This window comes from Zingiber officinale, chromosome 8A (assembly GCF_018446385.1).
Source record: "Zingiber officinale cultivar Zhangliang chromosome 8A, Zo_v1.1, whole genome shotgun sequence".
Classification (NCBI taxonomy): Eukaryota; Viridiplantae; Streptophyta; class Magnoliopsida; order Zingiberales; family Zingiberaceae; genus Zingiber; species Zingiber officinale.
Window position 1 is genome coordinate 78,030,856 of NC_056000.1, and position 72,089 is coordinate 78,102,944.

The following is a 72,089-nucleotide window of genomic DNA, read 5'->3' on the forward strand; positions in this document are numbered from 1 at the left end:
TCCTTATAAATTATAAACAGTAGCTCACGACCGAGATGGAAAGGAACAAACCATCAAAATAGTCGTAGTGTAATTAGGTATTAGTTTATCTTGACTATATAATTACACTAGTATACTTAGGGTGCGTTTGGTTCAAGTTATCATGTATAACCTTGGTTATGTGATTACCAAGTAATCACATAACCAAGGTTATGAGGAATAAAACATAACCTATTAGGCGTTTGGTTCAACTTAGGTTATACAATCATTTAGATTTACATTTACTAATTTACCCTTTAATCTTTTAAATTAATTTAATTGAATAAATTAGAAACTTGTTTATCTCTTCTCTCGACTTATCTACTTCCCTGCCGTCGCCGAACATATCAAGGAAAAGACTGCAATAGCGTGCTCTCGTCCACGCAGATCAAGGAAAAGACTTCTCTTCTTCCCTGCCGTCGCCGAACATATCAAGGACCTTGCCGTCGCCGAACAGATCAAGGAAAAGACTGCAACAGCGTGCTTCTTCCCTGCCGTCACCCATTTTGAACCAGCCTTGATGATAGATCAACTGCAACAGCGTGCTCTCGTCCACGCTGATGTCGTCCTGCAAGTAGAGCAGCCCCGAATCATTCGTCGGCGGCCCATATATGTGCTCCGCCACCCTCTCCAAGTCGGCGAGCACCACCTTGAAGCCCATCGCCTCTGCCGCCCGCACAATCACCGACACCGCGACACGTTGGTGAACCGCCGTGTGCCGTTCCGTGCCACCAACAGGAGCCACGGTCGCAGCTCCGGGTGTGGTCGAAGGCTGACGGCGAGCTCCTGCGGGAGCGCGTATGCCTCACGCAGGAATTTGGTGAAATTGAGCATGGAGGGGTAATTTTGGAATAAACAAATTGATAACCCCGGCATCGTCAAAAACCTTAGATTTCTGAGGTAATGTAATTCTGGGTTGCATGCCGACTTTGCTGACGTGGCGGGAATTGTTTATTACCGGGAATCAATCATTACCTAAACCAAACAAGGTTTTTATTGATAACCTACTAAGGTTATCAATGATAACCCCCAACTAAACATGCCCTTAGAGTATATTGAGTAGGACCATTGAGGCAGTTTCTTTTTATACTGACTAAATAAAAAAACAAGACCTCGGTTATTATGGAAGTGTGCGCTCTTAATTCTAATATAATGACAAACACATATATTTAATATTTATTTCTTTAATTTATCAATGGATGAGATTTAGTTCGATAAATCAATAGGTACGATAAGTTGGGAAATGATATTACTTATAGTGAGTGTTGTTGATTATAGAAGGAAACTATGTCCTAGTAATTTAGGTTGATAATGTCCCCAAGAGGAGCTCATAAGGATTGTCATGTTAAACCCTGCAGGTGGACTTAGTCTGACATGACGATAAGGTTAAGTGATACTACTCTTGGACTAAGATATTAATTAAAATGAGTTGTCAGTAACTCAATTAATTAGTGGACATCCGACATCTTAAACACAGGGAGACTAACACACTTATAATAAGAAGGAGCCCAAAATGTAATTTAGGATTGGGCGGTAGTTTAATAATAATTCTTTAGTGGTATGAATTATTATTGATGAAATTAAGTTGGGTGTTCGGGGCGAACACGGGAAGCTTAATTTCATCGGGAGACCAAAACCAATTCCTCCTCTCGGTCCCTATCGTAGTCTCTTATTTATAAAATATTATACCCACCTTCTTACCCATCCTAATGGGGTCGGCCAAGCAAGCTTGGAACCCAAGCTTAGGCCGGCCAAAGAAGAAAGGATGAGTCAAGTTAGGGGTCGGGCAATGCTTAGAGCCCAAGCATGGTGTGGCCGGCCCTAAGAAAAATAAAAGGATTTTTTTTTTAAATTTTTCTTATATGGATTCCATGGTTTTAAAAGGAGATTTTAAAATTTAAATTTTTCCTTCTACAAAAGATTAAGAAAAGATTTGATATCTTTCCTTATTTGTAAATTGAGAGGAAGATTTTAATTTTGACAAAACTTTCCTTTTTTGTAACCATGTTCATGATTTAAAAAGAGAGTTTTAAAATTAAATATTTCTTTTATAGTTTTCTACAAAAGATTAAAAGAAAGATTAGATATCTTTCCTTATTTGTAGATTGAAAGGAGATTTTAATTTTAGAGATAATTTTCCTTTTTGGAAATCATTCACATGTTATAAAAGAGAGATTTTAATTTAAAGAAATTTCCTTTTATAACCAACCATGAAGGGATAAATTATTAGAGAAATTTTATTTTAAAATTTCCGGAAACAAATAAGGAAGTTTTAATTTTGTTTAAAACTCGCCTATTTTGGAAGCTCTTGAGGTGGCTGACCATATAGTTTAAGAAAAGGAATTTGATTTTAAATCAAATTAAATTTTCCTTTTCATGGCAAAGTAAAAAGGAAGTTTTTATTTAAATTTTCCTTATTTGCCAAGACCAAGGATTATAAAAGAGGGGGTAGAGGTGCCTTCATGGGTGACAACATCTATTATATTTTCCTCCCTCTCTTTCTTGGTGGTGGCCGGCCCTAGAGATTCTTCTCCTTCTCTTCTCTTCTTCTTTAGTGGCTGGTTTCATCCCTCTCTTGGAGCTCTTGTTGGTGGCCGGCTCAAGCTAGGAGAAGAAGGAGAGAAAGGAGGTTTTGTTTCTTGCATCCCTTGGAGCTTGGTGATGGTGGTTGGACCTCTACTTCTCTTGGAGAATTGGTGGTGGCCGAATCTAGCTTGGAGAAGAAGGAGCTTGGTGGTTCTCGTCTCGGAAGATCGTTGCCCACACAACATCCGAGATTAGAAGAGGAATACGGTATAAGATCAAGAGGTTATTTGCTTACAAAGGAAGGTATAACTAGTAATTGTTTTCCGCATCATACTAATTTTTTATTTGTATGATTTTCAAACACAAGAGACATATGATTCTAGAGTTTCGAATTTGTGATTCAAATTTTTGTTTTTTTTTATTTTTTGAATTTGTAATTCGATTGTTCTTTTTGGTTAAACTTAATGTTATTTTAGGAAATTAAATATTTAATTTTGTTAAAAGGTTTTGTCAAGGCAGTGGTGAATGCTCCCATACCAAGAAGGTCATGTGCCTCGCCATGTTTGTCCTAGGAGCCGATTTTCGAAATAGATATTTAATTGAATTTATAACATAGGTTGATTTGGATCAATAGTGGTAAGTTCTGCTTGCGATCCAAATCTAAACCATTAAGAACAGATAAGTTAAATTTGGAATCAATAATGTTAAGTTCCGTTTGCGATTCCTAATTTAATTTCTAAAGAACACAATAGGTTGTTTAGGAAAGGTTTGACACTTGTACAAAATTTTTATACAGTGGAACCGGTACGATCTTCCTAGGACCAACCAACAACACATCCATAATAATAGAGGTTCTGTTCTTTTATGTAGTCAGTACAAATCAAACAACCTCAAATGGTTCTGCTCAATACACACATAGTGTACTAGTATAATTTTATAGTCAAGACAGACTAATACCAAATTACACTATAACCGTTCCAATGGGTTCAATCCATCTTGGTTGTGAGCTACTATTTATAATTTATAAGGAACCAATAACATGATCTTCTGTGTGACACCACACATCATGTTATCTACAATATAAATTAAATGGACAACTGCATTGACATATGCAAACATTTGACCAAAGATATTCTCATTTCAAAATATTTCAAAACAGATGTTCATACAAAAGTTAGACTTATAGTATTCATCCCAACACTTACTCTATGCCATTTGGCACGGAACGGTGCATTTTATTTGTATTCAATGAACAACAATCGAGAGAGGAGCAGCTTTAATATGTATATATATATATATATATATATATATATATATATATATATATATAATATTCTTATTTTATCTAAATTTTTTCTAATTATTCAAAATTATAATTTTTTTAGTTCATATTGTATCGATTTATTTTTTTCTATATATTACTCCTTTTTTTAGGGTATTTGATTTTCTTCAAATTCTCGTTCAGTAGGAAGGTTTGAGAGGGGAGGAGCTATGAATTTTAATGAACACCTTTTAAGTTATGAGAACCAACAATCACCATTTTATTTTTAAGTAAAAAATTAGGTAGAGATTAAAGGTATTTTACAATACTATTAGATATATTTCACTTCCCATCTTGTAGACTTAAAACCCATGGTAGTACATTTTTAGTTTATAGAAGGGAGAGATAGTATCAATTTTTTTTGAAACCTATCAGATCTCTCTTGGGCCTGATATGGTTTTATATCAGGCCCGCGTTGGGCATAATATGCTACCATATCAGTCCCGATATGAGGCTGAAAATTTTCAAAATGTGCTACCACTCCTAGACAACTATACATTAGTAATGGATAGCATCGTTGGAGTCTTTGTAATACCAGAATCTCACAAGACCTGAAATGAGTCCAATTAGAGGTGTCTAGGTCCATCAGTGGGTTTTGACCAAAATTTACTGATGACCCTACGCTACTTGGATTTATTTGAAATCGCGTTCCCTATGAAGGTTTGAGAGGGGAGATGATATATATGGTGTCAAGACTTAGTTATACATCCTAGCTAAGAAGTTCTTGCTCCGTGCCAGTTGGCATAGAACAGTACACCTAATTTTTTTTTCAATGAACGACAACTGATTTCCAATTTTATTTTTCAAGCATAACAACAATCATTTTATCTAATTTTTAACTTATTTATAGTTTAAACCTGTAGGACCGTTAGATTCGATAGAGGGGGGGGGGGGGTGAATGTCGATTCGAAAATATTGAGTATAAACGCAGCGGAAAAGTAAAATAGACACAATGGTTTTACTTCGTTTGGAGCCTGTGACGACTCCTACTCGAAGGCCCGTGGTCCTTGAGCACTTTTGTTGGGCAATCACTAGCAATTCGAAATGATGATTACAAAAGAACCGTACAGGGAATGCTAATGAAAACTGAAAACAAATACCGACAAAAAAGGGAAAAGAACGAAGCGTAGTGTCGGAGCTTTGTTGGCGTCGCACTGAACGTCGAGCAGCAAGACTAGCAGTAGAAGAGTTCTCAGCTTGATTGGTTGATTCTGAAGCTCCTACCTGGGGCTTCTTTTATATGATGTTCCGGGCGCCTGGATTCCTTCCGAGCGCCTGGAATGTGACGTCGCTGCTCAAACCGAGATGCTCCACGTGGTGACGACTTGGTTTGGATATATTTTGACTTCCGGGCGCCCGGATCCCTTCCGGGCGCCCGGACCTCCGGGCGCCCGGACCACCTTGTTTCAGAAAGCTCCTTTTTCTTGCAAAACAAAGTTAGTCCGAGGCAATATATATCCTGCAACACAGATTGTTAGCACATTTAAAGTTCAACAGATGGATAAAAAGAGTATGACTTAGATTCCGTCTTTCTGAGACCGGAATCTAGTCACGATCTCGACTTAGACATCCGAAATGGATCTAAGCCTGATCGACGCCTAATGTCTCCTTCCCGGGAACGCGTCCTCACAGTCACTCCCCTCCAGTGACTTACCTTACTTACCGTCGACCCGTCTGGACTTCTCGCCAGCTATCCGGTCAACCCGTCGACCTAGCTGGACTTCTCGCCAAGCGTCCGGTCAACCCGTCGACCCGCTTGGACTTCTCGCCAAGCGTCCGGTCAGCCCGTCGACCCGCTTGGACTTCTCGCCATCTATCCGGTCAGCCCGTCGACCTAGCTGGACTTATCCTGCACACTCGATCAGAGTGTTAGATAACAACGAACCTAACTTAACCTGATTTGTCATTCATCAAAACCTGAGTTAGACCGTTAGTGCTAACTGCACCAACAATCTCCCCCTTTTTGATGGAATGACAACCTGGTTAAGTTAGTGATAAATATATGCAGAAATCAAGCATGATTTTCGAGGTTTTTAAGGTTTTAAGTTAGTTTTTCAAGTTGGCATTTAGTTGTTCAAGTTGGCATTTAGTTGTTCTAACTTAACCACCTAACCCTCCCCCTTTGGCATTCATCAAAAAAGACACAAGGGTGAACAATCATAGTGTAGAGTTATTGTAAAAATCTGAGTTTGGTTCAAGAAAATAATTTTTAAAGTTAATCAAGCTAAATTTGAAAAATTAAGGCTAATTTGATAAAAGTGAAATTTGGAAAGTTTAATTTTCAATAGTTAACTTTTAAAATCATGTTTGAAAATTAGGTGGGATTAAACTTCCAAGTTTTTCAAATACTTAGTTAAATTTTAACTCTTTGTAAACTGATGTTCAACCACAAGTTAGTTTTTCAAACACATAACATTTTAATTAATTTCTCCTCCTGAACTTGATACTAAAATTTAAACAGCTATCTAACCAATTAGTTACTAACTAACTATCAGAAAATAGTAGTTTTCACTTGGTTAGTCAGATTAAGTTGATTATAAGCAGTCAGTGTTTGACTTGACTGATGAACTTAATCTGATTACTGTCTGATTTGTATTTAACGTCCAGACTTATGCTGATGCACTGAGATAAGCATCTTAAGTCCAGACAGTTGGCCTATACATCTCACCCCTTTCTATGTTTGTCAAACACAAGCAAGGTAAACCTAAGGTGTTGGTGAGATGCTCAAAAACTAGACCTATGGGTACATGCTTTCTAAGGATTCAAAACTAGTCTAAGGCCAAAACTGTTTTTGAAAATCTAAAAGTGGAAGGTTTTGAAAACAAACAAATTTGACTTATAATTTGAAGGAGTGATTTTTGAAAACAATTTTGAAATTTAAAATTCCTAGGCTACCGAGATAGAACATAATCAATGTAGGTATGAAATATCACTAGATAAATCCAAAATATTTTACAAGTAGTGTAGCTACAGAAGTAGGTCATAACTAAAGCTACTGAGATGATGAAGGGGGTGGTCCAGATCCCAAGGATCGAAGAAGTGCCATCAGCTCAGTGTGTCGGGTGTCCCCGGCAGCTCGTAACTCGGCAACCTCTCGCCGTATGTCCCGATGAAAATCAGAGTTCTCCTGCTGGAGACTCGCCATAGCTCTCTCTAGTCCGGTCATACGGTCGGCTAGAGTGCGGGGAGCGTGTCGTGGTGCTCGAGCTGGGGGCGGTGGTGGAGCCGGTGCGGCTTCCTCTAGAAATAGTGCGAGCATGAACTCGTCCACCTGTGCGTCTGGATCTGGCTGGTGCTGTGCCCCCCTCCGCCAAAACATAGTCCCGTCATCCCTATCTATCTGGACACCAGCTAGGGAGAAGTTCCGAGCCGCTATAACATCGAACTCGGTCATATGGGCAATGTCTCCTCTAGTGACATCAATGTGCAACGAGGACATATAGGCTGTCAGAATGTGACAAAATGGCATGTGGACTCGTCTATCAGTCACGAATCCAGCCGAGTAGATAATGGTGGAGAAGATATGTAGGCTGATGTCAATATCTAACCTATGACTCAGGGCATAGAGTAAGAACGAATGAAATGGACGCATCACAGCGATGTCCCGAGTAGTCAGTGGTAAAATGCAAAGGACTAACACCCTATAAAGAGCGTAGTCCTGGACTCGAAGTTCTACTAACCTAAACTGTGTCACAGTGGGATCTCGCTCTCCTCCAAAAAAATACGAATAAATCGTATCGAGAGTAATATGTGAGTAGGGATCTCCGAATGGTAGATTCTTGGGAGGATAGCACAAAAAGGAACAAGTAGATGGACGTAACTCTAAGAACTCTCGGATAGTAGTAGGGGAAAATATGATATCAGTGCCTGCTGCCCTAGTGGTATAGGTGAGATCGTCTACTTTCACTAGGTTATTGCAAAATTCGGCACACAGACTTATATTTATTGGACTGGTACATTCGACAAGGTTCTTTAAGTTATAGTGGTCTATAACCTCTAAAACGGAGGGACATGACACTAGAAAGAAAGATCTATCTATGCAGGCAGTCCTAATGGCTTTATAGATAGTTGACTCAAACTTAATCCTAAGTTCGTCTGTGGGGAATCTAGGGTCCGTACTAGCATTGGGGGTCCAGCACTAGTATTTGTTCGTTTCTTACTGTATATATATAATAAAACATTCTAAGAAAAAAAATAAGAGACCAAATTCTAAAAATTTTAGGGAGGGGAAGAATTTTTTTTACCGAGGAGCCATCGACAAATAAAGATCTGACGACCTCGGTTGAATCGCAACAGCGTCTTCACCGCAAGAAAATTTTGATTTAGAGTACTTTCGCACTGAGGTTCGGAGTGAACCTTGGCAAAAGTGAGAATTAGTGGTGCAAAGATTGGGGGCGCCTGCTGCCCCTTATTTATAGGGGACTCCGGGCGCCCGGATTCCTTCCGGGCGCCCGGGGTTGATTTAGGGCGGGGCGCCCGGATCCCCTTCCGGGCGCCCCGGAGGGGAATACCAGGGGCGCCCGCCCCTGGTTTTTGACTGTTGTTGTTTTTTGTTTTTTTGGTGTTTTAGGTTTTGGAGTTAAGTTTTAAAATTTTGAAATTAAAATTTTGAATTAAATATTTTGAAACTGAATTTAAAAAAAAATATTTGAAATTAAAATTAAAATTTTGAAATTAATTTAAGTTTAAAATTTTGAAATTAATTAAAATAAATTTAAGTTTAAAATTAAAATTTGAAATTAATTTTTAAGTTTAAAATTAAAATTTGAAATTAATTTTTAAGTTTAAAATTAAAATTTGAAATTAATTTTTAAGTTTAAAATTAAAATTAATTTTTAAGTTTAAAATTAAAATTTTGAAATTAATTTTTAAGTTTAAAATTAAAATTTTGAAAATAATTAAGTTTTAAAATTAAAATTGAATCCTTATTCATCTCACCCGATCTATATTTTCAATCAGAGAATCTTATGATTTCGTGAGATGAAATTGGATTTTTAATTATGGAGTTTTGGTTTAACGTGAGTTAGATTCAGATTTAGCTTTGGTTTCCACAAATAGGCATTCTTCGGATAAACTTCTAAGCTTGGTGAGTCACATGGACATCATTAGAAGTAACCAACCTTTCGAGGTTTTCCGAATTGTCCTATCCACGGAACTTAGTACTAAATCTTGGTCTAACTGGTTAGGATTCATTTAAGGGTAGCTTCGGTCAGTTCCACTTGGCCAAATGCACCAGATCGAAGCCATATCTTTCTAGACATGCGATGCCCAAGCTTCCCTAACGTACTATCATCCAAAAACTTCACCAGTACCATGATTCAAGTTAAACTTGGTCTCTAATTCTAATTACCCTGTCGGGTTAGTTTGTTTTGGGTTACCCTGTCGGGTAAGTTAGTTTTGGAGGTGCCAGCTATTCTGGAGCCTCCCCCTGAATTATTGGCCATTAATAATTTTTGATTTTAGGCTTGTGTCGATTCTTTTTATAGTTATGGTTAACTTGGTGATAATTTTGTTGATTTTTAAACTGTTTAGATTTCGAATTTGATTTAGGTTTGTATTTTGGATTTTGGTTTGGTTTATTCGATTTTATATAATGTATTTTTTCTTTAGGTATATAATATTGATTAAGTCCTACTTGCGTGGTCGCTTTCGGAACCCAAGCTAGATTGGTTGATTTATATTGGGTTATTAATGATTTGAAGGTTTTATTTGAATTCGACTTATATCCTAGTCCGGTTTTATTATAACATGCTTTTTGATTATTTAGGATTAAATCTAAATTTTTTGATCTTGTTGTAAATTTTTCTAACATTTCTTTTAAATTGTTAATCTCATTTTTTAATGATAAATTCTCCTCCTCAAGCGTTAGATCTTGAGTTGGATTTGAATTTTTGATTTGTTCCTTGAGGTTTTGATTTTCCTCAAGAAGTGATTTGTTTTCATTTTCTACTTTAGTTAATTTACTATTTAAACAGGAAATGATCCTAAAAAATTTTTTGTTTAAATTAAAATATACCTCATTCGAGCCTTCGGAAACGAGTACGGACTCGTGGCTTGTTTCGGGTTCAGACCCGTCTTCATCTTCTGACTCGTCTTCTGTTTCGTCAGTGCGAGGTGGCTCGATGTTTCTGTTCTTCTTCTTCCGATTCGTCCGAGGAGTCGTCCCACGTTGCTTTGAGTGCCTTCTTTTGGTTGGCTTTGGTTTGTCGAACTTCAGTTTTGGGCATTCGTTCTTGTAGTGTCCCTTTTCTGCATCATCTAGCTCCGTTCGTTCGAGGAGGATCTTTTGAAGGTCCTTTTTATTGAAGCTCCTTTTTCTCCTGGTGAACATTTTTCTTACCAAGTTCACCAGGTGTTCTTCGTCTTCAGAATCTTGATCGGAGTCTTCTTCAAGTTCAGGCTTGCTTTTCTTTTCTTTGGAGGAACCTGCAAATAAGGCTATACCTTTCTCGGCTCCAGCATTAGTTTGTTCGTGTAATTCCAATTCACAGAAAAGTTCATCTAATTTTAACTTAGAGAGATTTTTAGAAATTTTATAGGCATCCACTATTGATGCCCACAAACTATTACGTGGAAAATCGTTTAATGCGTACCTTATTAAGTCTCTGTTTTCCATCTGATGGCCTATCGCATGAAGCCCGTTGAGGATGTCCTTGATCCTCGCGTGAAGCTGATTCGTCGTTTCACCTTCCTGCATTTTTATATTAAAAATTTTATTTAAGAGCAAGTCTCGTTTGGTTACCTTGGCGTCCCTCGTTCCCTCGTGCAGCTCGATCAACTTGTCCCACAGCTCTTTAGCGTTCTTGTGTGGACCGACTCTGTTTAGTTCTTCTCTTGTCAATCCGCACTGTAGAGTGTTGATTGCTTTATTTTCTGTTGACGCCTTCTTCTTTAAGTCAGCTGTCCAGTCTTCAGGATCCAGTATATTCCCGGAGTTGTCTGCCGGAATCTTGTAGGGTCTCGTAACGCTCATCCATTGGTCGAAGTCTGTTTTGAGGTAAACCTCCATGCGCTTCTTCCAGTATGGAAAGTCATCCCCGTTGAATAGTGGAGGTCGTACTGTGCTGAATCCTTCTTGTTGGGACATTCTGTGCACAGGTAAATACCCAACAAAAAATATCCCAAGACTTGGTCTTGGATTAGTAGTGCGGGAAGAGAAAAATAGAAAAAAAATCTAGATTCGTGTTGCACTAATTTAAGTTAAACATACACTAGTTTTAGAATTAATTGAAAGAAAAAAAATTCACCCCCTGTCTGATTGGTGGTTGCACCAAATCAGAGCGGTACCTGCTCTGATACCACTTGTAGGATCGTTAGATTCGATAGAGGGGGGGGGGGTGAATGTCGATTCGAAAATATCGAGTATAAACGCAGCGGAAAAGTAAAATAGACACAATGGTTTTACTTCGTTCGGAGCCTGTGACGACTCCTACTCGAAGGCCCGTGGTCCTTGACCACTTTCGTTGGACAATCACTAGCAATTCGAAATGATGATTACAAAAGAACCGTACAGGGAATGCTAATGAAAACTGAAAACAAATACCGACAAAAAAGGGAAAAGAACGGAGCGTAGTGTCGGAGCTTTGTTGGCGTCGCACTGAACGTCGAGCAGCAAGACTAGCAGTAGAAGAGTTCTCAGCTTGATTGGTTGATTCTGAAGCTCCTGCCTGGGGCTTCTTTTATATGATGTTCCGGGCGTCTGGATTCCTTCCGGCCGCCTGGAATGTGATGTCGCTGCTCAAACCGAGATACTCCACGTGGTGACGACTTGGTTTGGATATATTTTGACTTCCGGGCGCTCGGATCCCTTCCGGGCGCTTGGACCTCCGGGCGCCCGGACCACCTTGTTTCAGAAAGCTCCTTTTTCCTGCAAAACAAAGTTAGTCCGAGGCAATATATATCCTGCAACACAGATTGTTAGCACATTTAAAGTTCAACAGATGGATAAAAAGAGTATGACTTAGATTCCGTCTTTCCGAGACCGGAATCTAGTCACGATCTCGACTTAGACATCCGAAATGGATCTAAGCCTGATCGACGCCTAATGTCCCCTTCCCGGGAACACGTCCTCACAGTCACTCCCCTCCAATGACTTACCTTACTTACCTGCCAGACGTCCGGTCAGCCCGTGCCCGACTTCCGGTCAGCCCGTCGACCTAGCTGGACTTCTCGCCAAGCGTCCGGTCAGCCCGTCGACCCGCTTGGACTTCTCGCCAAGCGTCCGGTCAGCCCGTCGACCCGCTTGGACTTCTCGCCAGCTATTCGGTCAGCCCGTCGACCTAGCTGGACTTATCCTGCACACTCGATCAGAGTGTTAGATAACAACGAACCTAACTTAACCTGATTTGTCATTCATCAAAACCTGAGTTAGACCGTTAGTGCTAACTGCACCAACAAAACCAAATTTACAAGACTTTGGAATTAATAACTCCTTCCTGTTGAATTGAAATGCAGAGTTGGACTAAACCTATTATATGTCTGAATATTTACAACTGCTAGCGCGTTTTTATTTTACAAAATGGAGATATGGTGTGAAGTATTAGTTCTACCTTGCCGGGGTTGGTTTACACTTCTCATACCATAGATAACACTGTATTATAAAATAAATACTACATACAAAGATATAACAGTAACATCACTTTGCACAACTATTTTTCTTACAATTCTATGGATGTACTGCATACAAAATATATGGATCAACTCATTCGATTTATAAGTAATTCAAGACCCAGGGGTTGGTGGAAATCTACAGGTCCTCCTATTATGGTCCAGTTATTTGCACCGGCTGCATTTGATTTTTGTCTTCCCATTATGTTTCGACTCAATCTGTGCCTTCTTTTGCCTACCCGGTTGAACAAGGCTACGGGGACATAGAATTATAATGTTGTTTACTCTCCTAGGCCAAAATTTCTTGCTTCGATAGGGGTAAATACAATCCATGTATGTCACATTCCAATTTTGTGAATGAAAATAATGTTCACAATATGAGAGTGTATCTATGTTCCGGTGAATGATGATGGCAATTGCATGTGAGCAAGGTAATCCTGAAATTTGAAACTCCCCGCAATTATAATATTTTCTCTCCAAATCAACAATGAATGAAGCGCCCCATGTCTCTACTTCCATTTCAGATTGAGAGTAGGGGTAGACTTTATATCGTCTAGCTTTCTCCCTCCTTGAATCCATTTCTTTGGTAGCATGAGGTGTCAAAGCAACATACCATTCGAGACTTCCTCCCTACGGTTAAAGAACCATTGAGCTACCTTTCTTCTGCTATTATCAATTAACCTATTTATGGGAAGTTCATGTGTCTCCTTGAACAAAACATTTAAACTCTCTACACAATTGGTGGTTAGCATTGTGTACCTTCTGCCACTAAAGTGTGTATTAACGTATCTTTTAGGGTCAATGTTTTGAAGCAACTTATGAACATCTAGATGTTTTTCAACCATAGACTGTATTATGAGATCATATTGGAGTGTTGTGTTTGCTCGAGCTACTGCCCAAAATAAGCTTAAACCTGACCTACTGTCAGTATCTGTTACCATATTGCAAGATATGTGGTGACAACATAAAGCATGATGGGCGATAGGATAGACTTTCCTAACTGCTAATATAATACCGCGATGTCTATCTAATACTATGCTCATTGACTCTGCATCTGTTGGTTAGTCCTAGGAAGATCGTACCGGTTCCACTGTACAAAAATTTTGTACAAGTGTCGAACCTATCCTAATAACCTATTGTGTTATTTAGAAATTAAATTCGGAATCGCAAACAGAACTTAACATTATTGATTCCAAATTTAACTTATCTGTTCTTAATGATTTAGACTGGATCGCAAACGATGCTTAACATTATTGATCCAAATCCACATATGTTATAAATTCAATTAAATATTAATTTCAGAAATCGACTTCTAGGTTAAAGATGGCGATGCACTAGGCCTTCTTGGATATGGGAGCAACCACCACTTCCTAGACAAAGCCTTTCAATGAAATCTAATATTTAATTTTCTTATATAACCCTAGGTTTAACCAAAAGGAACAATCGAATCACAAATTCGAAAAACAAAAAAACACAAACTCGAATCACAAATTCGAAACCTAGAATTATATGCCTCTTGTGTTTGGAATTCATACAAAGAAAAACTAAATTGATGCAGAAAACAATTACTAGTTATACATTTCTTTGTAAGCAACAACCTCTTGATCTTCTACCGTATTCCTTTTCTTATCTCGGACGTTGTGTGGGCAACGATCTACCAAGATGAGAACTACCCAAACCCTTCTTCTTCCTCCTTGCAAGTTTCGGCCAAGCACTCCTCCTTGAGATGAAGAGTTTTGGCCACCACCACCAAGCTCCAAGGGATGCTAGAAATAAAACCTCCTTTTTCTCCTTCTTCTCCAAGTTAGAACTGGCCACCAACAAGAGCTCCAAGAGAGGAATGAAACCGACCACTAAAGAAGAAGAGAAGAGGAGAAGAGCAAGGTCTAGGGCCGGAAGGATTAGGTCTTGGCAAATAAGGGAAATTTAAATAAAAACTTCCTTATTTTCTTTGCCATGAAAAGTAAGTTTTAATTAATTAAAACTAATTTCCTTTTCTTAAATCCACATGGCTGGCCACCTCATAGCTCCAAGCAAGGAAAGTTTTAACACAAGAATTTAAACTTTCTAATTTGTTTCCGGAAATTTTTAATAAAAATTTCTCTAATATTTTCCCTTCATGGTTGGTTATAAAAGGAAATTTTATAAATTAAAATCTCTCTATTAAAATATGTGGATGATTTCCAAAAAGAAAAGTTTTCTCTAAAATTAAAATTATCCTTTCAATCTATAAACAAAGAAAGATATCAAATCTTTTCTTAATTTTTTGTAGAAACTTATAAAAGGAAATATTTAATTTTAAAACTCTCTTTTTAAATCATGAACATGGTTACAAAAAAAGAAAAGTTTTATCAAAAATTAAAATATTTCTTTTAACTACAAATAAGGAAAGATATCAAATCTTTTACTTAATCTTTTGTAGAAAGCTATAAAAGGAAAGATTTAAATTTAAACTCTCTTTTAAAATCATGGCTTCCATATAAGGAAAGATTTTAAATAAAATCCCTTTTATTTTATATGTGGTCGGCCACACCTAGCTTGGGCTCCAAGCTAAGGCCGACCACTAATCTTGGCTCAATCCCTTGGTTTTGGCCGGCCCTAGCTTGGGCTCCAAGCTTGCTTGGCCGGCCACCTAAGGGTGGGTAGGAAGTGGGTATGTGGTGGATATAATTCTCTATATACAAGAGGCTATGATAGGGACCGAGAGGAGGAATTGGTTTTGATCTCCCGATGAAATTAAGCTTCCCGTGTTCGCCCCGAACACCCAACTTAATTTCATCAATAATAATTTATAGCACTAAAGAATTATTATTGAACAACCGCACCAATCCTAAATTATATTTTGGGCTCATTCTTATTATGAGTGTGTTAGGCTCCCTGTGTTTAAGATATCGAATGTCCACTAATTAAATGAGTTACTGACAACTCTCTCTTTAATTAATATCTTAGTTCAAAAGTAGTACCACTCAACCTTATCGTCATGTCGGACTAAGTCCACTTGCAGGGTTTAACATGACAATCCTTATGAGCTCCTCTTGGGGACATTATCAACCTAGATTACTAGGACACAGTTTCCTTCTATAATCAACAACACACACTATAAATAATATCATTTCTCAACTTATTGAACCTATTGATTTATTGAACTAAATCGCACCCTTTGATAAGTTAAAAAAATAAATACTAGATATATGTATTTATTGAACACACATTTATAAAAGTAATTATATCCTTATAATTTAATTTTTTTTTTATAATAGTAAGAGGAAAAAAATATAATGAATTAATGTAGAAAATAATTATATATGTTTTCGAGGTCGGCTATTAATTATTGATGAATTAAATAGATGGTGTATACAGGGAGAAAAATATATATAAACGGATAAAAAATATATAGAAGTATCTAGTGATAGTGCCCTTCGTCACTCGCTTAGATATGTGATTGATGTCGATTTATCGGTGCGTCCGTTCTCGATGTCTTGCAAAATAAAACTTGTTAGCTGATTGTGGACATTGTTAGTATTACCCTCTTTGATGATCAAGTCGGTGATGAATTAAGACGCGAGACTTGCACGAATGCTTGAAAAAAATAAAAGAGCTCGAAGAAGATAAAAAATTTATCGTAAGAAAAGAAAATTATATCTTTATATATTTTTATGGAATCTTATATAATCGTGGACATGAACGTATCTAAAATTTAAAATTTAGAGGAAAGTGAAAAAAAATAATTATTATGTAATGTATTCGAAGGCTACGTAGTCGGGACGACGAAAATAGACATTTTAAATTATTTAATTTTATTTTATTTGTATAATTAAGTATTAATTTTTATATATTATTAGATTTTATATATAATTTATTGATTTTAATTAGTAAATCAGAAGCCATGTTAGTTTAGATATCAATAAAATTAGCTAGATTTAGTTAGATATGAAAAAATAGAAATGAACGTAAATTATTAATAAATTTAATATTTTTTTTTTAAAAATTATCCTAAAATATATTAAAAATAAAGATATAATTATCTTTTATAATTTTTTCATATTTAACTTTGATCAAATAATGTTAAATATTATTTTTAAAATAAAAGGGGCAAAATGTTATTTGATAAAAAAAATAAAAGAGGATTAAAAATATAATTTTTTTTCTAAAATATAATATTATTTTAATTATTTTAATAATAATCCTAAAAATTAGAAAAAGTTCATTCTAGCCCGCTAATAGCCATTTTAACAATATTGATTTTATCCTATTTTATTTTACAGCAATTCACAGTTAAGTTTCTATAATTTAACATATTGCTTATATGGTACTTCAAAATGAGGAATTGGAACCTCTATGGTCTATTTCGTAAAAGTGAATTCTAGGGGTTGCAAATGAAAATTTCTCATCATCATGGAACTAACCGTATCCAAAACAGCGGTGGCAGTGAAACGACGATGGCTTTAGCGGCGGCGGCATCGCCGCCGGTCAACTCAAAGGCGATCCGCTCCGCTCCTCTCTTCCCTTTCTACCTCCGCCACAGCAAAAACACCTTGAGAGCGCAATTTGTCGAGGTCAAGAAGAAGACCACTGCTTTCGCTTCTTCCATCTCTTTCTCCCCCTTGCAATCCTCTCGTTCTCCTTCGCGCCCTCAGCTTCTACTAGATCTATGCGCCCAGGGCCACCTCGAAGAGGCCCTCCGCCTACTCCTCTCCGCGGAACCATCTGCCTTGCACTCTCTCTCCGATGGCATAGGCCTCCTCATCCAGGCCTGCGGCGCCCAGGGCGACCTCGACCTCGGCCGCTGCGTCCACGCCCTCCTAGACTCCTCCTCCGAACTCATCTCCAATTCTGTCCTCACCACTCGCCTTCTCACCATGTACTTCGCCTGCGGCGCCCCCGCCGACGCCCGTCGGCTCTTCGATTCCCTCGCAAAAAGGAACCTTTTTCAATGGAACGCCTTGATCAGCGGATACACGCGCTGCGACCTTTTCCCTGAAGCTCTCGACGCCTTCCTGCAGTTGATGTCCGTGGCCGAGCTCCAACCCGACAATTTCACCATCCCCTGCGTCGTCAAGTCTTGCGCCGGGCTGATGGATGAGTCGGCCGGGAAATCCATACATGGAGTGGCCGTGAAGCTTGGATTGGCTTCTGATACTTTCGTCAACAATTCTCTGATTTCGATGTATGGCAAATGCGGCCGCGTCGATGGTGCCTCTCATGTGTTCGATACGATGCCGGCGAGAAACTTGGTTTCCTGGAACTCAATGATTTCTGTGTTTTCTGACAATTTGTTACTGGAAGATGGATTCAGCTTGTTCACGGAGATGTTGTTGGTCGTCGCCGATGATAACTTCAAACCGGATGATGCCACGATCGTTACAGTACTTCCTATGTGCGCGGTAGAAGGATGGCTCGAGATGGGAAGAGTTCTTCATGGATTGACAGTGAAACTGGATTTAGTTCATGAACTCAGAGTGAGCAATGCTTTGGTTGATATGTATGCAAAGTGTGATTGTTTACCAGATGCGCAAAAGCTCTTCGATAACAACCTCAACAGGAATGTTGTGTCATGGAACACGATGATCTGTGGCTTGTCAAGGAATGGAGATGTCAAGAGGACCTTTGATCTTCTCCACCAAATGCAAGATAAAGGATTCAACGCCGATGAAGTGACTGTGTTGAATGTCTTGCCGGCTTGTTCATCGTCATCAGAATTACGAGCTGTGAAGGAAGTCCATGCTCATGTGATCAGAAATGAACTGCACAGCAATGAATTGGTTCCAAATGCTCTGATGGCAGCTTATGCAAAATGTGGATCTCTAAACTATGCAGATAATGTCTTCGAAAGAGTGAAGATCAAGACTGTTGGCTCATGGAATGCAATTATAGGAGGTTATGCACAGAACGCTGATGCTAACAAAGCCATCCAATTATTCCTTCGGATGTCGTCTTCCGGCATACAGTCTGATTGGTTTACCATAGGAAGCATGTTGCTTGCTTGTGCTAATCTTCAGGATCTTCCTGATGGAAAGTCCCTCCATGGTTATGTCCTGAGGAATGGCTTGGAGAAGGATTCATTCATTTTGATCTCACTTATCTCAGTTTACATCCAATGTGGACGAGCAACTGAAGCGAGGTTTTTGTTTGACGGCACGGAGGTTAAGGATTCTGTCTCGTGGAATGCCATGCTTGCTGGCTACTGTCAGAATGGACTTCCATTGGAATGCCTCGAGCTTTTTCGCCAAATGCAGCATGACAGACATGGACCTACAATTTTCGCAACCACCAGTGCCTTCACGGCTTGCTCTGAACTATCCGCCTTGCGGTTAGGGCAAGAGGCACATTGCTATGCACTGAAGAATGGCTTTGCAGAGGATACCTTCCTTAGCAGTTCAGTAATCGATATGTATGCGAAATGTGGTGCCGTGGAGCAAGCCCGGACCTTCTTTGGCAACATGAAGAACAAAGATGTGGTCTCATGGACTGTGATGATCACCGGATACGCAATCAATGGACTCGGGCATGAAGCAATACAACTATACAAAATGATGGAAGCACAAGGGTTGAAGCCTGATGCATTCACCTATGTCGGCATTTTAATGGCATGCAATCATACAGGTTTGGTGGAAGAAGGATTGGGCTACTTCGAGGAGATGAAAAACAAGCACGGTATCGATCCAAAGTTGGAACACTATGCGTGTGTTGCAGACATGCTTGGGCGCGTAGGGAAGTTGGTGGAAGCATTAACAATCATCGAAGAGATGCCCGAAGAACCTGATGGCAGAATCTGGAGTGCATTGCTTGCAGCGTGCAGAACTCATGGTGATATATGTTTGGGGGAGAAAGTTGCTGAGAAACTGTTAGAGTTGGAGCCTCAGAGATCTGAGCATTATGTTTTGGCGTCGAACCTCTTCGCAAGCCAAGAGAGGTGGGATTGCGTTCGAAGAATTAGACACCGAATGAAAGAGATGGACCTCTACAAGGACCCTGGTTTTAGTTGGATCGATGTGGGTGGTCGAGTTTACAACTTTGTTTCGGGTGATAATCAACTTCCAGAATCCGATGAAATTCATAGAATGTGGTGTGTTCTCGAGGAGAAGTTGAGGAGAATTGGATATGTTCCCGACACTAGTGTAGTGTTACATGAGTTGAATGAGGAGGAGAAGCTTAAGATTTTGCAAGGCCATAGCGAGAAACAAGCGATAGCTTTCGGGCTGTTGAAGATGAACGGAAACACGAAAATTAGGGTGTGCAAGAACATAAGGATATGCAGAGACTGCCATAACGCAGCCAAGTTGCTTTCGAAAGTGGTAGAGCGGGAAATTATCGTGAGAGACAATAAGAGGTTCCATCATTTTAGAGATGGTTCATGTTCTTGCAAAGATTTTTGGTAATTGTACCCAGTCAAATTCTCCTTTTAATATTAAAAGTTAATGACAATTTAAAATTTTCATATAAAATTGGTAATTAACTCGAGAAAAATAAATAATGAAAATGAGAGCTTACCAACCAGTTTGGTAGATCTGTGATCGAATCTTTACAAAATCTCTGCATTATTTAAGTGAATCAGGAAGAGAAGGACAACTCCTAATCTGAATCTGCCAATCCTACCAAAGGTTAAGAATTACACTGACTAAAAAGTAAATTTTTTTATTCTTAGGGTATCGGCTCGATAGGGACCGGTGGAATTGGAAGGCGATTAAAGTGGACTCTTGAATTGAACCAAAGCATTCATCAAACTATCTCAACTTCCCACAACCACTTCTTCACTCTGAAATGGGTACAACAACTACTCGCCATTTCAATATCAAGCTGACACAATCCAACCAAAATCTACATTAGTAGAAGCCACTCTTCCACACTTACTGAACTACTGCTTCCTACTGCTTCCGCCCAGGTGTTTACTTGGAAAGAAAATAGAGTTTTAGGTGATCTTACCAAGTGAAATGATAGGAGTAGACACTGCCAAAGAGGCCAGAGACCAAGGCTCCACATGCTTATTAAAATAAGAGATCCCACCGTCAATGTGTCTCCAATCTGCATAAGGTTAAATCAATAAAGAAGTCATAGTGCAATCACCTCAGAAGGCAAAGAACCCATGTGACAATGGACAATAAGCTTGAATAATTGAAAAAAAAAGAATATAGTACTGAAACAATTGCATGCAAGCAATCACATGATAGCCAACGTCCAAAACACCTCTCAATTAGCGTGCACTTGTACATTGAATCACCAATTCCCATCAGTTCTTTCTTCATGCTTCACTTTAGCCTTGTTTTTTTTATGCAGTGAGATCTAAAGCTTGTTCACCATATCCCTGCTATCAGTAGTTATTTCTATGTTTCCAAATGAACCCATAGCTGAAGACAGATCTCTGAAGTTACTGCTGCCCTCGATGCAATTCTGGGTCCTTCTTGGCAGCCTGTGAGTCGAGACGTCGCCATGCTCTTCGCCATCCTTGGCATTGGCGATGACCAGCTTTGAGATGCTGGTGCGGCAAAAGGGGCAGGCAGGTGATGGCAAGCACAAGGTTGTGGGGTTGGGCTTGCTATGGCAGCACAAGGCAAGAACGCAATGGGCACACATCTGATGCTTGCAGTCTTGGACCTCCATGGTGCAAGCTCTGTCGAAGCAGATGGAGCACAGCTTCGCATCGCCATCCTGCAAAAGCTTTCCTTTGCATGAGAGATACAAAATATAAAGAATATGGACCTCCATGGAAGCACTACAATGATGTACAACATCATGGTAGGTTGAAATCCCAGTACAAAAATACAAAGGAAATATGGGGATAAATAAAATACAGTACCTCTGAAATATCATCATCAGATGCTATATCTGAACGAGCAAGAGATGTCAAAGATTGATTTGCTGCTTTCAGGATCTTTAGCTCTCTTTGTCTGTTACCCTCCACCAGAGCTGCCTCCAGTAGAGCTTTGGCCTCTAGATTAAGTTCGCTAATGAACTTCAATGAAGAGGGCCAAACCAGAGGATCTGCTGCAGACGGGTCAAGTAGAGCTGCGCATGTTGCATGATTCTGCTTCAGTGCAACCTCGTACGGTAGCCTCCTGCAGATCCAATTGCCAAATTATCATATCAGATGAGGGATGAACACTGGATATATGAACTGCATTAAGTAAAAATTCAACCATAAATTGATAAATGTTCTAACCATACAAGATAAACAAAGCCTAATCCTGAATCAGAAACAATGAGGAAGATGTTCTAACCCAGATGCATCTCTCTGAAGCCGATCAGCACCTCGCGCGAGCAATTCACGGATGCAGTCCAAACTTCCCCCGCGAGCTGCCAAGTGAAGCGGAGTGCTGCCGAGAAAACTGCAAATTTTGGATCTTTTGAGTTCATCGTGAAGTCACAATCAACAGAATTGAGATTCAGAAGAAAAGAGTGAGCAGATTACCCGTATCGGCCAGTCGAAGAACCGACGAGAGCTCCGCTGTCCAAGAGAGTATGAACACAGTTGGGCCGCCTTTGCCTGGAAGCGAGGTGCAGCGGCGTCGCCCCTGAGCCATCTCTCAGGTTGACAAATCGAGCGAATCCCCTGCGAAATCCACAAAACAAGGAAACGGACAAGTTTAATACCTTGATGAATTGAGCTACATGATAAAGCCAATGGCTGGCGGATCCCTAGAGGGGCTTACCAAGAACCGGCGACTGGTGCGGATTTGGCCGCCAGCAAAATCGATTGCAAACAATCTGAGTGACCATAATACGCAGCATAGTGCAGGCATGTTCTTCCATGTCCTGAATCGAACATTAAGATCTAGCCACGAAGAAGTAATTAGGAAAAAATAATTGGAGGAAAAGAAGGGGCAAATTTTGACCAGCAGCAGGAATTTGACTCACATTTGCTCCCGAATCAAGAAGCTTTTGCAGGCACTCGATCTTCCCGTGCATCGCGGCCAACATCAATGGAGTCTAGTTTTAGGAATAGATCCACAGAGAATGAGATCTTGCTAACCGATTTGGGAGTACAAAAGAGAGAGCGCCCTTTTATGCGCTTCCTCACCTGTTTATCTCGATTAGCGACATCGGGACTCGCAGATCGATCCAAGAGCAAAGATAGAACCTGCGATCCCCAAGCGGATCAAAAACGAAAACCCTCGCAGATGAAGAAGCGGAGAGGCGGAGGAAAGGCCTCACCTCGACGCGGCCATTGGCGGCGGCGATGTGCAGCGCGGAGAGACGATCGTAGATGGTGGTCCGAAGCAGCAGAGAGGGGTCGTCGCTCAGGGCGCAGTCCACCGCTGCCAAGTCACCGGCTTGGACTGCGGTGAAGAACTCGTGCTCGTAGCTCGAGCTGGCGCAGCTCACGCCCTGGCCCATCGCCGCCCTGCCACTCCGAGCTCCGGTTACCTCCGACCGATCGACCGGAGCGCCGGCGAGGGGGCAGGAACGTGGAGAGGAATAGGAAGATAAAGATCCACTGAATCGCGCTATCTCTCTCCCTCTCTTCAAATGATAAACACAGTGATCGTTCAAACCCTTCCAAATAAAGAATTTCTAGCAAATTAGAAACGATGAGCAATGAATTGTGATAATTAATATTAAATATATATCTTCTCTACCAACCCTAAAATATCTCAACTTTAGGATTAAATTTTAATATCAGAAGCATGACTTTAGTAATTTTTTAATTCCTTAATTACGACTCTGGTAATCATTCACACGAGGAGATTGAATATCATGAGGTGAAATTAGGTGAAATTGTTGACTTGCTGAAAATTGTTGAACATCATGATTAGATTTACTGATTTCACAAGCAAAATCAAACTCAGGCAGAGTTATTTTCAGATGAAAACAAACCTAAAACCAAATCGAAACTCAAATAAATTGAATTGAAAATTCCAGTTTATTTCAATTTAAATATAAATCAAAAATCGGTGGCGAGACAGCGGTCCAAATAGGATTTGACTATGCCTTTCATGTGGAAATTTAGAACTGTGATGGTATTAGGATATAAGGAGGAGGATTGACTCGGCGTCCACTTTAATAAAGGAGCCTCACACTATTCTCTAATTTATTTATTTACTTATTATTAACAAGTTTTTTTTAAAAAAATTTTATGAGGTCCTGGGCGGGAAAAAAAAAATCAAGGTTTAAAATTTCGATCCGTACCGAGATTTCGATCCTGGACCGAAATAATATGATTTCGGTATCATATCGTGTCGTGCCGATATAGTTTCGGTATTTTTTTAAATATAAAATATATTAATTAAAAACTAAAATATTTAACATAAATATTTAAAAAATAAATAAGATAAAAAATAATCTTTTTTTTAAAAAAAATACTAGAAATAGATAAATAAATAAATAAAAATTTTATTATAATTTTTAAATTAAAATAAATGAAATATAAAATTAATTAGATAATTTTATTAGGGTTTAATAAAATCTCTTTAGATTATTTCTATCATCACTAGGAGTTGATTAAAATAATTAATCTAAGTTTAATTAAAAAAAATTTGAAATCCGACCCCACTCACGAGCCCACACGACTTCGGCATTGTCGGAGGGTTGCGCGACCAGCCATAGCCACGGGGATTGCGTGACTCCTTCGGCGCGACCACATTGACCATGCGACCCCTCTGTAGTGACCGCAGGATCGCACGATGCATTCACAAAGACAATGGAAGGGTTATGCGACCCCTCCGCTACTGTTGCAGGGGCGAGCGACCCCTCCGCTGTGACCATGGGGTCGCGCAACATGTCGCACCTGTCATGGGTCTGGTGCCGGGGTCATGCCGGTCGTCAAGCGGAACGAGACATTTCGTCCGTTTCGCCCATTTCGGCATGACACTTTAAACCATAAAAAAAATTAATATTTTTTAAATAAATATTATTAGAAATATTTAATTTTATTAGTTATAGCAAATGGTGGAATTTGTCACCCTAACAGCCCAACACGACCGACCCTACAAACATCTGTAAGGAGATAAATCGGGAAGATGCAGTTGGTCACTGTGGGGAGAGCATTTTTCTTGATTTTGCCAAGATTTGACATCTTGTCCATTGTAACAATATCTATTACGTATTAGTCAACTCAACTATGTCCCTGGGGCAACATTTATTTTTATTAGTAAAATTTAAAAGGGCAATTTCATATATTGCCAATGATTATTTATACAATTGAAAGAAGTGACCAACTAGGCCATCTAGCAATAATTTTATCAAACTAAAAAATATTTTATATTAACTAGTTTAGAAACAAGTAATAAATTATTGAAATACTATTAATATACATTTTAATTACATTTTTTTTTTAAAAAATATCAATTATTTTTAACTCCGAGGAAGGAAAGTATCAACATAACGGTAAAATTATTATGTGACATAGAGGAAATAAGTTTGAGTACTAGATATAGTCACTACTTATAATATACACTTCCTTGAAATCCTATATTGATGGGAGCTTCTAACTCTGATAAATTATTAATAAAATTTATTTAGTAAAAAATATTTAGCTAGAAAATATGGAGGGTGAATTATTAAAAAGTGAAAGAAAATAAAATTTAAAAAAGAAATAATATTATAATATTAAATATGCTTTTAACTTTTGAAAAGTATTTTTATAAAAAAATATTAATTAAGTATAATCAATAAATACTTTTAATTTATTAACAAAATTTAATTTTGATTTTAAGATTATAAGTTTTTAAATTTATTTATTTTTTTTTAAAAATAATTTTTAAAGTTAATTTTATTTTTAAAGTTAATTTAATTTTTTTTTAAAATAATTTAATTTTTAAAATAATTTTTAAAGTTAAAATTTAATGTAATTTTTAAAGTTAAATTAAAATAATTTTTTTAAAGTTAATTTAATTTTAAAATAATTTTTAAAGTTAAAATTTAAAGTAATTTTTAAAGTTAAATTAAAATAATTTTTTTAAGTTAATTTAATTTTTAAAATAATTTAATTTTTAAAGTTAAAATTTAAAGTAATTTTTAAAGTTAAATTAAAATAATTTTTTAAAGTTAATTTAATTTTTAAAATAATTTTTAAAGTTAATTTAAAATTTAACATAAATTAATCGTAACTTTAATTAATTTAATTCGAAATTTAATTAATTTAATTTGAAATTTAATTTAATTAATTTAACTCGAAATTTAATTTAATTAATTTAATTCTAAATTTAATTTAATTAATTTAATTCGAAATTTAATTTAATTAATTTAACTCAAAATTTAATTTAATTAATTTAATTTGAAATTTAATTTAATTAATTTAATTTGAAATTTAATTTAATTAATTTATTTTTGATCCTTAGTCATCTCACCTGATCTAAGTTTTCAATCAGGGAATCCTATAATTTTGTGAGATGAATTAGATTTAATTATAGAGTTTGGTTTATCTTGTGTTAGATTCAGGTTTAGCTTTGGTCTCAACAAATAGACATTCTTCGGATAAACTTCTAAGCTTGGTGAGTCACTTGGACGTCATTAGAAGTAACCAACCTTTCGAGGTTTTTCGAATAGTCCTATCCACGGAGCTTAGTACTAAACCTTGGTCTAACTAGTTAGGATCCATTTAAGGATAGCTTCGGTCAGTTCCACTTGGTCAAATGCACCAGATCGAAGCCATATCTTTCTAGACATGCGATGCCCAAGCTTCCCTAACGTGCTATCATCCAAAAACTTCACCAGTACCAGGATTCAAGTTAGACTTGGTCCCTTTTTAACTAATCCTAATCACCCTGTCGGGTTAGTTTGTCGGGTAAGTTAGTTTTGGAGGTGCCAGCTATTCTGGAGCCTCCCCCTGAATTATTGGCCTTAAATTTTCGTTTTAGGTTTGTGTCTATTTCTTTTATAGTTATAATTAACTTGGTGATAATTTATATTTTGTTGAGTTTTAAAATGTTTAAATTTTGAATTTTTTTATTTAGGTTTGTATTTTGGTTTTTGATTTGGTTTATTCGAGTTTATATAATATATTTTTTCTTTAGGTATATAATATTGATTAAGTCCTACTTGCGTGGTCAAACACGCTTTCAGAACCCAAGCCTGATTAGTTGATTTGTATTGGGTTATTAATGATTTAAAAGTTTTATTTGAGTTTGACTTGTATCCAAGTCCGGTTTTATTATAACACGCCTTTTGATTATTTAGGATTAAGTCTAGATTTTTTGATCTTGTTGTGAATTTTTCTAGCATTTCTTTTAACTTATTAATTTCTAATTTTAACGATGAATTCTCTTCAAGTGTTAGATCTTGAGTTGGATTTGAATTTTTGATTTGTTCCTTGAGGTCTTGATTTTCCTTAAGGAGTGACTTGTTTTCATTTTCTATTTTAACTAATTTACTATTTAAGCAGGAAATAATTTTAAAAAACTTTTTGTTTAAATTAAAATATACCTCATCCGGGCCTTCGGAAACGAGTACGGACTCGTGGCTTGATTTAGGTTCGGACCCGTCTTCCGATTCGTCTTCCGTTTCAGCTTCGCGGGCCATCATTGCGAGGTGGCTCTAGTGCTTCTGCTCTTCTACCTCCGATTCATCCGAGGAGGAGTCATCCCAAGTTGCTTTGAGGGCCTTCTTTTTGGTTGACTTTGGTTTGTCGAATTCAGTCTTGGGCATTCGTTCTTGTAGTGCCCCTTTTTGTTGCATCCGAAACAAGTCACATTCTTTTGTTCCGTGGGAGAACTGATCTTTTGAAGGTCCTTCTTGCTGAAGCTCCTTTTTTTCCTGGTGAACATTTTTCTTACCAAGTTCACCAGGTATTCTTCGTCTTCGGAGTCTTGACCGGAATCTTCTTCAGATTCAGACTTGCTCTTCTTTTCTTTGGATGAACCTGCAAATAAAGCAATACCTTTCTCGGCTCCAGCATTAGTTTGTTCATGTAATTCTAACTCACAAAAAAGCTCGTCTAATTTTAACTTAGATAGATTTTTCGAAATTTTGTAGGCATCTACGATCGATGCCCACAAGCTATTACGTGGAAAGGCATTTAGTGCGTACCTTATTAAATCTCTGTTTTCCATCTGGTGGCCTATCGTGTGGAGTCTGTTGAGGACGTCCTTAATCCTCGCGTGCAGTTGACTTGCCGTTTCCCCTTCCTGCATTTTTATATTAAATATTTTATTTAAAAGTAGGTCTCTTTTTGTTACCTTTGCGTCGCTTGTTCCTTCGTGCAGCTCGATCAGTTTGTCCCATAATTCTTTAGCGTTCTGATGCGGTCCGACCCGATTCAGCTCTTCTTGTGTTAGGCCATAGTGTAGTGTGTTGATTGCCTTGTTTTCTGTTGATGCCTTTTTCCTCATGTCCGGAGTCCACTGTTCCGGGTCTAGTGGATTTCCGGAGTTGTCGACTGGAGTTCGGTACGCCTTTATGACGCGAAACCATTGATCGTAGTCTGTCTTTAGGTACACCTCCATTCTTTTCTTCCAGTACGAGAAGTCATCCCCGTTGAATAGAGGAGGGCGTACTGTGCTAAAGCATTCTAGTTGAGACATCCTGCACACAAGTAAACAACGAAAAATAATATCCCAAGACTTGGTCTTGGATTAGCAGTGCGGAATTAAATAATAGAAGTATCTAAATTGGTGTTGTACCAATTTAGATTTAATTGCAACGAAGAAGAAATTTCTAAATTAACAATAATATCATATTAGAACTAAGCGTAAAATTGAAAACAAAAAGACAAAATAAAAGTTAATATTTTCACCCCCTGTCTGATTGGTGGTTGCACCAAATCAGAGCGGTACCTGCTCTGATACCACTTGTTGAACCGTGAGATTCGATGGAGGGGGGGTGAATATCGATAAAAAAAATTGTTCGAGTATAAACACAGCGAAAATAAAAGGACAATGCTAACACAATCTGGTTTTATTTGGTTCGGAGCCTGTGTCGACTCCTACTCCAAGGCCTGCACACAAGGGTGCTTTCGGTGGGCAATCACTAGCAGTTCGAAAATTATTACAAATTAAAGTACAGGAATGCTAATGAAAATAAAGCAAATACCGACAAGAATTTAATAAAGAGGAAGGGAGCGTATTGTCGGAGCTTTGTTAGCGTCGCAGGAGTGCAGAGCAGTAGAGCAAGCAGTAGAAGACTTTCTTTTTCGTTGTCATTCTGAAGCTCCTCTCTGACCCTCCTTTTATATGAGGCTCGGGGCGCCCCAGATCCCTTCCGGGCGCCCTGGTGGAACGTGGTAGGTCCAACCAGCAAGCTCCACGTGGCGACGCGCAAGTTTGGATAAAGCTTACCTCCGGGCGCCTGGACCTCCGGGCGCCCGGATCCCTTCTGGGGGCCCGGACCTCCTATTTCTAGGAACTCCTTCTCCTGCAAAATAGAGTTAGTCCGAGGCAAATATATATCCTGTAAAACAGATTGTTTAGCACAATTAAAGTTCAACAAAGTAATAGAAAATAGTATGACTTAGATTCCGTCTTTCCGAGACCAGAATCTAGTCACGATCTCGACTTAGATATCCGAAATGGATCTAAGCCAGATCGACGCCTAATGTTCCCTTCCCGGGAACGCGTCCTCGCAGTCACTCCCCTCCAGTGACTTACCTTACTTACCTGCCAAACGTTCGGTCAGCCCTTCAACCCGTCTAGACTTCTAGCCAGCTATCCGGTCAGCCCGTCGACCTAGCTGGACTTCTCGCCAAGCGTCCGGTCAGCCCGTCGACCCGCTTGGACTTCTCGCCAGCTATCCGGTCAGCCCGTCGACCTAGCTGGACTTCTCTTGCACACTCGATCAGAGTATTAGACAACAACAGACTAACTTAACCTGATTTGTCATTCATCAAAACCTGGGTTAAATCGTTAGTGCTAATCGCACCAACAGATTATCGATCGCAGTCTGGGTTCGTGTTTTGCATAAATGGTGGTGTTTTGAGCTGGAAGAGTTCGAAGCAGGACACAGTCACTGATTCTACAACGGAGGCTGAGTATATTGCTACATCAGAAGCAGCAAAGGAGGCAGTTTGGATCCGCAAGTTCATTACTGAGCTTGGGGTGGTTCCTAGCATAGCTGATCCCATAGAGCTCTATTGTGACAACAATGGAGTAATAGTACAGGCTAAGGAACCTCGCTCACACCAGCGGGCCAAACACATACTACGGCACTTCCATCTCATTCGAGAGATCATCAATAGAGGAGATGTGAAGATTTACAGAGTACCCACTAAGACTAACATCGTAGATCCCTTGACCAAGGCTTTGGCACAGAGAAAGCATGATGGTCACACTAGGTCATTGGGCCTTAGAGCCTATATTAATTGGCACTAGTGCTAGTGGGAGATTGTTAGTTAGAGCCCTAGAGCCAATCATTTGATGATTGTTGTATGGACTCGTTGTATCATATTCTTATGTATATATAAAAGCATTTGTTTATGGTTATTATGCTTACTTGTATTGGTGCCAAATAACTAAATATAATAGCGTCCTTGAGTAGAAGGTTCTTATCTATATTAATCGATTGGTTGAATCGATAGTGATATGATATAGGGAACACTACTCTTAATCATTCATAGTCAAGTATTAACATTCAGGGGCAATGTTAATGCGACGAGACTAGCATGTAGGTCAACTCGATGACTTGATCTCACAAGTCATGGATATGGAGATATCAAGTTGACACATGGGTATGCATTGGAGAATGTATACTGAATGACCCGCCATGAGAAAGTATCATGGATCGTTATATGAGTATCATATACTTTCTCATGTGGCTATTAGTATGACTATTAGTCCTTGGACCTGAAGTCACCATGGTTCCCTATATAAGGAGTTACATATTTTGGCTTCGTCAAACGTCACCCGTAACTGGGTGGACTATAAAAGCGATTACTGGGTATGTAACAAATTATGCGGAGGGATGTGAGTGATGTAGATGGGATCTATCCCTCCTATATGACGGGAGTGACATCATTATTCTTGATAGAGTGAGACCACTAAGTGCATGGTCATGCCCAAATGAGTCAATATGAGATGTTGAGCTCATTTGATTGAGTGAGTCTACTTGGGATTCAAGATTTATATTGATTAGAGGATGACACGGTCTATGCCTTATATTGATCAATCTAGATGTCAAGGATAGAAGGACACTTGTCATATATTGTGAAGGGTCACAACTAGCAGTCACAAGGTGATGTTGGATCTCAACATTCTTGTAACTTGGGTAGTAATGATGTGTTGTTAGATACCGCTCATTACTTATACTTCTAAATGGGTTTAGGAGCATTGCCAACGTTACAAGAACCTATAGGGTCACACACAAAGGGCAATTAGATGGATATTAGGTTCATTTGATGAACCAAGAGAATTAGATTCATGTGATGAACCAAATTGGATTAAGAGTAATCCAAAGTAAACTAATTGAGTTGGACTCAATTTGGTTCATGTGTTAAATGAGTCTAATTTGGACTAGACTCATTGAGCCAATTTAATTCAATGGATAGAGATTCATTAAATTAAAATTGACTTGAACCAATGGTTAGATTTGATCAACCATGGGAGAGAAGTGGTCAAGTTTGACTTGACTTAAGAGGAAGATGAAATGTCAAGTTTGACTTGACCATTGCCACCTCATTTATGAGTTGGCATTGAGTGGGCTAATTATGATGTGCCACATCATCAAGCTAGCACATGTGTGTGCCACCTCATGAAGGAGATCAAGAGTTGTGACTCTTGATATCCCATGGAGGTTTAAAAGCCTTCTTGAAGTGGCCGACCACTTATCTCAAGGGTGAGTTTTATTTTGGTTTTGTAACCTCCTTCTTCTTCCTCCTCTCATCTTCTTCTCCCTCTCCTCCACCTTGGCCGAACCTTCAAAGGTGCTAGCACACCTTTTGTTTGGTTTTACTCCACCTAATTGTTTGTGTGGATACATGTAGAGGAGTGTCCACTTGAACACTCTCGAGATCCGGCAAACTTGGACGAGCGGGATAAGCGAAGGGCTTCGTATCAAGGGTAATCTCTCTACCATGTAGATCTAGAGTAGATCTAGGTTTAGAAACTCGTACATGTAAAGTTTTTGAAATTATTTTCTTCGTACGGATCCGGTGGCATGGTATTTCGAGGTTTCCGCAATGTAAAAAGCGGTTTTTGCGACTCGAAAATCCCTACAATTTCGAGGTTGGTCGGGTGTGGCCAAATGCTAGGCATGGAGACCCAACAGGTCACGGTTGACCGGGAGTTGGGTTTGGGAATTTGGACTTGAGTTTGAGTCAAGTCCAGGCTGGTCAATTAATCGGGTGATCGATTGAACCAAAGTCCAATCGATCAGTGGATCGATTGGAGTGTGCTGCGATTGTGTGAAGGCCCATTCGATCGGTCGATCGATTGGGATGTGAAATCACAAGCACAGAAGCTTTCCCAATTGATCGGGCGATAGATTGGGAGTTGCCAATTGATCGGTTGATCGATTGGGCAACAGGAGTTCTCGCGCGATCGCGAGAGCACAGAAAGGCTCTGAATCGATCCAGCGATCGATTCAAGCAGTCCCAATCGATCGGTCGATTGATTGGGAAGTGACCGTTGGGCAAGAAATGAGCGATGGATGGTTGGGATGGAGCGGTGCTGACGTGGCAATCGATTGGGGATTGATTGGATCGATTGGGAGCACTGTTTAAAGCCTGGGCGAAACATTTTCTTCATCAAATTTTTGCGATATGTTTTCTGCGAGCTTTGTGCGATCTTCACAGCGATTTCTCCAGCACTCACGCCATTTCTTGAAGGCACCTGGGGAGCATCTCCAAGGTTCAAGAGGCAACACCAAGTAGCAAGAAGAAAGGTGTATTTACTTGTATTCTTGTAATTTCTTCTTCTATTTGTGTTGTGTGTGAGTTTGTACGAGGCTTCTCCGCCTCTGGCTACGACCGAGAAGGAGGTTTTCATAGTAGAGATAGCGTGTCGTGTGTGGATCCTTGGATTAGTCACCTCATCTTGAGGTGGATATCAAGTAAATCTACTTGTTAGCATTGTATAGTTTGTCTTCGAGTTGTATTCCGCTGCAAACCAACAAGACGAAGCAAACGACGCAAGCGCGCGACGAACCGCTATTCACCCCCCCCCCCCCCCATCCTCTAGCGGGTGCATTGGTCCCAACAAGTTCCAATAAGCCAAATGCACCAGGTCGAAGCTATATCTTTGTAGACATGCATAGACAGAGTTTTCCTAACCTACCATCATCCAAAACTTCACCAGTACCATAGGTCAAGTTAAATTTTTATCCCTTTTTAATCTAATCCTAATTACTCTGCTGGGTAAGTTATTAGTTTAGAGGTGTCAACTAATTTGGAGCCTCCATCTAAATTATTGATTTTCCTTTTAAAATTTTTGTATAATTAAAGTCAATTTTATTTGAGATTTATTGTTTAATTGTAATTTAAATTTATGTTTTTAATTTTAAATTAATTAAATTGTCCTTCTTTAAAGGAGTATTTAAATTTTCTTTTAATCTTAATTTTTTTAAGTTAAGATTATTTTTAGTGTTTAAGTTTTTATTAGTTTTTAAATTTGAATTATTTGAATTATATTTCTTTAAAGGTTTATCTTTTAACATTGTATTAATTGTTGATTTTGAATTTTTTGGATTATCTTTGTTTAAGATGTTATCTTTAATATTTAATTTTGAATTTATTAACTTTAGTTTTGATTTTATTAAAGAGTTTGAATTTATCCTTATATTTTCTTTATCTTTTAAGTTTGTATTATTAGTTGAATTTATTAGATTAGTCTTATCTTTAAAATTTAATTTTTTATGAATTGAATTATCTTAGTTTTGGATAGAATTTTCTAGATTGATATTGTCTAGATTATTAAATACTTTATTAAGATATTTATTGATTTTATCTAAATCTATTTCACTATTTTTTAAATTCAAATTTATTTTAATATTTGTGTTAATTGTTTCAAAATTTTTATTTAATTTTAAGTTTTCTGAATTAATTAATGTGTCTAATTGATTTGGTCAATGTTCTGTTTGACCAAATCACTGTTGATGTCAATTTGATCAAAGTCTTGATTGACTTGATCAAAATATAGATTGTCATGCAGCATACTAGGGATAATTTCATAATTATCTAGATTTCAAGCATATAATTTGAACTACTACTAACAGGGATATTTTGGTAAATTACACTGACCTTAAACGTATCTTCTAATTTAGTAGGCTTCTCCGTTGGATCTAACCCGAGTCTGGATTCAATTTTAACTCGGTTCTCTAACTCCAATGGTTCCTCGTGAAGCTTGGTCAGGCAGGTGCAAAACTCATGGGCATCCTTGACCTTTCCTATCTTGTATGTAACTTTGTTAGGTAATAGATTTAAAATTAACTTCATTACCTTTTGGCTTCCTTCCGAGTTCTAGGTTAATCGTCTCAGTGTCATGTCGCCATCAAAGTCATTCATAAAGATGAAGCTTTCCATATGCATCCTCCACAAATTGAATTCGTGCCTCTCGTATATCTCATATGGTGGCGGTTCGTGGATGCTCCATCCTTCTTGTTGAGACATTGATACACTTGCAAAAATTATAGACACGAAGTAATTTCCAAGAATTTGTCTTGAGGTAAGTAGTGCGGGAGATAAATAATTAAAGGTATTTTACTAATTTTTTTTAATAATAAAAAATAATAAGAAGTATTATGACAAAAATTTACCAAAATGGTTATTTTGTCAATTTAAAATAATAGTGAAACAATTGAAGTGAATTTTAAAAAAAAAGTAGAGGGAAAAAATAAAAGGACTCCCTTTGCCTGATTGGTGGTTGCACCAATTCAGAATGGTACCTACTCTGATACCACTTATTAGATCGTAACACACGTGAGGGGGGGGGGGGGGGGGTGAATCACGTGGTTTTCAAAATGCTTCTTTTTCAGTTTTTGAAAACACGAGTACACAACGGAAAGTAAGAAATAAAAGAGAAGAAACACGAGAAGAACACAAGCGGTTTTTACTTGATTCAGAGCCTTCGACGACTCCTACTACAAGGTCCAAGTCCCACGGACCTATCGATGGAAAATCTACTAAAATACCTTTTTCGGTAACCCTGAAAGAGAGAATCGAGTACAAGAGAAGTTAGGTCAAGTGCAATACACTGCACTTGTCCTTTTATAGTAATTAAGTATAAACACAGATATTATCAACACTTTTTAGGAATTGGAATGAGGAACTTTGTGTTGATGTCTATCTACCGAGCACGATCGAAACTCCTTGGAGCAGTCATTGGGCTTAGCAGCTTCATATAGAGTCACAACAGGAACTGGAAGTAATCGGAAGCTTTAATGCACGTGTAGTAGCTCATATGTACTTGATGTATAAGTGTCTACTCGAGACTGCCTTATAAAGGGCTTGGAGGGTGCCTCCCATAAGCATGGAAAACGGCTCCAATAAGGCAAATCCTATCCCAAGAAAATCGACACTTATCTGTGACCGATTCCAAAAATCATCTTGCGGAGGACACCTTCCATAGCTATGGAAGGCGCCTTCGGGCACTGTTCACCCGAAGGTAGCACAAAATGTGTTAGTTCAAATATCCTGCAAGACAAGTGTTAGCACAAATAATAAATAGTAGTAATTAGACTCCGTTTCCTCGAAACCAGAATCTAGTAAAAATCTTAGTCTAGGGTGTTGGTTGCTACTCGGAATATCGTACTGGTTCCCCTGTACAAAAAATTTGTACAAGTCCTGAACATTTCCTAACAACCTATTGTGTTCTTTAGAAATTAAATTAGGAATCGCAAATAGAACTTAACATTATTGATTCCAAATTCAATTTATATGTTCTTAGAGATTTAGACTTGGATTGCAAACGATGTTTAACATTATTAATCCAAATCCACCTATGTTACAAATTTGATTAAATATTTATTTCAGAGATCAACTTCCAGGTTAAACATGGCGAGGCACTAGGCCTTCTTGGTTATGGGAGCATCCACCACTTCCTAGACAAAGTCTTTCAACGAAATTCAATATTTAACCTCTTTATAGTAACCCTAGGTTTAACCATTAAGAACAATCGAATCACAAGATCAAAAAACAAAAGAAACACAAATTCGAATCATAAATCCAAAACCTAAAAACGTTAGCCTCTTCTATTTGGTATTTCAAGACCTAAATAAAAAGATGAACTAGTTATGATGTGGAAACTAATAACTAGTTATACCTTTTGTAGCTTATAAACCTCACGATCTTCTATCGTATTCTTCTTCTTATCTCAGACGTCGTGTGGGCGACGATCTACCGAGACAAGAATCCACCCAAGCTTCCTTCTTCTCCAAGTAAGTTTCGGCCACCACCAATCTTCAAGAGATGAAGAACTTTAGGCCACCAACCAAGCTCCAAGGGATGCTAAGAAACAAAGTCTCCTATCTCTCCTTCTTTCTCTAACAAGATCCGGCCACCACAAGCTCCTTGAGATAAAGATGTCGCCGACCACACAAGGAAGAAGAATAAGAGAGGAAGAGGAAGAGAGAGTCGGCCACCACCAAGGAAGAGAGGAATACTAGAGGATATATTGTTGTTATGAGATGAGGCACATCTACCCTCTCTTTTATATTCCTTGGTCTTGGCAAATAAGGAAAGTTTTAATAAAAACTTCCTTATTTTCCTTGCCATTGAAAGGAAAATTTAATTAATAATAAAAAATTCCTTTTCTCTTATTAATGTGGTCGGCCACCTCAAATCTTCCAAATAAGGAAAGTTTTAAACACAAAATTAAAACTTCATATTCTGTTTCCGGAAATTTTTAAAATAAAAATTTTTCTTTAAAAATTCCCTTCATGGTTGGCTATAAAAGGAAACTTTTATAAATTAAAATCTCTCTATTAAAACATGTGGATGATTACAATAAGGAAAGTTTTCTCCAAAATAAAAATCTTCCTTTTAATCTACAAATAAGGAAAGATATCAAACCTTTGCTCTTAATCTTTTGTAGAAACTATAAAAGGAAAGATTTAATTTTAAAACTCTCTTTTAAATCATGGCTTCCACATAAGGAAAGATTTTAAAAAATAAATTCCTTTTAATTTCATTGTGGTCGGCCACTTAAGCTTGGGTTCAAGCTAGGCCGGCCACACTTCAACCCATCCAAGCCTTATCTTGGCCGACCCTTGCTTGGGCTCCAAGCTTGGCTTGGCCGACCACCTTTGGATGGGTAAGAAGGTGGGTTTAGGTGGGTATAAAACTTTATAACTAAGAGGCTACGACAGGGACCGAGAGGAGAAATTGGTTTTGGTCTCCTGATGAACTTAAGCTTCCCGTGTTCGTCCCGAACACCCAACTCGAGTTCATCAATAATAACTCATACCACTAAAGTGTTATTATTGAACTACCGCACCAATCCCATATTACTATATGGGCTCCTTCTTATCATGAGTATGTTAATCTCCCTGTGTTTAAGATATTAAATGTCCACTAATTAAATGAGTTACTGACAACTCACTTTAATTAATATCTAGCTCCAAGAGTAGTACCTCTCAACATTATCCTCATGTCGGACTAAGTCCACTTGTAGGGATTACATGACAATCCTTATGATCTCCTCTTGGGGACATTATCAACCTAGATTACTAGGACACAATTTCATTCTATAATCAACAACACACCATATAAATAATACCATTTCCCAACTTATCAGGACTATTGATTTATCGAACTAAATCACACCCTTTGATAAATTAAAGAAATGAATATTGAGTATATGTGCTTGTTATTATATCATGATTAAGAGCATACACTTTCATAATAACAAAGGTCTTGTTCTTTTATGCAGTCAGTATTAAAAAAACTTACCTTAAATGATACTGCTCTATACACTCAGAGTGTACTAGTGTAATTTTATAGTCAAGATAAACTAATACCAAATTACACTACGACTATTCCAATGATTTGTTCCTATTCATCTTAGTCGTGAGCTACTGTTTATAATTTAAAAGGAATTGATAACATGATCTTCTGTGTGTGACATCACACACCATGTTATCTACAATATAAATTAATTGAACAACTACACTTAGCATATAAATGTAGACATTTGACCAATGTGATTCTTTATTTCAAAAATAAATGTTTACAAAAAACTAGGCTTTTAGTATACACTCTAACATAGGGATCCTAAATGGACCTAAACTGGACCGATGTCTATTGTCCCTCAACTGGGACACGTCCTTATAGTCACTTTCCTCCAGTGACTTACCTTTACTTACCTTTTGCTAGACATCCAATCAGCCCGTCGACCAGTCTGGACTTCGTGCCAGCTATCCGGTCGGCCCATCGACCTTGCTGGACTTCGTGCTGTTGGGATGTATACTATAAGCCTAGCTTTTGTATGAACATATGTTTTAAAATATTTTAAAATGAAAATCACTTTGGTCAAATGTTTGCATTTTATATTTATATATATGTCAATGTAGTTGTCCATTTAATTTATATTGTAGATAGCATGGTGTATGGTGCCACACAGAAGATTATGTTATCAGTTCCTTATAAATTATAAATAGTATCTCACAACCAAGATGGATAGGGACAAACCGTTGGAACGGTTTTAGTGTAATTTGATATTAGTTTGTCTTGACTATAAAATTACACTAGTACACTATGTGTGTATTGAGTATGATCATTTGAGGTTGTTCGATTTGTACTGACTATATAAAAGAATAGCACCTCTGTTATTATGGATGTGCGTCCTCTTAATCCCTATATAATAACAAGCATGTATACTTAGTATTTATTTCTTTAACTTATCAAAGGGTGAGATTTATTTGTTAAATCAATAGGCCCGATGAGTTGGGAGATAGTATTATTTATATGGTGTGTTATTGATTATAGAAGGAATCTGTGTCCTAATTATTTAAGTTGATGATGTCCCCTTGAGGAGCTCATAAGGATTATCATGTGAACCCTGTAGGTGGACTTAGTCCGACATGATAATAAAGTTGAGTGGTACTACTCTTTGAATCAGATGTTAATTAATTGGGTTGTCAGTAACTCAATTAATTAACAGACATACGATATCTTAAACACGGAGAGATTAACACACTTATGATAAGAAGGAGCCCATATTGTAATATGGGATTGGTGCGGTAGTTCAATAATAACCCTTTAGTGGTATGGATTATTATTGATGGACTTGGGTTGGGTGTTCAGGCCGAACATAGGAAACTCAAGCCCATCAGGAGGTCTAAACCAATTCCTCCTCTAGGTCCCTGTTGTAGCCTCTATATAAAGTCTCGCATCCACCCATCCTCAACTTGGTTTGCTTTAATTTAACTTGGTTTGGTTTAACTTAACTTGGTTTTGTTGGATCGCTGGGGCCAGCTAGAAGGGGGGTTGAATAGCTGCAAAAATAAAAGCACAACCCTTCTCAACTTTCTTAAACTAACACTTGCATAAAATAGAAAAAGCAATAAATTAAAACAGAAAAGAAGAGGCACAAGATGTTTACTTGGTTACAACCGAGGAGGTTGTTAATCCAAGGAGTGGAACACACTAGAATATCTCCTTCAGGCGGAGAAGCCTCTTACAACAATGAAGCGCACAAATAAGAAAGATAAACTCTATAGAAAGCGTACAAGTGTTTGGAAATGAATTGCTTGTGTTCGTTATTTAACTTCTAGACTAAAGCTATATTTATAGCCTTGGTCAGGGTGCCTGGAAGGAGATAAAATTTTATCCCTTCACAACAGATCGTGTTTGACGTGATTCTGGTCAAAAAGTCAACTCCGGGCGCCCGGAATATTCCGGGCGCCTCGGGTGGGGAAAGTCAACCTCATTGACTTTTTCAGCCCGGGTCTTCTGCTCCGGCTCCATTCGCCTCGGTCCGGGTCTTCCGCTCACTTGGGTGATCTTGGCCATCCGGAATAGGGCTCACCCGAACCCAACTTCCGGCCTTCTCAAGCAGGCTTCCGCTCCGGCTTCCTGTCCCTCGAAATCGTCGCGTGCTTCCTTCTCGTCCGCCAGTGTACTCATCCACAGTCTTCATCCCTTGATCGCACCCCGTGCTGACCTTCTCGCTAGCTGCATCTCTTGCTCCTCGAGCAATCTTCCACTCCGGATTCTCATCTTTCGGAACCACCGCACGCTTCGTTCTCGTCCACCGGTGTACTCTTCCGCAGCGCCTCATCCCTCGGATGCACCGAGCCCGTCGGCTCGCTCCCGTGTCGTCCTTCTCATTAGCTGCGTCTTCCGCTCGACATCCTGTGCTTCTAAGCTCCTGCACACTTAGACACAAGGTTAAAATACACAGGACCTAACTTAACTTGTTGATCACACCAAAACAACCTTGGGGTTCCGACAATCTCCCCCTTTTTGATGTGAGCAACCCAAGTTAAGCTAAGGTTAATAGCCATAAAAATGAAATAACAAATATTACAATAAAGTACAAAAAGATAGAAAAATAAATTGGTCTACTTCCCCCTAGACTTAATATTTTTCCTCCTCCCCCTTTGATTACATAAAAAATGGGGTTGCAAGAAAAATCTAAGGGTTAAAACTTAGAAAATTTTGAAAAATTATTTTGATATTACTAAAATTTTGCAATAATTTTCAAAGAAATTCTAAGTAAAAAATATTTAACAAATATTTTTGCAAAAATATTTCTAAGTTTTTGCAAGCAAAAATTATTTTTGAGAATTTTCTAAAACAAATTGAGTAACTGTTAGGATGTATACTAAAAGCCTAGCTTTTGGAATAAACATTTATCTAGAAATAAGAATCACATTGGTCAAATGTCTACATTTATGATAAATGTAGATTGTTCAATTAATTTATATTGTAAATAACATGGCGTGTGGTGTCACACACACAGGATCATGTTATCAACACCTTATAAATTATAAACAGTAGCTCACGACCAAAATGGAAAGGAACAAACCATTGGAAGGTCGTAGTGTAATTAGGTATTAGTTTATCTTAACTATACAATTACACTAGTACACTTAGAGTGTATTGAGTAGGACCATTAGAGGTCGTTTCTTTTTATACTGACTTTATAAAAGAACAAAGACCTCAGTTATTATGGAAGTGTGTGCTCTTAATCCTAATATAATAACAAGCACATATATTTGATATTTATTTCTTTAATTTATCAATGGGTGAGATTTAGTTCGATAAATCAATAAGCCCGATAAGTTGGGAAATGATATCACTTATAGTGTGTGTTGTTGATTATAGAAGGAAACTGTCCTAGTGATCTAGGTTGATAATGTCCCCAAGAGGAGCTCATAAGGATTGTCATGTTAAACCATGCAGGTGGACTTAGTCCGACATGACGATAAAGTTGAGTGGTACTACTCTTGGACTAAGATATTAATTAAGTGAGTTGTCAGTAACTCATTTAATTAGTGGGCATTCGACATCTTAAACACAGGGAGACTAACCCACTCACAATAAGAAGGAGCCCAAAATGTAATTTGGGATTGGTGCGGTAGTTCAATAATAGTTCTTTAGTGGAATGAATTATTAATGATGGAATTAAGTTGTGTGTTCAGGACGAACACGGGAAGCTTAATTTCATCGGGAGACCAAAACCAATTCCTCCTCTCGGTCCCTATCGTAGCCTCTTGTATATAGAGATTTATACCCACCACATACCCACCTTCTTACCCACTCTTTGGTGGTCGGCCAAGCTAGCTTGGAACCCAAGCTAGGGCCGGCCAAGACCCAAAGGTTGAGCCAAGTTAATTGGCCGGCCATAGCTTGGAGCCCAAGCTTGATTGGCCGGTCATATTAAAAGGGAATTTATTTTTAATTAAAATTATTTCTTATGTGGATATCATGGTTTTAAAAGAGAGTTTAAAAGTTAAATCTTTCCTTTTATAGCTTTCTACAAAAGATTAAGAAAAGATTTGAAATCTTTCCTTATTTGTAGATTGAAAGGAAATTTTAATTTTGAGAAAACTTTCATTTTTTAACCATGTTCATGATTTAAAAGATAGTTTAAAAATTAAATAATCTCTTTTATTAATTTCTACAAAAGATTAAGAAAAGATTTGATATCTTTCCTTATTTGTAGATTGAAAGGAGATTTTAATTTTAGAGATAACTTTCCTTTTTGGAAATTATCCACATGTTTAAAAGAAATATTTTAATTTCCTTTTTATAATCCACCATGAAGGGAAAAATTATTGGAGAAATTTTTTATAAATTTACGGAAACAAATTAGGAAGTTTTAATTTTTTTGTTTTAATTAAAACTCTCCTTGTTTTGGGGAAATAAGTGGTCGGCCATTGTAATTGAGAAAAGGAATTTGATTTTAATTAATTAAAATTTTCCTTTTCATGGCAAAAGAATTAAGGAAGTTTTTATTAAAATTTCCTTATTTGCCAAGACCAAGGATTATAAAAGAGGGGGTAGAGGTACCTTCAAGGTGAACAACTCTATTATTTTTCTTCCTCTCTTTTCTTTCTTGGTGGTGGCCGGCCATATTGGTTTTCTCTTCTTCCTTTTCTTTCTTCTTCATTGGTCGAACCTCATCATCTCATGGAGCTTGAAGGTGGCCGGATTCTAGCTTGGAGAAGAAGGAGAGAAAGGAAGCATCCCTTGGAGCTTGGTGGTGGTGGTCAGACCTCTACTTCTCTTGGAGAATTATAGTGGCCGAATCTAGCTTGGAGAAGAAGGAGCTTGGTGGTTCTCGTCTTGGAAGATCGTTGCCCACACAACGTCCGAGATTAGAAGAGGAATACGGTAGAAGATCAAGAGGTTATTTTTGCTTACAAAGAAATTTATAACTAGTAATTGTTTTCCGCATCATACTAGTTTTCTTTGTACAGTTATTTATGGAAATACCAAACACAAGAGGCATATGATTCTAGAGTTTTCGAAATAGTTTTTCGAGTTTGTGTTTTCTTCTTTTTCGAATTTGTGATTCGATTGTTCTTTTTGGTTAACCTAGAGTTATTTAAGGAAATAAATATTAGCTTTCCTTAAAAGGCTTTGCCTAGGCGGTGGTGCTTGCTCCGATATCCAAGAAGGTCATATGCCTCACCATGCAGTCCTGGAAGCCAATTTTAGAAATTAATATTTATGGAATTAATAACTTAGGTAAATTTGAATCAATAGTGTTAAGTTCCGCTTGCGATTCAAATCTAAACCATTAAGAACAGATAAGTTAAATTTGGAATCAATGATGTTAAGTTCCGTTTGCGATTCCTAATTTAACTTCTAAAGAACACAATAGGTTATTTAAGGAAAGGTTCGACATTTGTACAAAAAAATTTTGTACAGTGGAACCGGTACAATTTTCTTAGGATTAACCAACAATTGGTATCAGAGCTAGAGTTTGCCTTTGTGTGTTTGGTTTTCAAATTAGGTTATGCATATGTCATACATAATTTAGGCAGGATAATAGTAGGATGTGCTAACTTTGTGGTTATTGGCTCCAACTATTATGGCTTATAGATGTTGTGTGTGATTGGACCCTTGGACATGTCAAGGGCATTATTTTGTGTGTGCGTGATTGTATGTAACTAATACAGTAGGAGCTATATTAGCCATAGGATTTTAGAATTTTATTTTTGATCTAGATTACATGTACATTCCCTCAAGGAATATAGGATCGATATATGTAAAATTCTAATTTTGTCGCGGATCGAATTCTTGAGGCGTGGTACTTTTGGAGCACCAGAGGCACAGCGGAATAAGAAGCAAGATGGATGCGACAACTCGACCCAATGACGGTGGCTAAAGATGACAGCAGCTAGGGTTGGAGCACATAGAGGACAGTAACAGGAAAAGACCATAATAGTTGGAAAATAATTTCCATATTTATTATTTTATTTACTGTGATGTGTGTGTATGCATGTGATATATGCTAGGATAACTTAAAATTCCTCACTTTAAATAACTAAGTGGGAGAGGGATTTATTTTAATAAATTCCACGGTCTCCATTACTGGGTTGTAAGTGATTCAAACAAACTTGCGCGTTGGCTCTGAGTGCCTTCCTCCATATCGGATGAGTTTGTTTGCGGATCACTAGATCAAACTTCCATTTAGGATGACTATAGGAAATTAATTAAGAGTGTGTGATCTTCCCCATCGGAAGGGGCGTAATCTTATTAATGGACTTAGTGTCAAGTAATGGTATACACTTAGGCACATCTAATAGTATCCTCCCCATCGGAGTCACTGCTATTATTTGTGTGACCGAAGAAAACTAACTATTAATTTGTCATAAAGATAGGTTGACAAGATAATAAAATTAAAACCCCCTCTTACAAATGTTGAGATTTTGTATACATCCACACTATCGTGGCATACAAAAATTCATGATGTATGAGGTAATTTTATTTGTCAGTTTGACAAGGAAATAAAATTAATGGGAAAAACCCCTCTAACAAATGTTTGGTTTTGTATACGACCACACTATCATGACATACAAAATTCACGGTGTTTGAGGAAATTTTATTTGTCATAAAGACTTATTGACAAGATAATTTATGGGTAAAACCCTCCTCTTACAAATGTTCAATTTTGTATACGTCCACACTATCATGGCATGCAAAATTCACGGTGTTTGAGGTGTTGGTGAATTTAAATAATATTGTTTGAGGAATCAATGTTATTTTAAATTCAAAAAGTTTTGACCAAATATTTGATCAAAGATAGATCAACTATTAATTTTATTCGTCATAAAGTAAAGTTGACGAGATAATAAAATTAATGGATAAAATCTCCTTTTTGATTTTGTATACGTCCACACTATCGTGACATACAAAATTCATGGAGATTTTAAGATGTTGGTCTTGACCAAATATTTTTGTGATTCTTAGGATATAAAATGTTTGGCAATCCCCTAGTTGTTATACTATAGAATAGACTTAGTAGTCCCAATTGTAATGATTGGAAATAGGACTTGGACATTTAGGCAGACTGTCCTCTTAGAACTAAGAACAAAATAGGTGTATTTCATTCATTAGTTAATACATGATTAGTGGTGTTATCTACCGGTACCTGGTGTGTAGAAACGGGAGCCACTGATCATGTCTGCAATTCATTGCAGAGGTTCTAGGAAACCCGATAACTATATGAAGGGGAAGTCACCGTCTACATGGGCACTCTGCAAAAGTGCTAGCTGTTACAGTGGGAGATGCTTATCCTCTGATAGGAATAAAATATGGATTTTAAGAAATTATCTTTACGTGCCAAGTTTAGAAAGAATTTGATTTCGGTTTCTAAACTAATCAAAGAATAGATATTCTATCTATTTTGATAACAAACTTGTTATCAAGAAAATAGGAAAGATATCTGTTCTGGTACGTTGGTTGACAATTTATAAATCCAATAGCTCCCACAATACAATAAATGGAAATTAGTAACACATCTTTTAACTTTAATAAGGGAAAGGAACCTTCATAAATGAACCAATCACATCCTTGGCAGTCTAAGGCTAGGTTATATTAACTTGAGTAGGATTCAAAGGATAAAAACCAATGAACTCTTAGGTTCATTGGTAGTGGAAATCTTTCCAATCCTGCGGGTCTTACTTGGAAGGAAAAATAATCAAGAAGTTTTTAAAGTCTAAGGGGTATAGAGTCGAGGATATGTTGGAATTGGTTTATTTTGATTTGTGTGGTCCTATGACTATCCAGACAAGATGAAGGTTCAAAATTTTTATCTATTTTATAGACAACTATTTGAGATATAGATACATTTACTTGATGCACCGCAAGACTAAGTGCTTTGATTAGTTCAAAGAGTACAAGGCTGATGCGGAGAAACATTAAAGTAAAAGTATCAAGTCACTATGGTAAGATTATAGTGGTAAATACCTCTTGGGAGAATTTAGGAGTCACTTATCAGAAGTAGAGATTCAATCCCAACTAACTACATCTGGTACACCCCAACAAAATGGTATAGTAGTAAGAAGGTATAGGACTCTTATTGAAAAGATTAGATCGATGATGAGTTATTTAAAATTACCAAATTCGTTTTAAAGGATATACACTGGAAACGGAAGTGAACATAGTACCTTCTAAGTCAGAATTCTCTACTCCCGTAGAATTACAGAATAGGCGTAAGCCTAATCTGAAGCATATTCGGATTTGGGTGGTCTAGCACATGAGAGACACTGATAAGTTGGGCAGGAGTTCACTTGTTTGTGAGTTATCCTAGAGAAACGAAATGAGATTTATAGTACTCAAAATCGGAAGGTCATTGTTAGCACCAATGCTCGATTTTAGAAAAGGACTATACAATGAACCACAAGCCCATAAGTAAAATTGTTCTTAAAGAAATGGCACGTCTAATCTAGTACCAACTGTACAAGATGAAATATCACAATAAACTACAACACGTATCACAATTGATACACAAACAGTGTCTCGTCGTAGTAGGAGGGTTGTTAGGCAACCTAAAAGATTCATATTTTGGAAGAGTCTTTGGACTTGATCCTTGGTAAACATGAACCTGATCCCTGGACATATGACGAAGCACTCCAAGATAAAGATGCAGCATCTTTGCAAAGAATAAAGAATTAGAATATATGTATTCTAATAAAGTCTGAGAGCTTATAAAATCACCAAATGGTGTAAAAGTCATTGGGTGAAAATAAGTCTACAATAGGAAAAGAGGGAAAGACAGGAAGGTAGAAACTTTCAAAGCAAGGCTTGTTGAAAAAGGAAACTTTTCACCGGTAGCCATGCTTAAGTCTATCCGGATTCTTTTAGCTATGAGATTTAGCAATTGGATGTCAAGGCAGCTTTCCTTAATGGAAGTCTTGAAGAAAACATCCATATATAGCAACCAGAAGGGTTCATTACAAAGAGCAAAGAGCATCTTGTGTGTAAGCTCAATCAGTCTATGAATTGAAGTAAAGCTTCAAGGTCTTAGTACATCCGGTTTAATAAAGTAATCCAGACCTATGGATTTATTTTATAACCGAATGAGTTTTGTGTATACAAGAAGTGTGATGGAAACGTGGTGATATTTCTTGTACTATACGTAGATAACATTTTTGGTAGTTGGAAACAATATCAAAGTGTTGTCAGAAGTAAGAGTATGGTTGTCCAAACAATTCGATATGAAGGACTTAGGAGAATGCATATATTCATGGGATCAAAGGGATCGCAAGAAAAGAATATATTTTACTTATTCCAAGCTTCATATATCGAAACAATCCTTGCTCGTTTTAGCATGCAGAACTCCAAGAAAGGTTTCTTACCTTTTAGGCATGAAGTAGCTTTATCTAAAGAGATGTCTCAGAAGACATCAAAGGAAATAAAGGACATGAAGGCAGTTCCTTATGCTTCGGCTGTAGGAAGTCTAATGTATGCAATGCTGTGTACGAGACTGGATATCTGTTTTGCCGTGGGCGTGGTTAGCAGATATCAAAGCAACTCTGGAAAAGGACATTGGTCTGCGATAAAACATATATTGAAGTACCTTAGAGGCACTAGATATTATATGCTAGCTTACAAGGCAGATAATTTGTTCCCTGTGGGTTGCATGGATTTTAACATCTAATCAGAAAAGGGACAATAGTAAGTCAACCTCGGGGATTTGTGTTTACTTTAGGAGGTAAAGTCATAACTATGGAAGAGTGATAAGTATAGGTGCTTTTTCGGACTCCACCATAGAAGCTGAGTATATGGCAACCTCTGAGGTAGCCATAGAAGTTGTATGGCTCAGATACTTCAAGATGGACTTGGACATGATTTCTGGTTTGCCCAAAATTATTATAATTTATTGTAATAATATTGGTGCAGTAGCAAACTTGAAGAAACCATAAGTCCATAAGGCAAGTAAACACAATAGAACGCAAGTACCACCCAATACGAGAAATCATATAATGAGGAGAAGTTGTTGTCGCCTAGATTGCATCAAGTGATAACCTGGAAAATCCTTTCACTAAGGCCCTTAAGGCAAGAGCTTTTGATGGGCATGCTGAAGGGTTGGGAATCAGATGTATGGCAACAGATATGGCAGCTTAGTCTTTTAGTATAAGTGGGAGATTGTTAGGATGTATACTAAAAGCCTAGCTTTTGGAATAAACATTTATCTAGAAATAAGAATCACATTGGTCAAATGTCTACATTTATGATAAATGTAGATTGTTCAATTAATTTATATTGTATATAACATGGCATGTGGTGTCACACACAGAGGATCATGTTATCAACACCTTATAAATTATAAACAGTAGCTCACGACCAAAATGAAAATGAACAAACCATTGGAAGGTCGTAGTGTAATTAGGTATTAGTTTATCTTAACTATATAATTACACTAGTACACTTAGAGTGTATTGAGTAGGACCATTAGAGGTCGTTTCTTTTTATACTGACTTTATAAAAGAACAAAGACCTCAGTTATTATGGAAGTGTATGCTCTTAATCCTAATATAATAACAAGCACATATATTTGATATTTATTTCTTTAATTTATCAATGGGTGAGATTTAGTTCGATAAATCAATAAGCCCGATAAGTTGGGAAATGATATCACTTATTGTGTGTGTTGTTGATTATAGAAGGAAACTGTGTCCTAGTGATCTAGGTTGATAATGTCCCCAAGAGGAGCTCATAAGGATTGTCATGTTAAACCCTGCAAGTGGACTTAGTCCGACATGACGATAAAGTTGAGTGGTACTACTCTTGGACTAAGATATTAATTAAGTGAGTTGTCAGTAACTCATTTAATTAGTGGGCATTCGATATCTTAAACACAGGGAGACTAACACACTCATAATAAGAAGGAGCCCAAAATGTAATTTGAGATTGGTGCGGTAGTTCAATAATAGTTCTTTAGTGGAATGAATTATTATTGATGGAATTAAGTTGTGTGTTCGGGACGAACACGGGAAGTTTAATTTCATCGGGAGACCAAAACCAATTCCTCCTCTCGGTCCCTATCGTAGCCTCTTGTATATAGAGATTTATACCCACCACACACCCACCTTCTTACCCACTCTTTGGTGGTCGGCCAAGCTAGCTTGGAACCCAAGCTAGGGCCGGCCAAGACCCAAAGGTTGAGCCAAGTTAATTGGCCGGCCATAGCTTGGAGCCCAAGCTTGATTGGCCGGCCATATTAAAAGGGAATTTATTTTTAATTAAAATTATTTCTTATGTGGATATCATGGTTTGAAAAGAGAGTTTAAAAGTTAAATCTTTCCTTTTATAGCTTTTATACAAAAGATTAAGAAAAGATTTGAAAGCTTTCCTTATTTGTAGATTGAAAGGAAATTTTAATTTTGAGAAAACTTTCATTTTTAAACCATGTTCATGATTTAAAAGAGAGTTTAAAAATTAAATAATCTCTTTTATTAATTTCTACAAAAGATTAAGAAAAGATTTGATATCTTTCTTTATTTGTAGATTGAAAGGAGATTTTAATTTTAGAGATAACTTTCCTTTTTGGAAATTATCCACATGTTTAAAAGAAATATTTTAATTTCCTTTTTATAATCCACCATGAAGGGAAAAATTATTGGAGAAATTTTTTATAAATTTACGGAAACAAATTAGGAAGTTTTAATTTTTTTGTTTTAATTAAAACTCTCCTTGTTTTGGGGAAATAAGTGGTCGGCCATTGTAATTGAGAAAAGGAATTTGATTTTAATTAATTAAAATTTTCCTTTTCATGGCAAAAGAATTAAGGAAGTTTTTATTAAAATTTCCTTATTTGCCAAGACCAAGGATTATAAAAGAGGGTAGAGGTACCTTCAAGGTGAACAACTCTATTATTTTTCTTCCTCTCTTTTCTTTCTTGGTGGTGGCCGGCCATATTGGTTTTCTCTTCTTCCTTTTCTTTCTTCTTCATTGGTCGAACCTCATCATCTCATGGAGCTTGAAGGTGGCCGGATTCTAGTTTGGAGAAGAAGGAGAGAAAGGAAGCATCCCTTGGAGCTTGGTGGTGGTGGTCGGACCTCTACTTCTCTTGGAGAATTATAGTGGCCGAATCTAGCTTGGAGAAGAAGGAGCTTGGTGGTTCTCGTCTCGGAAGATCGTTGCCCACACAACGGCCGAGATTAGAAGAGGAATACGGTAGAAGATCAAGAGGTTATTTTTGCTTACAAAGAAAGGTATAACTAGTAATTATTTTCCGCATCATACTAGTTTTCTTTGTACAGTTATTTATGGAAATACCAAACACAAGAGGCATATGATTCTAGAGTTTTCGAAATAGTTTTTCGAGTTTGTGTTTTCTTCTTTTTCGAATTTGTGATTCGATTGTTCTTTTTGGTTAACTTAGAGTTATTTAAGGAAATAAATATTAGCTTTCCTTAAAAGGCTTTGCCTAGGCGGTGGTGTGTTGGAGTGTATACTGAAAGCCTAAGCTTTGTAAACATTCATGTTAAATAAAGAATCACATTTGGTCAATTTATCTACATTTGTTTGTAGTTGTTCAATTAATTTATATTGTAGATAACATAGCATGTGGTGTCATATGCAGAAGATAATGTTATCAGTACCTTATAAATTATAAACAGAAGCTCACGACCAAAATGGAAAGGAACATATCATTAGAAGGTCGTAGTGTAATTAGGTATTAGTTTATCTTGACTATATAATTACACTAGTACACTCAGAGTGTATTGAGTAGGACCATTAGAGGTCGTTTCTTTTATACTGACTTTATAAAGGAACAAAGACCTCAGTTATTATGGAAGTGTGTGCTCTTAATCCTAATATAATAACAAGCACATATGTTTGATATTTATTTCTTTAATTTATCAATGGGTGAGATTTAGTTCGATAAATCAACAAGCCCGATAAATTGGGAAATGATATCACTTATAGTGTGTGTTGTTGATTATAGAAGGAAACTGTGTCCTAGAGATACTAGGTTGATAATGTCCTCAAGAGGAGCTCATAAAGATTGTCATGTTAAACCCTGCAGGTGGACTTAGTCCGACATGATAATAAGGTTGAGTGGTACTACTCTTGGACTTAGATATTAATTAAATGAGTTGTCAGTAACTCACTTAATTAGTGGACATTCGATATCTTAAATACAGGGAGACTAACACACTCATAATAAGAAGGAGCCCAAAAATGTAATTTGGGATTGGTGCGGTAGTTCAATGATAGTTCTCTAGTGGAATGAATTATCATTGATAAAATTAAGTTGTGTGTTCGGGGCGAACACGGGATGCTTAATTTTATCGGGAGACCAAAACCAATTCCTCCTCTCGGTCCCTATCGTAGCCTCTTATTTATAGAGTTCTATACCCACCTTCTATACCCACCCAATAGGGGCCGGCCAAGCTAGCTTGGGAACAAGCTAGGGCCGGCCTAGGTATAAAATTGGGTGGCCGGCCCTAGCTTGAACCCAAGCTAGTAGGGCCGGCCAAATTAAATTAAAAAAGAAATTTAAATTTAATTTTTATTATTATGTGGAAGATATAATTTAAAGAGAATTAAAATTAAAATATCTCTCTTGTAAAAATATCTACAAAAGATTAAAGAAAGAGATTAGATCTCTTTCCTTATTTGTAGATTGGAGAGATGTTTTATTTTCTCTTTAAAAATTATTCACATGTTGATAAAATTAAAATTATAGAAATTTCCTTTTATCAACCATGAAGAGATTTTAAAGAGAAATTTTATTTTTTAAAATTTCTGGAAACAAATTAGGAAGTTTTAATTGTTGATTAAAACTTGTCTAATTTTTTCCTTCATTGATGTGGCCGGCCATTGGTTTTAATTTGGGAAATTTTATTTTATTTTTCTCAATAAAATCATGTTAAGGAAATTGAGGAAATTTTATTGTAATTAAATTTCCTAATTTGCCTAGGCCAAGGAATATAAAAGAAGGGGTGAGGGTGCCTTCATGAAAAAAAACCTCTATTATTTTCTCTCCCTATTTTGTTCCTTGGTGTGGCCGGCCATCCTCTCCCTCTCTTCCTCTTGTGGTGGCCGAACCTCTCTCCCTTCCTTGGAGCTCTTGTGGTGGCCGGATACTACTTGGAGAAGAAGAAGAAGAAGGAGAGAAAGCTAGCATCTCTTGGAGCTTGGTTAGTATTTTGGTTTTCTTCTTTGGTGAAGTTCTTCCTTTGTGGCCGAACCTTGCTTGGAGGAGAAGAAGGTGGTTGGTGGTTTCTCATCTCGGTAGATCGTTGCCCACACAACGTCCGAGGTTAGAAGAGGAATACGGTAGAAGATCAAGAGGTTTTTCTACAAGGTATAACTAGTAATTTTTATTTCCGCATCATGCTAGTTATTTATGGAAATAATACCAAATACAAGAGGCTTACGTTCTAGAATTTCGAAAATGTTTTTCGATATTGTGTTCTTTTATTTTTTCTTTTCCTTGTGATTTGATTGTTCTCTTTGGTTAACCTAAAGTTATTTTAGGAAATTAAATATTAGCTTTCTATAAAAGGTTTTGTCTAGTCGGTGGTGGTTGCTCCCATATCCAAGAAGGTCATGTGCCTCGCCACGTCAGTACTGGGAACCAATTATGGAAATTAATATTTAATGGAATTAATAACTTAAGGAGACTTGGGTCGAACGTGTTAAGTTTCGCAGGAGATCCAAGTCAAAACCTAAAAGAACAAATAGATTAAGTTTTGGATCAAACGTGTTAAGTTCCGCAGGCGATCCAAAATTTAATTTAAAAGAACACATGGTAGCTAGGAAAAGGTTCAGACCTTTGTACAAAATTTTTGTACAGTGGAACCTATAGGTTTTCCGAGTAGCAACCAACATGGTGGTTGCTCCCATATCCAAGAAGGTCATGTGCCTCGCCATGTAGTCCTGGAAGCCAATTTTGTAAATTAATATTTATGGAATTAATAACTTAGGTAGATTTGAATCAATGGTGTTAAGTTCCGCTTGTGATTCAAATCTAAACTATTAAGAACAGATAAGTTAAATTTGTTCTTGTCTGAAAGCAGAGAAGACGGAAAGCTAGGGATGTGGTTGGAAGTTTGACACAGCGAGGACTCCACGTGCTTCTACAACACAAGAACGTCAGTGCCTAGGGTCAATCAGTGTCTAGCATTGGCCCTCCGACGCTCAAGTCAGTTTTCAGTGATATAAAGAATAGCAAGAGTATTGTAGCAAAAGAGCGTGTAAAGTAATGAAGTTGCACATACCTTTTCCTGTAGATAGAAACCCCTTTTTTATAGTGTCATTATAATGTCTGCGCATGCATCTCAAAGCGTGCACACGTTTTTCCAAGTGATCTATGAAAAGATAAGTCAAAAAGTGTCTCTGACACCTTTCCGTAAACGAGCATGTATATCTCCGATGTAATAGTCTGGAAGCTTCCATTGTACGATTTGTCTACAAAACATACTTTGTTGTTAGTGGCATAAACCTCCAAAAGAGTACGAGAAGATATACGAGTAGGTCCCGCTGTAGGCTGACCGGTGGCCGCTTGGTCGGGACACACCCACTCGGCTATACTGCACCGAGCCATCTCCCTTAATTTAGCTTTCCTGTTGTTGGAGGGATGCCTCTTATTCGGGCGGACCTACCTCCCACTCAGCAGGGACGACGACCGGGGGATACATTGACTATTTATCTCTTAACCCTAAGTCATATGTTTGGTCATGCTCGTTCACTCAGACATGTCATCCGTTCAATCGTAATTGGCTCATCCAACCGACTTTAACTCCTTCTTTAACTTTAACTTTTACGATGTTATTACTTTAGCTTATCTTGACTAGGTCTCCCTTCGTCACTCTTCGTCACCGTATATCATTAATTATTCTATTTAAATAGTTCCTTTTTATATTATTATATTATCATCGAATGGGTACCTCTCTCGATCGAGAGCAGGGATTACACCCCGCACGGGCATGACAACTTACTTGACTCACTAGTCACTAGGAATTTACAGGATTGTTGTGTTGGTGTATCTGCTGCCATTTTGTCAGGTATATAGAGGTTAGCATATTTAGACCAAAATTATAAACCAATCTGAATTAAATTATTGAACCACTTTATTTAATTTGTTGGTTGGAAAGTACGTGTCTTCTTGACATTGTAGGAAACCAAGTGGATTTTGGACAGTGGTTGCTTCAAACACATGACTGGAGATCACACCAAGTTCACTCAACTCACTTACAAAAGCTTAAGAACAGTTGCCTTTGGAAACAACGGCAAACTCAAGGTAATTGGTATAGGTAATATAGAATTAAAAATTGATTTCATAATTACAAATGTTCTACTTGTCGAGAATTTTAAATACAATCTCTTGAGTATAAATCAATTGTGTGATACTAGGAATAAGGTTAAATTTCTATCCACAGAGTGTTTAATCAAACATCTAGATAATCCTACTATAAGCCTAAAAGGTTTTAGAAAAGATAACATCTATGCTATCAACTTAACCACTTCTTCAATTAAGTGTTATTTAACACAAAAAGAAGAAACTTGGTTATGGCATAGAAGAATGTCTCACACCAACTTTAGAAATATAAGCAAACTAAATGGACTAGTGAAAGACTTACCAAAATTACCTAACCTAGATTCAACTATATGTAATGCTTGTCAACAAGGTAAACAAACAAAATCCACTCACAAACCAACCAATCAGCCACAAACTAACTCGATTTTAGAACTTCTACATTTAGACCTTTTCGACTCCCATGGAGTCAAATCCATAAATGGAAACTTATACTGTTTAGTAATAATAGATGATTATTCTAGGTTTACTTGGGTAAAATTCTTAAAACATAAAGACGAACTTTTGAAATCTTTACAAACTTCTGCAAACAAATTGAAAACAAAAAAGATCTTAAAATTAAAAGAATTAGGAGTGACAACGGAGGAGAATTTAAAAATCATAACTTTAACAAATTCTGTCTTGATAATGGCTATCATCACAAATTTTCTTGTCCAAAAAACCCCCCAACAAAATGGAATCGTAGAAAGAAAAAATAGAACCTTACTGGAAGCCTCTAGAACTATGTTAAATGAATATAACTTACCTAAATATTTTTGGGCAGAAGCTGTTAGTACAGCCTGCTATGTGCAAAATAGAACAACATTAAATAAAAGACATAATAAAACCTTCTTTGAAATATTTTATAACAAACAACCCAACATAAAATATTTTAAAGTATTTTGATGTCCAGCCTTCATCTTAAATACTAGAGAACACTTAGGAAAATTTACCCCTAAAGTAGAAAATGAAATTTTTATAGGATATTCTCTAAACAGTAGAAAATGAAATTTTTATAGGATATTCTCTAAACAGTAGGGGTTACAGAATATATAATAAAATTACATTAAAAATCGAGGAAACCACAAATATAAAATTTGAAGAAACCCAAGGGAAAACTCAACCTCAACCTATTGAAATTAATAATTCTGAAGAAACCAATCAATCCTTAGACAATGAAGAAGATGAACACACTCAAGTAAATCAACCCCCTAGAACTATAAGAGTCAACCCTAACCATCCAACTGATCAAATAATTGGTGACCCAGACCTAAGGGTTCAGACCAGATCATCCTTTAGGAACCTAAGTCAAATTTCCCTGATTTCAAAAATTGAACCCAAAATTGTAGTTGAATCCTTACTTGATCCAGATTGGATCATAGCCATGCAAGAAGAACTAGCTCAATTTGAGCGTACTGAAGTTTGGGATCTAGTACCACCACCTAAAGATAAGAAAGTAATAAAAACAAAATGGGTATTTAGAAACAAATTAAGTGAAACTGGCGAAATTACTAGGAATAAGGCTAGGCTAGTTGCCAAAGGGTTCAGTAAAGTTGAAGGACTTGACTACGATGAGACCTATGCCCCAGTAGCTAGATTAGAATCCATTAGAATGTTACTAAGTTATGCAGCCCATAAGGGGTTCAAGCTATATCAAATGGATGTTAAGTCAGCCTTTCTCAATGGACTAATAAAATAAGAAGTTTATGTAGGTCAGCCTCCTGGGTTTGAGAATCTAGAACACCCTAATTATGTCTTTAAGTTAAAGAAAGCATTATATGGCCTTAAACAAGCACCCAGGGCATGATATGAAAGGCTAACATCTTACTTAACATCCAAAGGATTCAATCAAGGTCAAATTGACCCAACCTTGTTTGTTAAATTACTAAATAATGACATATTCATAGCACAAATATATGTAGATGATATAATATTTGGTTCAACTAACTCATACTTTTTAGAAGAATTTATTAACCTAATGGAACAAGAATTTGAAATGAGCTTAGTAGGAAAATTGACCTATTTCCTAGGATTACAAATCAAACAAACAAATGAAGGAAATTACATTTATCAACATAAATACACTAAAGAATTACTTAAAAAATTTGAAATGGAAAATACGAAAGAAATAAAAACACCTATAGCAGTAAACACAATATTAGACAATGACCCAAATGGAAAACTAGTGGATCTAAGGTATTATAGAAGTGCAATAGGTAGTCTACTTTACCTAACTGCAAGCCGACCTGATATTTTATTTGCAGTTAGTATGTGTGCTAGATACCAAACCTGTGCTAAAGAATCCCATTTGACTCAAGTCAACAGAATTTTTAGATATCTTAAGGGAACAACAAATGTAGGAATTTGGTATCCTAGGACCAATAACTTTGAATTAATAGGATATTCTGACTCAGATTATGCTGGGTGTAAATTAGACCGCAAAAGCACAAGTGGTGGATGCCAACTACTAGGCCCATCACTTGTTAGCTGGTTTAGTAGAAAGCAACACTGTGTTGCACTATCTACAACTGAGTCAGAATACATAGCCATAGGAGAATGTGTAGCTCAATTATTATGGATGATGCACACCCTAAAAGATTTCAACTTAAAAATCACAAATGTAAAAGTCTTAATTGACAATATTAGCTCAATCAATTTAACAAAAAATCCAGTGCATCATTCAAGAACCAAACACATTGAAATCAGGCACCACTTTATCAGGGATCATGTTACTAAAGGTGACATTGAGCTCAAATATATTGAGTCCAAGTCAAACTTAGCTGACATATTCACCAAACCTCTCCCTAAAAGTGAATTTAGCAATTTGCGTAGAAAACTAGGATTGTGCCTAATAGACTAGGAGTTTCGAATTTCAAAAACATTTTCAAAATGATTGTTCTCAAATTATAGGTTAAACATGTTTTATTTTCAAAACTTTCCTATTTTTAGATTTTTAAATATATTTTTAGCCTTAGACTAGTTTAAAATCCTTAGAAAGCATGTACCCATAGGACTAGTTTTTGAGCATCTCACCAAAACCCTAGGCTTACCTTGCTTGTGTTTGACGAACATAGAAAGGGGTGAGATGCATAGGCCACTTGCCTAAGACTTAAGATGCTTATTTCAGTGCATCGATATAAGTCTGGGCGTTAAAAACAAAACATACATTAATCAAGTTAAGGTTGAACTTAACTTGACTAACCAAGTGAAAGCTGTTATCTTCTGATAGTCAGTCAGTAACTACCCGGTTAGACATTTGATTTAATGTCAGGTTCAGGGGGAGAAATAAAATTAATTCAGGTTTTCAAATTGAATTTGAAACTTAATTTTGAAAATCAAAGTTTAAAAATCAACTTGTTTAATAGTGTGAATTTTTTTTCTCACAAACTTTTTATACTTTTTACTTAGTCTTTGAAAACTGAATTTTTCAAGTATTTTAAACCATGGTTTTGGAACTAGTACTTTTGACCTTTGAAAATTTGATTTTGGAAAAAGAATTTTACAAAATTATTTTTGAAAACTCCTTCATTTTAAAAATTATTTTACTTTATCAAAATTAGTTTTACTAAACTCCTTTGAAAACTAAAAGAAAAGTTCAAAATCATTTTTTTTTATGTTTGCAAACTAAAAAACTTAGTGTTGAAAATTGTGGAAATTAGATTTTTCAAAACTTAAGTTAACAAACTAAGCTTCTCAAAATCATTTTCCTTAATTTTGAAAATTCAATTTTTTACAAACATAGTGTTGAAAAATAAATTTCAATCAGTTTTGAAAAATAGATTTTTCAAACTTAGTTTTGGAATTTTGAGTTTGTTTGAAAAGCATTTCAAAGTTTTAAACTTAGCTATTTTTCTAAAAGCTAAAAGCTAATGCTTTAAACAAGTTTTCAAAAGTTCAAACTTCCCCAAGTTAACTTGACATCTTTTCTTACAATTTCTTACTTTGTCTGAAGTCTGTATTTGTGTTTACTTGACATTTATTCTTTTTATGAATGACAAAGGGGGAGGGTTAGGTGGTTAAGTTAGCTAAACCAGAATTGAAAATACAAACTAACTTAAAAACCCTTTAAATGCTTGTTTTTCTTACATATGTTTTCACTAACTTAACCATGTTGTCATTCCATCAAAAAGGGGGAGATTGTTGGTGCGGTTAGCACTAACAATTTAACCCAGGTTTTGATGAATGACAAATCAGGTTAAGTTAGTCTGTTATTGTCTAATACTCTGATCGAGTGTGCAGGAGAAGTCCAGCTAGGTCGACGGGCTGACCGGATAGCTGGCGAGAAGTCCAAGCGGGTCGACGGGCTGACCGGACGCTTGGCAAGAAGTCCAGTTAGGTCGACGGGCTGACCGGATTGTAACGACCCGGCCCTTTGGCCTCTTGGGCGGCCCTTGCGGCGACCCTTATGTCGTCGGCCCATTTGGCGACCTCTATGTCGTCGACCGACGGCCCTTGGCCGTGTCGTTACTCACTAGGACTTTCCACCCCTGGCCCGCCGTTTTATTGTAACGACCCGACCCTCTTGTCCCATTTGGCGACCCATTTAGCGATCTCTCATGTCGTCGACCGTCGGCCCTTATGTCGTCGGCCCATTTGGCGACCTCTAATGACGTCGACCGACGACCCTTGGCCATGTCGTTACTCACTAGGACTTTCTACCCCTGGTCAGTGGATTTTTGCCTCCCCCAGGATTCGAACTCTAAACCTCCAGGCTTAAGTATTAGAGTTTATGAATCCTGGTAACCAAGTGAGATGACTCACATGGTTACCAGGATTCATAAACTCTAATACTTAAGCCTGGAGGTTTAGAGTTCGAATCCTGGGGGAGGCAAAAATCCACTGTCAGGAGTCGGTCGACGACATTAGAGGTCGCCAAATGGGCCGACGACATAAGGGCCAATGGTCGACGACATGAGAGGTCGCCAAATGGGCAACCAAATGGGCCAAGAGGGTCGGGTCGTTACAATAAAAAGGCGCCTTTTATTGTAACGACCTGGCCCTTTGGCCTCTTGAGCGGCCCTTGTGGCGGCCCAACTAGCGGCCCTTATATCGTCGGCCCATTTGGCGACCTCTCATGTCGTCGACCGACGACCCTTTGGCCGTGCCGTTACTCACTAGGACTTTCCACCCCTGGCAGTGGATTTTTGCCTCCCCCAGGATTCGAACTCTAAACCTCCAGGCTTAAGTATTAGAGTTTATGAATCCTGGTAACCAAGTGAGATCACCCTTTGGCCTCTTGGGCGGCCCTTGCGGTGGCCCTTATGTCGTCGGCCCATTTGGCGACCTCTATGTCGTTGACCGACGACCCTTGGCCGTGCCGTTACTCACTAGGACTTTCCACCCCTGGCCAGTGGATTTTTGCCTCTCCCAGGATTCGAACTCTAAACCTCCAGGCTTAAGTATTAGAGTTTATGAATCCTGGAAACCAAGTGAGATGATCTCACTTGGTTTCTAGGATTCATAAACTCTAATATAAAAATAACCTGATTAGAGATAACGATAACCAATGATGAATATACTGAGTAATAACGGTCGATCGACGACATAGAGGTCGTCAAATGGGCCGACGATAAGCGCAAAAGGCCAAAGGGTCGTACAATAAAGGCGCTTTTATTGTAACGACCACCTCTTGGCGACCTTGTGGCGGGTGGCGACCCTTATGTCGTCGGCCCGTTTGGCGACCTCTCATATCGTCGACCGACCTTGGCCGTGTCGTTACTCACTAGGACTTTCCACCTGGCGGTGGATTTTTGCCTCCCTAGGATTCGTTCTAAACCTCCGGGCTTAAGTATTAGAGTTTATGATCACGGTAACCAAGTGAGATCGCTCACTTGGTTGCGAGATTCATAAACTCTAAAGGTTTAGAGCTCAACTCGGGGGGCAAAATCAACGCCAGGTGGAAAAGTGAGTAACGACATCAAAGGGCCATCGACGATGAGATAAACGACGGTCGACGACCCGAGGGTCGCCAAATGGGCCGCCAAATGGGCCAAGAGGGTCGGGTCGTTACACGGATAGCTGGCGAGAAGTCCAGACGGGTCGAAGGGTTGACCGGGCATCTGACAGGTAAGTAAGGTAAGTCACTGGAGGGGAGTGACTGCGAGGACGCGTTCGCGGGAAGGGAACATTAGGCGTCGATCCAGCTTAGATCCATTTCGGATATCTAAGTCGAGATCGTGACTAGATTCTGGTCTCGGAAAGACGGAATCTAAGTCATACTCTTTTCGATTACTTTGTTGAACTTTAATTGTGCTAAACAATCTGTTTTACAGGATATATATTTGCCTCGGACTAACTCTGTTTTACAGGAGAAGGAGTTCTTGGAAATAGGAGGTCTGGGCGCCCGGAAGGGATCCGGGTGCCCGGAGGTAAGTTTTATCCAAACTCGCGCGTCGCCACGTGGAGCTTGCTGGTTGGACCTGCCACGTTCCACCAGGGCGCCCGGAAGGGATCCGGGGCGCCCCGAGCCTCATATAAAAGGAGGGTCAGAGAGGAGCTTCAGAATGACAACGAAAAAGAAAGTCTTCTACTGCTCTGCACTCCTGCGACGCTAACAAAGCTCCGACAATACGCTCCCTTCCTTTTTATTAAATTCTTGTCGGTATTTGCTTTATTTTCATTAGCATTCCTGTACTTTAATTTGTAATAATTTTCGAACTGCTAGTGATTGCCCACTGAAAGCACCCTTGTGTGCGGGCCTTGGAGTAGGAGTCGACACAGGCTCCGAACCAAGTAAAACCAGATTGTGTTAGCATTGTCCTTTTATTTTCACTGTGTTTATACTCGAACAATTTTTTTTATCGATATTCACCCCCCCCCCCTCTATCGAATCTCACGGTCCAACATAATCATCCTGATAAGTTTGGAAGCTAGCATCACTATAACCCTTTACAGCTAGCTCGTCATCGCCTCCATATATCAAGAAATATTCTTTAGTCATTCTCAAGTACTTAAGAATATTCTTGACCGCTATCCAATGACTTTCACCTGGATCTGACTGGTATCTGCTCGTCATGCTTAAAGCATACGAGACATCAGGACGAGTACATAGCATGGCGTACATGATAGATCCTATGGCTGAAGCATAAGGGATCTGATCCATGCGGTCTCTCTCCTCTCTAGAAGAAGGACTTTGAGTCTTTGAAAGACTCACACCATGTGACATCGGCAGAAATCCCTTCTTGGAGTTCTGCATGGCAAACCGAAGTAATACCTTGTCAATGTATGTACTCTGACTTAGGCCAAGCAATCTCGTAGATCTATCTCTATAGATCTGTATGCCTAGAATGCGGGATGCTTCACCTAAGTCCTTTATTGAGAAACAAGTCCCAAGCCAAGTCTTGACAGACTGCAGCAAAGGGATGTCTTTCCCAATGAGTAGTATGTCATCCACATACAATACAAGGAAGACAACTGTGTTCCCTACAACCTTCTTGTAGACACAAGGTTCATCTTCATTCTTGATGAAATCAAACTGTTTGATCGCATCATCTAATCGAAGATTCCAGCTCCGAGAATCTTGCTTTAGTCCATAAATGGACCTATGCAGCTTGCATACTCTGCCAGTATGCTGTGGATCTACAAAATCCTCAGGTTGTGACATGTACACATCCTCGAGCAGGTTTCCATTCAGAAACGCGGTTTTGACATCCATCTGCCAGATCTCATAATCGTGGTACGCTGCAATAGCAAGCATGATCCGAATGGACTTAAACATCGCTACTGGAGAAAAAGTTTCATCATATTCAATACCATGAACTTGCTTGAAACCTTTAGCTACCAAGCGACCCTTATAAATAAGTTCATCCATGTCAGTCTTTCTCTTAAAGACCCACTTACACCCAATGGGTTTGACCCCTTCAGGTGGATCAACCAAAGTCCATACTTGGTTAGTGTACATGAATTCCATCTCGGATCTTATGACCTCTAGCCATTTCTCAGAATCTGGTCTCATCACAGCTTCCTGTTAGGAGGTAGGCTCATCCTCAATGAGCACAATGTCATCATGGTCAGACAAGAGAAATGAGTATCTCTCAGGCTGACGACGTACCCTATTAGATCTGCGAAGAGGTAGGTCTACTCGAACTGGTTGTGGTTCCTCAACTCCTTGTGGAACAACATCACCCACAACACTTTGTGGTTCTAGTTCAACTTCCATCGAGGCTTCAGTGCTATGGTCCACATCTTGAACTTCTTCAAGATCGAACGTACTCCCACTAGTCTTTCTAGAAACAAAATCCCTTTCTAGAAATACCCCAGTCTTAGCCACAACTATCTTGTGTTGACTGGGAATGTAGAAGTAATATCCCTTTGTTTCCTTGGGATATCCAATAAAATAGCACTTATCGGATTTGGGTCCCAATTTGTCTGAGACTTGACGTCAAACGTAAGCCTCACAACCCCAAATCCTCATAAAAGATACCTGGGCATCTCTCCCAGTCCATATCCTATATGGTGTCTTTATTATAGCCTTAGATGGAACTCGGTTGAGAATGAAGGCTGCTGTGTCTAGAGCATAGCCCCAAAGATACATGGGAAGATCTGTGTGACTCATCATAGATCGTACCATATCTAATAAGGTACGATTCCTCTTTTCGGATACACCATTCCACTGTGGTGTTCCAGGAGGAGTGAGTTGAGATAGAATCTCACACTCAGCTAGATATTCACGAAACTCATGGCTAAGGTATTCACCACCTCGATCTGATTGAAGTATCTTAATACTCTTGCCAAGCTGATTTTGTACTTCATTCCTGAATTCTTTGAACTTTTCAAAGGATTCTGACTTATGTGTCATCATATACACATAACCATATCTACTGAAATCATCAGTAAATGTAATGAAGTACCTATAACCACCCCTAGCAGCGACATTAAAAAGTCCACATACATCACTATGTATAAGTCCTAACAAGTCAGTCGCTCTCTCGCTGTGTCCACTAAAGAGAATCTTGGTCATCTTGCCCAGTAGGCATGACTCGCATGTCTCATATGATTCAAAATCAAATGAGTCCACAAACCATCTTTATAGAGCTGGGATAAGCGTTTGTCATTTATATGACCTAAGCGACAGTGCCAGATATAGGTTTGGTTTATGTCATTTGACTTGAACCTCTTGGTATTTATGTTATAGATAGGGTTCTCAAGGTCTAGAATATAGAGTCCGTTCATCAGAGGTGCACTACAATAGAATATATCATTTAAATAAATTGAACAACATTTGTTCTTTATTATAAATGAAAAACTTTTCTTGTCTAAACAAGAAACTGATATAATGTTCTTAGTCAAAGCAGGCACATAACAACAATCATCCAATTCTAGTACAAGCCCAGAGGGCAGAGATAGAGAATAAGTTCCTACAGCAACAGCAACAACCCGTGCTCCATTGCCTACTCGTAGGTCCACCTCGCCCTTCGTCAATGCCCTGCTATTTCTCAGCGCCTGCACATTAGTACAAATGTGAGAAGCACATCCGGTATCTAATACCCATGGTGAAGAAATAGATAGATTGACTTCTATAACATATATACCTGAAGTGGAAGTCTCACTTCTCTTCTTCTTAAGATCTTCCAGGTACACTTTGCAGTTCCTCTTCCAGTGTCCGGTCTAACCGCAGTGGAAGCAGGTAGCATCCTTGGCAACCCCTCCTTTGGGTTTCAGTGCCTTGCCTTTGCCCTTGGCTTGGGACTTTCCCTTACCTTTCGGCTTTCCCTTGCCCTTATGTTTTTGTACCATCAGAATGGAATTGGGCTTAACCTTCTTAAGGTTGAGCTCAGCAGTTCTTAACATGCTAAGTAGCTCGGGCAGTGGCTTGTCAATTTCGTTCATGTTATAATTTAGAACGAATTGACTATAGCTATCTGGTAAGGATTGCAAGATCAGGTCAGTGGCCAGCTCTTGGCCAAGTGGGAATCCCAACCTCTGTAGGTTTTCTATGTACCCAATCATTTTGAGTACATATGGGCCTACGGGAGTCCCATCTTGCATCTTGCACTGAAACAGTGCCTTAGAGATCTCGAATCTCTCGTGCCTCGCTTGTCCTTGAGAATGGGCAGGAGGTGCCTCGGGAATGGGCTTCTCCAGGACGTACAGTTTTCTTTCTTGAGTGAGAACTATTCTCAGGTTCCTATACCAGTCCAGGAAGTTAGCTCCATTGAGCTTGTCCTTATCGAGGACAGAACGCAGGGAGAAGGAGTTCGTGTTTGACGACATGGTAATCTACAACAGAAAAATACAGAAAATAAATATCATATTCCAATTAATCATTTAATTAGGCCTTTAATTAAATGATGCTCCCACTGAATTATAGAACTTTTGTAGAATCAAGTCATGGACGTGGTCAAACCACACCTACTAGATTCTTACCAACTATAATTCGTGCGGGACAAGATCCACATCATACTACGCCCTGAGTTAGCTTTGGCTAAATTGCCCAAGACTTAGTATGATCGGTAGGTAACTAATTACCAATTACATCTCTATGCAACTCTTGTTTATAGGATCAAGATCCGTATATATATTAAAACTTGAGTTAGCTTTGGTTAAATCGCCCAAGAATTAATATAAATGTGATTTTGACCTATCTACCAACCATTAAAAAATGCCTATAGTTAAACTCAATCCAATTGAGTTAACTATTTACTCAATCTAATTGAGTTGTACTCACCCATGCGTTGATAGGCGGGACCAAGATTGTCCCTCCGCACCCTACCAAGATAATATGTGTTGCTCTGCTGTGGCAGATTCAACAACAACATGTGATCGAGGTAGTGATGGGTATCACGACATGGTAGGCATTTGGAGTTGACGCGATTGAGATCTAATCTAATCGACGATGTGTATCAAGTACGCGATTTAGATCGAATCTAATCGTTAAGGCACTAATTAATTACTAATCTAGCATGCATCACACACACACACACACAAGCAATTAATTAAATTTTGTGATTAGTCATGGCCCTACTACGATCTTCTCAAGCCAATGAGAAGATCGGTTGGTCAACCTAGGGCCAATAGCTTCTCCAAGCTCCTCCCTTTGACTGCCATGTGTTGCTCGCACCCTCCTCGTAACTCCTCGAGTGGACCTTCCACCGCCTCATTTTGTACATTACAAAAAGGTGAAACTCAAGTTACATTAGAGTCTAAAACTATTTTACAACAGGAATATAAATAGAAGGGCACGACGTGCAGGTCGCGAATCAAGTACAACACGCACAAACACACAAAATGGCACGCAGACCATATTATGAATTACAACACATATTTCCAATCAAATTGGGTTCTTTGGGCCATGACCATCACAAAATAATACATAATTCTAAATTATGTGATTTCCATAAATTTCTGTAATTTTTCTAATATTTTTACGATTTTATGAGTCACAACTTCCCGGCAGTCCCGATTAGCGATTTTCGAGCGCAATCGCGGAACAAAGCCCCTTGCGGGGTTAGGGGCAGCACCCCTACTTGCGATATAACCATCGTGAGTGTTCCTAAGCGATCCTACAGCACCTTAAGACGCTATCCCAAACAAAAATAAATTTGTTTGGGCGAGACTTTGCCGTTTCGGAAGGTTTTTCTCGGTCGTCGAAGCCTACAAGTGTCCAAACACTTGTTGCTTCGCTTCTACGAGAAAAATACCCATAAAATACATAAAAATCACAAACTTATAGAAAGTTATAGGTTTGTAATTTTTCATAAAAATATAAACAAAACTCATACACGCTTGGCACGTGGCTCTGATACCACTGTTGGGATTTTTTAGCCGTAAAAACCGCTTTTTGCATTGCGGAAACCTCGAAATCCCATTCCACCGGATCCGTGCGAAGAAAATAATTTCAAAAACTTTACATGTACGAGTTTATAAACCTAGATCTACTCTAGATCTACATGGTAGAGAGATTACCCTTGATGCAAAGCCCTTCGCTTATCCCGCTCGTCCAAGTTTGCCGGATCTCGAGAGTGTTCAAGTGGACACTCCTCTATACGTATCCACACGAACAATTAGGTGGAGAAAAACCAAACAAAAGGTGTGCTATCACCTTTAAAGGTTCGTCCAAGGTGGAGGAGAGGGAGAAGAAGATGAGAGGAGGAAGAAGAAGGAGGTTACAAAACCAAAATAAAACTCACCCTTGAGATAAGTGGCCGACCACTTCAAGAAGGCTTTTAAACCTCCATGGGATATCAAGAGTCACAACTCTTGATCTCCCTCATGAGGTGGCACACACATGTGCTGGCCTTGATGATGTGGCACATCATAATTAGCCCACTCAATGCCAACTCACAAATGAGGTGGCAATGGTCAAGTCAAACTTGACCTTTCATCTTCCTTTCAAGTCAAGTCAAACTCGACCACTTCTCTCCCATGATTGATCAAATCTAACCATTGGTTCAAGTTAATTTTAATTTAATGAATCTCTATCCATTGAATTAAATTGGCTCAATGAGTCTAAGTCCAAATTAGACTCATTTAACACATGAACCAAATTGAGTCCAACTCAATTAGTTTACTTTGGATTACTCTTAATCCAATTTGGTTCATCACATGAACCTAATCCTCTTGGTTCATCAAATGAACCTAATCTCCATCTAATTACCCTTTGTGTGCGACCCTATAGGTTCTTGTAACGTTGGCAATGCTCCTAAACCCATTTAGAAGCATAAGTAATGAGCGGTATCTAGCAACACATCATTACTACCCAAGTTACAAGAATGTTGAGATCCAACATCACCTTGTGACTACTAGTTGTGACCCTTCACAATATATGACAAGTGTTCTTCTATCCTTGACATCTAAATTGATCAATATGAGGCATAGATCGTGTCATCCTCTAATCAATCTAAATCATGAATCCCAAGTAGACTCACTCAATCAAATGAGCTCAACATCTCATATTGACTCATTTGGGCATGGTCATGCACTTAGTGGTCTCACTCTATCAAGAATAATGATGTCACTCCCGTCATATAGGAGGGATAGATCCCATCTACATCACTCACATCCCTCCGCATAATTTGTTACATACCCAGTAATCGCTTTTATAGTCCACCCAGTTACGGGTGACGTTTGACGAAGCCAAAGTATGTAACTCCTTATATAGGGAACCATGGTGACTTCAGGTCCAAGGACTAATAGTCATACTAATAGCCACATGAGAAAGTATATGACACTCATATAACGATCCATGATACTTTCTCATGGCGGGTCATTCAGTATACATTCTCCAATGCATACCCATGTGTCAACTTGATATCTCCATATCCATGACTTGTGAGATCAAGTCATCGAGTTGACCTACATACTAGTCTCGTCGCATTAACATTGTCCCTGAATGTTAATACTTGACTAGGAATGATTAAGAGTAGTGTTTCCTATATCATATCACTATCGATTCAACCAATCGATTAATATAGATAAGAACCTTCTACTCAAGGGCGCTATTATACTTAGTTATTTGGCACCAATACAAGTAAGCATAATAACCATAAACAAATGCCTTTATATATACATAAGAATATGATACAACGAGTCCATACAACAATCATCAAATGATTGGCTCTAGGGCTCTAACTAACAAAACTAGCCTTCTAGCCTCCTCCATCAGCCTTGCGTCCCTCGGATATCTCCCATCCTTCACGCCTTGCAATCAGGAGTTTCCTTCGGCCTCATCCTAGTTGTCGAGTTCTCCTTGCCAAGTCACACTAGGACTTACCTTGCCAAGACCATATGTTTGGACTTACCACTTGCCTGGCTCCTCACCAGGACTTTCTCCTTTGCCAAGATCACACTTGGACTTCCCCGTTGCCTGGCTCCTCACTAGGACTTTCTCCTTTGCCAAGATCACACTTGGACTTTCCAATTACCTGGCTCCTCACCAGGACTTTCTCCTTTGCCAAGATCACACTTGGACTTTCCCGTTGCTTGGCTCCTCACCAGGACTCTCTCCTGCCTAGCTTCACTAGGACTTTCCAATTTGCCTAACCTCCAGTTAGGACTTCCATACTGCCTAAACTCCAGTTAGGACTTCCACCACTGCCTAAACTCCAGTTAGGACTTCCATACGCCTAACCTCCAGTTAGGACTTTCCCAGTCAAGTCTCTTGTTAACCTTGACCTACTTGACTTGTATTCATATCACCCTGGTCAACCCTTTGACCATCTCTACAATCGGACGATTGCCCTAGCAATCTCCATATATTGTCAAACATCAAAACTCAAATCCCTACTCAAGCTTGACTCAACTCAAGCTTAGTCAAACTTGTCAAACTTGACCTAGGGAAATTGCCCAACAATCTCCCCCTTTTTGATGTTTGACAAACCTCTAAGTAAATACCTCTAAGTTAGGCTAAATCCCATAGCCTTAACCTCTTCTTTATCACAAGGCTAAATCCCATAGCCTTAACTCTTTCTTTATACCAAGGCTAAATCCCATAGCCTTAACTCCTTCTTTATACCAAGGTTAAATCCCATAGCCTTAACCTCTTCTTTATACCAAGGCTAAATCTCATAGCTTTAACCTCTTCTTTATCACAAGGCTAAATCCCATAGCCTTAACTCCTTCTTTATACCAAGGCTAAATCCCATAGCCTTAACTTATCACCAGGCTAACTCCCATAGCCTTAACCCTTTCATGACAAGACATGAATGAAGGTTTCCTTCATTCTCTCCCTTTCCTAGAGGGCAAACTCCCCTTGCTTGGGATAAAGGTCTAACTTAACCTTCCATTCTCCCCCTTTGTTACACATCAAAACCATAAAACAAACTCTTCTCCATAAAAGTTAACTCTACGTTGTTTACAACCTCATATGTTGTTAACAACCCCACAATGAAGATCTCATAGTCTTCATTGTCGTCAAAGCTCCCCCTTGAGCTCTCTTCACTTCACAATGCTCATCCTAGAGCATGCATCAACTTCCCAATGAAACTCCCATTCATTGTATTCAATGTTCCCCTTTGAGCAGTAATTTTTTCTCAATGCTCATCCAAGAGCATTTTTCACTTTACCAATAAGGGTCCTATCCCCTTCATTAACCCAATGCTCCCCCTTGAGCAGTAATCTACTCCACAATGCTCATCCGAGAGTATTTATCATCCTAGCAATGAATATAACCAATCTTCCATTGCTCCCCAATACTCGACCCTGAGTATTAATTCATCACGAAGGTTTAACCCCCTTCCAAGGTCTTTGAAAAGATTTTTATGTTTTCAAAGAGTAACTCCCCCTACAAACATGGTCAAACTTCTATCATTGCACCAACAATGACTTAGGGTTCCTAAGTAATTAGGAAAATAAAAACTCGAAGTTTTGAGATTCAAAATTTAATAATGAAACTAAACCTCAACCTAAACTTCCCCTAAGTCTACATTAACCAATCCATGCTTGTTTTCATCATGAAAACTCCCCCTAAGTGTATACAAATATATTCCAAAGGGTTAGAAATGGTTAATGACCATTAAAAATCAAAACTTGAACTTTTAAGGTTCCACAATTCAGAATTGAAACTAAACATTATCCTAAACTTCACTTTGGTTTTTCTTAACCAATCCATACTTGTTTTCATCATGAAACCCCCTCCTAAATGAATACAAATGTATTAAAAGGGGTATGGAGTGGTTAGCGGGACTCGAAGTGACTTGAAGTGCTGAAATCAGGCTTTTCCATCCAAAATCAGACTTTCCAATCGATTGAAGTTGGGACTCAATCGATCGAATTCACTTCAATCGATCCATTGATCGATTTCGCAAGCTACTACTCGCAGAAATTCCCTCTAAATCGATCGACTGATCGATCCAGCCTGGGTCAATCGATCGGCTGATCGATTCACTACCCTTCTGTTCGCGGGAATTGGCTGATCGATTGAATCCAATCCAATCGATCGACTGATCGATTGGGTTTCTGATTTCTCTGAAATCCAATTCCATCGAAATTCAGAAACTCCCCAAAAATTCTACAAAAATCTAAAAATCATGAAAACTCATGTAGTCATTATTTAGGGTATACTTTATCAAGAAAAAATAATTTTCTATGAAAATACTTTCTATTTTCAAAGATTGACACAAATTTGAAAACTCTTGAAAACTTCAATGTTTTCCCCTAGTTTGTGTCTAACTCTTCAATGATGAATACTATCAAAAGATAGTTGATCCGGTGGTAAGGACGGGGGACCCTCATGGGCGGAGGGACAAAGACACGTGGAGGTCAACCCCAAGTTCGCGCCGAACGGAAGCATGCCGGGCCGAACGGAAGGATGCCGCGCCGAACGGAAGGCAACCCGACCATAGCCGAGGTTCCGATGCTCATGTTGAACAGATTCGTATGGCCGAGCGGGTAGCCCGCTCGGCCGAAGGCACAAAGTAGCAACACTGCGAACAGTCCACACAACATAAGACCGGTCGGACGTAAGGGGATTGCCGACCGGACGGACACTCGAGATGGAGTAAGAATAGACAACAGGACAAGGAAACATCCTCTGACAGCAAGTATGTTCGAGGAGCAGGCCATACGCAGGATCTTATAACAGGAGTCCGTTGTCCCATCAAAGACATGCTCGGACTGTAGCAGTAAGGGGTCAGGTAAGCTCTTCTGACAAGCCCATATCGAGGTATAGACAGAGGACACGTATGCACCTTGGTATGTGTGCCCGAGCCTCTTCACAGCTCTATATAAAGGGTCCTCACCCTTCGCCGGAGGCAGGCGTTCTAGTATTTTGGGAGCCACTTTTTCACTGCTTACTTGCCTGACTTGAGCGTCGGAGGGTCGCCGCCGGGAACCCCTTCCCGGCCTGACTTTTGTGCAGGCTCGCCGGAGATTCGTGCGACCAGACGGAGGCCTACGTCATCGACTAGGAGAGCGCCACGTGCCCAGCGTCCGTTGATTTAGCTTTCGGACAGGATCAATTTGGCGCCGTCTGTGGGAATGCTCCTGCATCCGATCGGAAGAGATGGATGAAGCTGGACGACCACACATGGTGATGCTCTCCATGGAGAAACTCGACGCTCTGATAGAGGCAAGAGTAGCTAGGCTCGTGGAGCAACAGGAGCAGAAGACACAAGCAAAAGGATAACGCAGCAGGCCGCCTCCACCTCTGGGGGGGCCGAGCGGCCATGGAGGACCGACCGGGAAGTTTCGCCATCCTCCTGGCCTTGATAAATTTCGACGAGTACATTGTATCCACCTCACTCCACGGGTATTCGGGAGTTGAGAAATGGAGTTAGATCTTATGCTGATCGGCAGGTTAGTCTTTCAGATATAGTTTCTTTCGGGCATATAATTCATCGTAATTTTCTGAACGAAGGCCCCGAGCCGTTCGGCCGGAGGTATAGTATCCGAGCCAAGCGCTCGATGCCGAAGGCCCCGAGCCATTCGGCCGGAGGTATAATATTCAAGCCAAGCGCTCGACAAAGAAGACCCCGAGCTGTTCGGCCGGGAGTATGTTATCCAAGCCAAGCGCTCGACAAAGAAGACCCCGAGCCGTTCGGCCGGAGGTATAGTATCCGAGCCAAGCGCTCGATGCCGAAGGCCCCGAGCCGTTCGGCCGGAGGTATAATATTCGAGCCAAGCACTCGACAAAGAAGACCCCGAGCCGTTCGGTCGGGAGTATGTTATCCGAGCCAAGCGCTCGATGGTAAAGACCCCGTACCGTTCGGGCGGGGTGTATATTATTCGAAGCAAGATCGAGGTTAAAGATCCCGCGCCGTTCGGCCGGGAGTATGTTATCCGAGTTGGAGGCTCGATGACGAAGACCCCGAGCCGTTCGGCCGGAGGTATAATATTCGAGCCAAGCGCTCGACAAAGAAGACCCCGAGCCGTTCGGCCGGGAGTATGTTATCCGAGCCAAGCGCTCGACAAAGAAGACCCCGAGTCGTTCGGCCGGGAGTATGTTATCCGAGCCAAGCGCTCGACAACGAAGGCCCCGAGCCGTTCGGCCGGAGGTATAGTATCCGAGCCAAGCGCTCGATGTCGAAGGCCCCGAGCCGTTCGGCCGGAGGTATAATATTCGAGCCAAGCGCTCGACAAAGAAGACCTCGAGCCGTTCGGCCGGGAGTATGTTATCCGAGCCAAGCGCTCGACAAAGAAGACCCCGAGCCGTTCGGCCGGGAGTATGTTATCCGAGCCAAGCGCTCGACGAAGAAGACCCCAAGCCGTTCGGCCGGGAGTACGTTATCCAAGCTGGGTGAAAGGTGCGCTAAATGTAAATTTATATACATTTCGGTCGCCTATGTCCTTGTAATGCAGGGAGCAAAAAGATAAAAACGCATTGAGCATTATCCGTCGAACGGCCTATTGCGTGAAGACCCCGTGCCGTTCGGCTGGGCGTATAATTATACGAGCCAAATGCTCGAAGGCAAAGACCCCGTGCCGTTCGGCCGGGCATATAAATTACACGAGTCGAAGGCCCGATGGTAAAGACCCCGTACCGTTCGGGCGGGGTGTATATTATTCGAAGCAAGATCGAGGTTAAAGATCCCGCGTCGTTCGGCCGGGAGTATGTTAGCCGAGTTGAAGGCTCGATGACGAAGACCCCATGCCATTCGGGAGTATATAATAAAAATTAG

At 38.6% G+C, this 72,089-nt stretch overlaps 2 protein-coding genes across 4 annotated transcripts; one reads left to right on the plus strand and one right to left on the minus strand.

The window, feature by feature from the left end:
• Window positions 1–16,782: 16,782 nt before the first annotated feature.
• LOC122009649 (E3 ubiquitin-protein ligase XB3-like) lies at window positions 16,783–22,984 on the minus strand. 3 transcript variants are annotated; one of them, XR_006119604.1, is made up of 9 exons: window positions 22,622–22,984; window positions 22,488–22,547; window positions 22,325–22,396; window positions 22,120–22,241; window positions 21,879–22,019; window positions 21,688–21,795; window positions 21,267–21,525; window positions 20,657–21,118; window positions 16,783–20,494 (listed from the first exon to the last, which is right to left on the minus strand). XR_006119604.1 is itself a non-coding variant. In XM_042565895.1 (8 exons), the coding sequence occupies exons 1-8, from the start codon at window positions 22,802–22,804 to the stop codon at window positions 20,753–20,755; spliced, it is 1,311 nt and encodes a 436-aa protein (XP_042421829.1). In that variant the 5' UTR covers window positions 22,805–22,984; the 3' UTR covers window positions 20,557–20,752. The 3 variants fall into 3 exon arrangements, 1 of the variants encoding a protein (XP_042421829.1); XR_006119603.1 differs by having other exon boundaries at window positions 20,634–21,118; XM_042565895.1 differs by lacking the exon at window positions 16,783–20,494 and having other exon boundaries at window positions 20,557–21,118.
• On the plus strand, window positions 16,912–19,851 carry LOC122009648 (pentatricopeptide repeat-containing protein At1g18485-like). The gene has a single exon (XM_042565894.1). It carries the CDS (start codon window positions 16,912–16,914, stop codon window positions 19,849–19,851), a length of 2,940 nt encoding a protein of 979 aa, XP_042421828.1.
• Window positions 22,985–72,089: the final 49,105 nt, after the last annotated feature.

Excerpts from the sequence above, each read along its gene's own strand:
- LOC122009648 (XM_042565894.1), top strand. The coding sequence starts at position 16,912 with ATGGCTTTAGCGGCGGCGGCATCGCCGCCGGTCAACTCAAAGGCGATC.
- LOC122009649 (XM_042565895.1), bottom strand. The coding sequence starts at position 22,804 with ATGGGCCAGGGCGTGAGCTGCGCCAGCTCGAGCTACGAGCACGAGTTC. Across the intron at positions 22,397-22,487 it reads TCGCTAATCGAGATAAACAG|ACTCCATTGATGTTGGCCGC; the intron begins GTGAGGAAGCGC and ends TCCTAAAACTAG. Across the intron at positions 22,242-22,324 it reads TTCTTGATTCGGGAGCAAAT|ATCTTAATGTTCGATTCAGG; the intron begins GTGAGTCAAATT and ends CTTCGTGGCTAG.